This window comes from Silurus meridionalis, chromosome 29, assembly GCF_014805685.1.
Source record: "Silurus meridionalis isolate SWU-2019-XX chromosome 29, ASM1480568v1, whole genome shotgun sequence".
NCBI classification, from domain to species: Eukaryota; Metazoa; Chordata; class Actinopteri; order Siluriformes; family Siluridae; genus Silurus; species Silurus meridionalis.
The window spans coordinates 2,807,605-2,871,448 of record NC_060912.1 but is presented as its reverse complement, the minus strand read 5'-3'; the positions used below and the strand labels follow the sequence as shown (position 1 = coordinate 2,871,448).

At 37.2% G+C, this 63,844-nt stretch overlaps 11 protein-coding genes across 12 annotated transcripts; 10 read left to right on the top strand and 1 right to left on the bottom strand.

Annotated features, from left to right (window-relative positions):
- Nucleotides 1–2,504: 2,504 nt before the first annotated feature.
- pip4p2 (phosphatidylinositol-4,5-bisphosphate 4-phosphatase 2) lies at nucleotides 2,505–16,621 on the bottom strand. Its single transcript, XM_046844331.1, has 7 exons — nucleotides 16,366–16,621; nucleotides 10,008–10,156; nucleotides 8,713–8,819; nucleotides 8,416–8,542; nucleotides 7,123–7,175; nucleotides 5,281–5,371; nucleotides 2,505–3,695 (listed from the first exon to the last, which is right to left on the bottom strand). Exons 1-7 carry the CDS (start codon nucleotides 16,469–16,471, stop codon nucleotides 3,552–3,554), a joined length of 777 nt encoding a protein of 258 aa, XP_046700287.1. The 5' UTR covers nucleotides 16,472–16,621; the 3' UTR covers nucleotides 2,505–3,551.
- A 2,361-nt stretch (nucleotides 16,622–18,982) lies between these two features.
- LOC124382173 (trichohyalin-like) lies at nucleotides 18,983–23,365 on the top strand. 2 transcript variants are annotated; one of them, XM_046844318.1, is made up of 4 exons: nucleotides 18,983–19,113; nucleotides 19,285–19,345; nucleotides 21,720–21,968; nucleotides 22,071–23,365. In XM_046844318.1, exons 2-4 carry the CDS (start codon nucleotides 19,324–19,326, stop codon nucleotides 23,363–23,365), a joined length of 1,566 nt encoding a protein of 521 aa, XP_046700274.1. In that variant the 5' UTR covers nucleotides 18,983–19,113; nucleotides 19,285–19,323. The 2 variants fall into 2 exon arrangements, with proteins under 2 accessions (XP_046700274.1, XP_046700275.1); XM_046844319.1 differs by having other exon boundaries at nucleotides 18,999–19,113; nucleotides 19,294–19,345.
- LOC124382170 (trichohyalin-like) lies at nucleotides 23,359–25,989 on the top strand. The gene has a single exon (XM_046844316.1). The coding sequence runs from the start codon at nucleotides 23,359–23,361 to the stop codon at nucleotides 25,522–25,524; it is 2,166 nt and encodes a 721-aa protein (XP_046700272.1). The 3' UTR covers nucleotides 25,525–25,989.
- A 117-nt stretch (nucleotides 25,990–26,106) lies between these two features.
- On the top strand, nucleotides 26,107–28,268 carry LOC124382171 (myosin-11-like). Its single transcript, XM_046844317.1, has one exon. The coding sequence runs from the start codon at nucleotides 26,167–26,169 to the stop codon at nucleotides 28,258–28,260; it is 2,094 nt and encodes a 697-aa protein (XP_046700273.1). The 5' UTR covers nucleotides 26,107–26,166; the 3' UTR covers nucleotides 28,261–28,268.
- LOC124381823 (calponin homology domain-containing protein DDB_G0272472-like) lies at nucleotides 28,268–30,326 on the top strand. The gene has a single exon (XM_046843696.1). It carries the CDS (start codon nucleotides 28,410–28,412, stop codon nucleotides 30,324–30,326), a length of 1,917 nt encoding a protein of 638 aa, XP_046699652.1. The 5' UTR covers nucleotides 28,268–28,409.
- Nucleotides 30,327–34,095: 3,769 nt separating this feature from the next.
- LOC124381822 (myosin-2 heavy chain-like) lies at nucleotides 34,096–38,643 on the top strand. Its single transcript, XM_046843695.1, is given in 4 exon segments — nucleotides 34,096–34,692; nucleotides 34,695–35,215; nucleotides 35,365–35,662; nucleotides 38,318–38,643. Coding segments are annotated over 4 exon segments (1,590 nt in total). The 5' UTR covers nucleotides 34,096–34,221; the 3' UTR covers nucleotides 38,618–38,643.
- Nucleotides 38,644–38,697: 54 nt separating this feature from the next.
- Nucleotides 38,698–40,123, top strand: LOC124382174 (myosin-2 heavy chain-like). The gene has a single exon (XM_046844320.1). The coding sequence runs from the start codon at nucleotides 38,698–38,700 to the stop codon at nucleotides 39,721–39,723; it is 1,026 nt and encodes a 341-aa protein (XP_046700276.1). The 3' UTR covers nucleotides 39,724–40,123.
- Nucleotides 40,124–42,248: 2,125 nt separating this feature from the next.
- On the top strand, nucleotides 42,249–43,735 carry LOC124382175 (interaptin-like). Its single transcript, XM_046844321.1, has 2 exons — nucleotides 42,249–42,635; nucleotides 42,739–43,735. The coding sequence occupies exons 1-2, from the start codon at nucleotides 42,269–42,271 to the stop codon at nucleotides 43,362–43,364; spliced, it is 993 nt and encodes a 330-aa protein (XP_046700277.1). The 5' UTR covers nucleotides 42,249–42,268; the 3' UTR covers nucleotides 43,365–43,735.
- A 919-nt stretch (nucleotides 43,736–44,654) lies between these two features.
- Nucleotides 44,655–51,251, top strand: LOC124381821 (intracellular protein transport protein USO1-like). Its single transcript, XM_046843694.1, has 2 exons — nucleotides 44,655–45,167; nucleotides 50,043–51,251. The coding sequence occupies exons 1-2, from the start codon at nucleotides 45,030–45,032 to the stop codon at nucleotides 51,249–51,251; spliced, it is 1,347 nt and encodes a 448-aa protein (XP_046699650.1). The 5' UTR covers nucleotides 44,655–45,029.
- Nucleotides 47,270–48,644, top strand: LOC124382176 (CAP-Gly domain-containing linker protein 1-like). Its single transcript, XM_046844322.1, has one exon. The coding sequence runs from the start codon at nucleotides 47,820–47,822 to the stop codon at nucleotides 48,525–48,527; it is 708 nt and encodes a 235-aa protein (XP_046700278.1). The 5' UTR covers nucleotides 47,270–47,819; the 3' UTR covers nucleotides 48,528–48,644.
- LOC124381820 (trichohyalin-like) lies at nucleotides 51,242–56,304 on the top strand. The gene is made up of 2 exons (XM_046843693.1): nucleotides 51,242–52,809; nucleotides 53,387–56,304. Exons 1-2 carry the CDS (start codon nucleotides 52,006–52,008, stop codon nucleotides 55,112–55,114), a joined length of 2,532 nt encoding a protein of 843 aa, XP_046699649.1. The 5' UTR covers nucleotides 51,242–52,005; the 3' UTR covers nucleotides 55,115–56,304.
- Nucleotides 56,305–63,844: the final 7,540 nt, after the last annotated feature.

The following is a 63,844-nucleotide window of genomic DNA, read 5'->3' as shown; positions in this document are numbered from 1 at the left end:
CGGAGGACCGGAAGTCAGAAAAACTATCTGTATGGATTTTTGCCCGTCGTCTAATACAAATTTGACGAGTCTAGAATGTTCATACAGTGTTTGAACAATGCTTCTGACTTTTGCAGGTCATTTGATCAATCTAGACTGTTTCCACAGAAAGTTCGACCAATCCCACCAATCTATGTAAATCATTTGTCTTCCTACAGAAAGTTTGACCAATCACCTGACGAGTTTAGAACGTTCCTAAAAAGATTTTGGCCAATCCCTTTGAATCATGCAGATCTTTTGACCAATCTAGACGGTTCCCACAGAAAATTTGACCAGTCCTACCACCAGCTACCCATACCACACTCTCTTGCCTTCAAGTCCCAATACATACCTCTACATCGATGATTTAACAACTGGTACAACTTCAGTTTATGACAAACAAATACATTAGGTGCAGTTTTTAAATCAATATTAACCCTAAACCATTGGAGACTAGGTGATTTCATGAGCCCTGTGGCTCAGTCATGGTCTGTACAGACCCCTTCAGAGCCTTGTTGAGTGCCAGTTCTTAAACAAAAAGGTGGGATCGCGAGTATGTGTGGATCTTAGATAAGGCAACACTGCCACCATGTGTACAGAAACACATGATGAACGGATGAACAGACAGATGGAAGTGAAGTTAACATGGCATGGTAGTATTTAGTTAAGTCATTCTAAAGAAATTAATGTTGTGTTTTACAATAAACATTGTCTCAAAGCAGCTTTACAGAACTGTGAAGTCACTGATGAGCAGCCTGGGGGCGACTATGGCAAGAAAAAACTTCCTTAGATGAATGAGGAAGAAACCTTGAGAGGAACCAGACTCAAAAGGGAAACCCATCCTTATCTGGGTGACATCAAGAGTGGAGGAGGACACAGGAGATTGAGACTTACCACGAGTAATGGATTGTGTGTCCTTTCTACAGTCTTATACAGTCAGAACCTGGAACCAAGAGCTACTGAGCAACTCATAAAATAGTTCAACATTTGAGATTTGACATTATAGATCCAACACCAACTCCTCCATGCCAGAGCCTTTAAACATTCAAAGAGGTCCAACGTCCGAACTCGATATGAAGTGGGATCCAAATGACGCTGAAACGTCTCTAGATGGTTCAGGACGTTTGCGGGGTCGGGATGTACTTCTTTGAAGGTAAATAATCTTCATGAGGTGGGACACAACTGGACCTGGTGCAACCTCAGGATGTTGTGTGCCAGTTGTTTATTGTTGTTCTAACCTCTCACAGTGTGTTGAAACAGCAAAAGTATTGGGACACCTGACTTTTAAAGCCATATGTGGTTCTTCACCAAACTGTTCACAAACACAATTGTGTAAGACGTATTTGACATTAAAAAATACCGACAAAAACATTTTCCCTTGATTTGATCTAGAAAGCATGATAATTCCCCTGTGCACAAAGCTAGCTCTATAAAGTTGTGCTTTACATGCGTTGGAATGGAAGATCAGTACCTGACTTTACGAACTGGCTGAAAGAGCACAGACTTCCACAATCACGATCCACAATATGGAGAAACATCTTCCCGGAAGAATGGAATGGGATGTTCCAAAAGAACATATGAATCTCCTTGGGAGCTTTTTAGGGTGAACTGATCAGCTGCAATAAAGCTGATTCATTTCTTTTTATTTGTAGCTGGAATTTCTTGTCATTTTATATTTTAAGGTTAAACAGTATTTGATTGGTAAAAAGCCAATGCAAGCTTCATCAACACCTTGGGTGGTTCCATGAAATTCCGGAGTAAGAACAGGCGCTTTGAGTATGGACTGGACTGTAGTTAATGTCAACAGTCTGCTACACTGACTCAGGATACAGTTCGCTTCTGATCATCATCACTGTACCCCGCAACATTGTATATCTGCTTCAAATGGACATTCGGTGCAACCCAGATGAGGATGGGTTCCCTCTTGAGGCAGGTTCCTCTCAAGGTTTCTTCCTTATGCCATCTCGGGGAGTTTTTCTTTGCCACAGTTGCTCATCAGGGACAAACGTACTTACAAAGAACATATTTACTTTTAATCACCACATTATCTGTGTAAAGCTGCTTTGAGACAATGTTCATTGTTAAAAGCGCTATACAAATAAAAATGAATTGAATTGAAGCTCGAACCCTGAGCCACCCTGCGAGGGTTTTTTTTCTGTTAATAATACAGATCAAAGGGGAGTGGTAGCTCAGTGGTTAGGGTGAAGCTGTGTTACTTATTGGAAGGTTGGGGGTTCAAGCCCCAGGTTTCACCAAGCTGCCACTCTTGGGCCCTTGAGCAAGGCCCTTAACCCTCTGCGCTCCAGGGGCGCCGTATCATGGCCAACCCTGCGCTCTGACCTCCAGCTTCTGAGCAAGCTGGGATATGCGAAGGACAAATTTCACTGTGTTGTAGTGTATATGTGACTAAAAACTTCAATTCTAGATCCTTTTAACTAAAGTGCCTATTTAGAAAAACAGAACAAAAGACAGACACAAAAAGAGAGTTCTTTTTTTATTTTTATTTTATTGGTAAAGTACCATTTCTAAAAAGACCCAAACCATACAACTTAAATGAGTCCTGATGTGATGAATAAACTATACATAAAGAAACCGTTGCTTTTTTTTTTATTTACTTATTCACATTCAGAGCAGGATTAGAAACTAGATTTGTGCCCGGTCACAATGTCAAAATTAGGTAAGTTACTATGATATTAGCATGAACAAGGAAGCGGAGGCGCTTTTATAGCTTTTTTCCCCTCCATTATAGACAGGAAGTCTGGACATCAGGGCCGAACACTTCCACGGTGACCTTTAACTGACAGAGAAACACTGATCTGTGGTACAAAATAAATCAGATGAATATCATGCAAAACACTGAAGTCCCGCCGGAGTCGAAGGACGAGCTCGGACGTTCGTCAGCATGCCGTGTTATTGTTTTTTTTTTTTATTATTACTCCGAAAAGCCGTATTCATTTTTCACAGTACGCCGGAGCGCCTCCGACGGTACGGGTTCGAGCGCGGAGATGATTCTTCTTCCCTAAAAGATAGGAACGAGAACACTGGCACGTTTTAGATTATATAACCGTAAACGCGGTGGGCAGCTTTCAATACTCCACAACGTGCAGCTTTTTACAGCTGACAACTAGCAGCAAAAAAAAAAATTTAAATAATAATAATAATAAAATAAAAATTGGATTATTTGCATAAAACCGTAGTGCAATGGACAAATTGTTCCTTTTGGTCAAGTCCTTAACAAATCGCAGCTCTCGCACACACACACAAACACACACAGTCTATTCAGTAGGAGTTACAACCATCCACGAGGCATATATACCAATTTATTCATTTATTTCCCCCAACTGATCGAAAACACCCTGATTTCAGAATATTTGATCAGACAATTGAGATATATTTATATCAAACCCAATTGGAATTTCCAGCCTCGATTAGATCCCACCTACATTGAATGACCATTTAAATGCACACCTGTTAAAATCAGGATAAAATAAATTCCTAGAAGGGGTTAAACGAACAGAACATGGATGCTTCGTCTATGCAAAGGTGTTCTCTGGATAGCTGACTCGGATCGCTCCCCAGTAGCAGGCCCGGACCAGGCAGATGAGACCGAGCAGATAGGCAAAAGCCCAGGACACGTAGGTAGCATGGTATCTGCCGGCAAATTCTTGGGTTCCAACCTAGAAATAATAAAAAAACACACACACACACACACACACACACACACACACACACACACACACACACACACACACACACACAGCACGCACAGTTTAGTCTCGGATTTTATTCTTTATCGATCTGCTCGGTAACTACTACCATTTGATTTGTAAATATATTTTATTGGTCATTTACAAGCACTCAATTTCGTACCGACCTTAAACGAAGGCAAACAGGGACTTTTGCGTTTATGAACCGAAATGTCGAGTGAACCGAAACTGCATTTATTTTTCGACACACTTCCTCCACTACACTACTACACAAAACTACTACGGCCACTACGGGACCTGATGGACTTGCGATCATCTTGGAAACGTTTACACCATCTGCAGCTGAACATTTCATCACCGCACTGCGCTTGAGGTTTTCGATTGATACCGCGGGTTTGTCGCCTTCATTCGAAAGTTCACTTCAGCACCACACGCACGAACACTGTCGGTCTGCCGTCTTGATTAACGGTCTCTGGACTGGACACTTGCGCCCCCTATTAGTAACGGGACAGTAACTAGCCACTTTCTACCACGCAAGCATCCGTTTCTTTTTATATATTTTATATATATATATATATATATATATATATATATATATATATATATATATATACACACACACACACACACACACACACACATATACACACACACACAAATTTTGTATTTATTTAATTAATTAAGTAAAATAAAGTTCTGTTTAACTTGAACACCCCTTATATAAAAATAATAAATCATAATTTACAACTTCTGCATTCTACATTCGTATAAACTCCTCTCACGTGTGTGTGTGTGTATATATATATATATATATATATATATATATATATATATATATATATATATATATATATATATATATATATATATATATATATATATATATATATATATATATATATATATATATACACATACACACACACACACACACACATACACTATATTTTCATTTTCAAAAGTATTGGGTCACCTGCCCTTTCCTGCTATATGTGGTTCTTTTCCAAACTGTTACCACAAAGCCGAAGGCACTACTGTGCAGGACGTCTTTTAGATGCGCTCTAATTCAAAGCATTCACTTGAACTCAGAAACTCAAAACCTGTTCCAGCATGGCGATGCCCCTGTGCACAAAGTGAGCTCCTTGAAGATCTGGTTTACATGCTTTGGAGAGGAAGATATTGAGTGGCCTGCTATAGAGCTTTGATCTCATCTCTACTGAACACCTTTGGGATGAATGTGAACGCTGACTGCACCCCCAGGCCTGATGTAGCAGACCTACATCAGCACCTGCCTTTTGTAACACCCTTGTGGCTGAACACAAATATTCTTAAGCACACTCTGAAATCTAGTGGAACATCTTCCCAGAAGAGTGGAGAGTAAATTGGTACTAAATGTGAAATGCGATGCTCAAAAATCACATACCATACTAGACCAGGTGACTTTTGGAAATATAGTATATGTACACACACACACACACACACACACACACACACACACACACACACACACACACACACATATATATATATATATATATATGCGATTGGTACTCACTGTTAATCCAATTCCGATGAAAATGCAGATCATTCCCACTGTGATGTAGGCACAACAGCGTCTCCTGGGTAGAGCACTGCCAACCGAGGAGCTTGAAGAAGAAAACACCACCATTGAATTTGAAACAAAGCAAAGCTCGTCATCGCATGCAACAGCCTTTTCACACGTGTCTCAGCCATCAAACATTCCACTCAAGAAAACGTACCACAAAGTTGCTTCAATCAAATTCTACTTAAAAGCGCAAGTTAGCAGTCTGAAAAATCGACTCATGTTTATGCAAAAGGAGTAACTCAAATTTTAGCTGGGGGTGGGGTGGGGTGTTCTAGTGCAGCTCAAAAACGGAAAGGGAATATAAATCTCAAACTAGTTTCTGAAGGAATACCTTAAAGAATGAAAGTGCAATAACAACAACAAAAACACAATACAGTCCATGACTTGAGTCTAATGTGAGTTTCGCCGACAAAAAGAAAAACAAAGAAAATCTCCGGTTATAATGTCATTTATGATAATGAGAAAAATCGCTTTGTTTTTGGTGATTTGGACATTAAGCTCATTAACATCAAAGCACGAGGTAAACTAGTCGTTCGGAAGAGAAAAGCAGATCGAGCGAAGCGGCTGTTGTGAAGTAAACGGCCTCTTTTGTAAATGCCTGTGATCAGACTTGGCCCCAGAGTTTGTGTGTGTGTGTGTGTGTGTGTGTGTGTGTGTCACATGTCTCGCTCCTATCCCCGCCGGCTCTGGCTAATCCTTCACATGGCTCTCATGTGACTGGTTCTAAAATCTACTTAAAAAAAATAAAAAAATAAAATCATGAAGAATCAAGTGACCTCATGCACTTTATTCCAACACGGTTATGATTTAACACCAAAAATAAAAAGCTTAAGGTGATCAAACATCATAAAAAAAATACAATTTTGAATCTAATAACTTATTGAATTCTCAATTTATTATTTATTTATTTAATTTTTTTTAGAAAACCATCTCGCACTGTTATTTTGACTGATGGGTGTAAATCAATGCACTTGTTCAAACATTATGATCCCTTTATTAACAGCGTATTCAAAGGCCGTCTCGACATAGACGGTGGACACACTGCGTAATCCCAGGCTGATGATAAACAAACACACACTTAAAAAATACAATTATTTTACACTAATTGTCTGGCCAAAGTTTTTAGCTTTTGCGCATTCTTTCCTTTGGTTTCCCATTTTCCCCACCAGATGTCGCCATTTTGTCCTTGCGTTTTTACCTGAATCCTATTGGCCCCTGTGTATATTTAAATTCCAATTTTATTCAAAGTCGAAGGTCTACGTTAATCCGGACAATTCTGACGCTATATTTATGCCCTGTGTATCCATCATGTTTAATCGGTTCCCCGAAGTCCCTGAAACTTCCCTGTAGTGCGCATGAGAAAAAAAAAAAAAAGGAATTACAGAAGACACTTTACATGCACAACACTGAGATAAGATATCTTGTGAGCGCCTATTTTCTCTTACAAGCAGGTCTTTGTCTAGTTGTACAACCTGCCATCTCCATGTGGCTTTTTCTTTTTGGCCTTCATTGTGTTACATTGCATCAGCAGGATTCTGCTCTCACTCCATAGCCGTTGCCCAGGCAGATCTTGGCAGCCCCGGCAGTGGGTGGAGGGCATCACATTACTGGCACTACTACCCCGGGGTATGTTTACTCTTCCTTTCAGTGTTACCAAGGCGTGGCAATCCCACCATAAATATACGTCATGCTTTGATTTATTATTTCCAGTCATGAGGGTCCCAATTGCATAAAAAAAAAATTCTTAATGATTTGAACAGAAACGATTTGCTGAAGTGATGAATCACTCACATCTTTTTGCAATGCGGACACTTGGCCAGCGTATTAAACCGGAGCTCCATCCACTGCGGGAAAGACGGAGACAAAACAAAATAGAAATTAAAATCAAGTACATGTACTTATTATATTAAGGTGATCAAATACACTTTGGTCACTTTAATCGTCCTATAATGCCTTGCATAGTCTTATTTGAGAAACCGTTTTTAATTAAACCTCTATGAGAAAGGAATTGAATACAATTAATTATAGATTATTGGTAGAATAATGCAATTCTTCTCTATTTTCTACCGTGTCACTCGCTTGTGTTTTTAGCACAACACGAGCATTGGAAACGTGTCTAGTTTGCTAGTGCATCCTGTGCGAATCTATAATCCACTGCAGAATTGAATCAGGTCATGCGGCGCATCGGTGGAATTAGGAAACAAAGGCGTTCTGTGCGGGTTTAAACACAGCAAAAGTATTGGAACGACTGGATTTTCCAGTCATATGCGGTTCTACACAATTGTATAGGAGGCCTTTGGGTGCGGCAATAGTACATTAAAGAATAGTACATCAACTAACCATTAATGTTGCTTAGAGTAAATTCAATACATAATTCTAACCTGCATTGGATGCACTACATGGGACCAGATATCATTGTGCCCTGACATCTTATTTTATATTTTAGAATATGGAAATTTTATGTCCTCAGTGTCACTGATTAATTCGGAACTATCGAAAAAAAATGCATACACGATAGTTTTTCCGGGTTGCGTTATACCGTACGAGAGCGGCCTCTAGAGGCAAATCTGGTATCCGTTTTGGTTAATTGGTTATCAGGAAGCACGATCCAACCTAGCTAGCGGTATTAGTGAAATCCTCTATAGGCCATCCTCTGTATTACAAGAAAAGCTGTACACATCACCAGAGTACTGGCAAATACGGTGATAAGTAAGGAAAATCTTTCTTTCCACAGCTTGTCTGATAGATGACTGGTAATGAGATGATCTAAACTCTAGCTGTCTTGTATTTCAATACTATATTTGTAAATAGCCGGTTTGATCTCTGATGCAGGGATCTATAGTCGTTTCAAAAGAACATCTGCACAGACCAATAGCAAACTCTCTAAGCTTAGCTGGAGAGTAAGACCTCTCTAGGAGTATCTGAGGGTGATGGAAGTGAGCTGGCAGGTCCATGGACACTTAATAAAATTACTTTATTTAGACTGTCCAATGTATAACAAAAGAGACAGAATATCTATGGACCCATCAGATCTTGGTATAAAATGTTGCCCTATTGCTGGAATTTAGTTGCAGCGAACTTTACATACGAGAACGTGTTGCCGCAGTGGCCGCACACCACGCGCAGGCCTTCTGGCTGAATCGGAAGTGCGGGTTGTGCGGGTTGCTCCTCCGGGATCACCATAACAGGGCTCAGGTTGATGATCCGTCTGCTGCGAGTCATTAAAACAAATAATTTCAACATCTTTTTCATCTTCAATTTTATATATATATATATATATATATATATATATATATATATATATATATATATATATATATAACTCTGGCCTCAAAGACCTAGATGCTCAGGCGGCTGCGTGACAGGATTTATCACACTTACCAGTTGGGTCGAGGACATCCTATCCTCCGGGATGTGTCTTTACAAATGAGCAGGCAGTTGCAGGGACATCTGACATACTTTTTCCCAGTGGGCGGGTTTTTGATTGGCTATGGAAAGGAAACGTAGGGGGAAAAAAAGAAAAAAGAATAATATCTCGATGCATAGCTAATGATACCACACATCAAAAGATACATATGAATCAGCTAACGATGTGACACACGCCTATTACTATGCGGTGCAATCCGATTTGATTTAGCACATTGTGCATCAATGCTTCACTTTTAATTGTTTGGTTCAGACAGGCAGCAAATCATCAAAGTGCCATCTGACGCATGGCCCCTTTCAGACCTTTGTAGTGCAAAAAAAGAGAAAAGAAATAAGACGAAATAAAAACAGACGTTCTTTTCCTGTTCTGTCTCCGGGAAGATGCAGCTCTACCTCTGCCATGTTAATCTGTATTCTATGTGACTCCCAGGACGTCCACTCTTCTGGAATTTGAAACGTCATTGTGGAAATTTGTGCTCATTCGGCAGTAAATTCAGGGACTGCTGTAGGGTGAGCAGTTTTGAGGGTCACGTTTTCCAATTCATCCCAAAGCTGTTCAATAGGGTAGCGGACCTGAAAGCGTTCTTCCATTCCAAAACCAGTGCAAAGAAATATCTTCATGGAGCAGGATATGCACAGGCACATCTTCAAGCTGGAACAGGTGTGTCATGTGCCTCCAAGTCAGGTGTCCCAATACTTTTTACGTAACAATAGTGCATCACAACAAAGGCTTGCTCGCATCAAGTCGGATCTTAACAAGTTTATCCACCATAGAAATACCTCTAATTTGTGTCCAAACAAGGCCAATTAAACAAAAGAATGGGTGAGTTTGAACAATAAAACACACAAAAAATCTTGCCGCTTAGTTACAAGCAAGCGACATATTTATGCGTATTGATTGTTTCAAGAGATGTGCGTGAACGCAAAATGTATCATTGTTCACATTCCATTCTTCGCACTGGTAATGTATAGACCAAATTTGTGGCGAAAAAAACGCCTGAGGCTGAATTTAGTTCAAGGAACCGAAGAAAGAACTACGAGTCTCGAAGCGCAGACTCAGAGACGCGCAAAACGCCGCAAATGATGTTTCCACGAGTTTCTCTTCCTTGTGTGAATACATCGCTTAGAACTGTGCAGAGGAAATAGAGTGTGTGTGTGTGTGTGTGTGTGTGTGTGTGTGTGTGTGTGTGAGACAAGACTGGTGCTGTGCATGACTCAGCATTAGCCGAGCGAATGAGAGGCTTTCTTACCGTGGCCTCGTTGCAGACCGTGCACTTCACGACGTGCTGATGGAGCTTCCCATCCAGGTTTATGAGAGACTGACACACTCGGCAGTTAATGACTGGCACACCTCCTGTATCGGGACTGGCAATGGCTGTGTATGGCGGAGGAAGCTCAGCTAAAGCAGGACAAACCGACACACAAAAACACACACGCACACATATATATTATATTTATGTGAATTTTACATTTCATGCTCTGGTTATTCCACACACGGTAGCAGTCGAAACAAATTTGCTTGCCAAACTGAATGAAGTGTTGTGTACCCTGGTCAATACACAGCAAGGTTCATTCACACGCTTTATCCAGAGGACATACTACATAGGGCAAAGTTCAGTAGTAGCTCAACGGTTAAGACATTGGACTTCTGTCTGGAAGGTTGTAAGTTGTGAAACCACCATCAACATGCCACTGATGGGCCCCTGAGCAAGTTCCTTCACCCTCAACTTCTCATTTACATCCAAAACGACACACATTTCATACGTCTCATTTATATAACTGAGCAGCTGACGATTGAGTACTTTGCTCGAGGGTCCTGCTTGGTGGTTTTTAGAAATTCGATTACAAAAATTCATTGAGGCAAATGAATGCTTTGATTAGTCTGTTTAATGCCACAGGTTGCACTGCGTTTCCCCACGAACCATCATCATTTATGCGAGATATGCTTTACACGCCCTGTTACAGAGCTACTAAACACCACAGGGATGAATACTGCCCGCTACCCAGGCCTCCTCACTTCACCTACCTAAACACTCTTGTGGCTAAAAGGGCAAAATTTCCACAAAATATAGTGGAACATCTTCCCAGAAGAGTGAAGGTTATTATTAGCAGGAATGGGGAGCAGTTGTTCAAAAGCACATACAAATGTAATGGCTAGGTGTCCATGACCATTTGTCCAAATTGGGTATAAAAACATGAACCCACTCAATCCACTCATTAATTGAATCTTGGCTGAGGATTGAATTTATTTCTACTCTTAGCCACATGTGCGAGCTAAACTTTTCCTCTAAAAGCTAAACGGGTTATGAAAGTTTTATGATTTGATACAGCATCTAACAAGCACTCTGGACTAGAGGTCATCCAATTTACCCAACAGGCAGGTTTGGTGTACATAACTTATGTGCTGATAAATTACCTTACAATTACCTCACAATATGGCTGTAAACAATTTAGCCATATTGTGAGGTAATTTGTAACAGTACCACAGCGCTGCAACAGGAAGATGTGCAATAACCACGCTAAGTCACACCATCATGAGAAATAATGAGGCAGGATGTGGACTCTGTAGAAACAGTCATTTTGCTCAGAGCACAGAATCAGATCATGAATATTAATTTTTTTAACAGTTTATGATACAGTCGTCCCGTCTATAGAAAAACTGTGGAAGCCACCCCAAAAAATGCCTTTTTTAATCGTTGAATCCATAAAATCGTCCACAAAAACCGTTTGCAAGAATATAGCGAGATGAATTTTGTCAATTCGTAAAAATATTACATTTATAGTAAGTATTGTAGTAAAGTACAGTACTGTAGTGTAGCCTATGCATAGTTTCTCTGCTTGTTAATTGGTTGAAGAGTCCTATGACAGCAAAAAAAGGAGGAGTTAAAGAAACACGTCGCTGCATTCTTATCATCATCGGCTAAATCTGGTGGCGTATGTCTTCGACTTTGCCCCTTTTTTGACATCAGACGACACAACAACCAATAAATAATCTGAAAGCTATGGTTTCTTGCAATGATACTCATTTCTTATGATGAACTGAAATGGGGACTGTATAATTAAATAATTATCTGCCAAATTAAAAATCGCGATAAAATGGTTTCATTCATCAGTTTTCCTAAGTAATCGACATTGATAGTTTTTCCGGGTTGCGTCTGTTGCGTGAGCGGTCCGCTATAATTATAGGAGCGGCCTCTAAAGGTGAATCACTGCCGCCATGTGTTTTTAGATTGCGTGTTGCATGGAGAGCGCTACATTTCATTTATAAATTTTGAATTATATAATTATATTTATTAATGATTCATATATTCATTGAGAACATTTTCAAGATTTAGTAGTGTTTCTTTTTTTGTGATCAAGTTCAGTACTCTTTTACGTGAAGTGTTATGCTTGCAATGTTCTTGTAATCGGCAAGAACACTCCAACCTAGCTATCAGTATAATCCACTTTCGTTCGAAGTCTCTGCCTCCGGGAGTGCAATATCCTACCCAACCCCAATCTGAAATATTTAAAGAAAAGTATTATAAAGTAAAGGCTTCTTCACATTCATTTCAACTGTGTTACATCTGCTCTTGCCTACTCAGATTCATTGGCATTTATCGTTCCACATGATTCAAAGGATGAACATATACTATTTCGATCATTACGTAAACAACGGCCTTCGTTGCAGCAATAATTAAATGACATTAATTCAGAATGGCATGCATTTAAGCCATGCACAAGTGATCCATGTATCGTCTAAACTGGTTTCATCATGTGATATAAGACTGTGAGACATGAGAAATTTTCCTCATCACTAACCTTCTGAAAGATTCCCATTAATGGCATATATATATATATATATATATATATATATATATATATATATATATATATATATATATACACACACACACACACACACACACACACACACACACACACACACACACACAACAGTGATTATTTTTTCCTCCTCTGAAATTTCCTGCTGTTTACGGTTGAGCCGCCACTTCCCACAAGATTCAACTGCTTAAACTGCAACTAGGTTACTGATGTTTTCAGTTATATTCAAAAATATACGTAATTTGCTATATATTCATCATAAATGTATACATGGACAATATATAAATATTGACAAACATTTGTGGACACCTGACAAGAACATTTTATGTCATCCCATTCCACATTCCACATTGAGTCCCCGTTTCCTGTTTTAAGAACGTCCACTCTTCTGGGAAGATGTTCCACTAGATGGAGTGTTTGTGGAGATTTGGGGTCATTCAGCCACAAGGGTGTTATCTGGATATTATTACACACACACACACACACACACACACACACACACACACACACAATAATAATACAATTCTTATAATAGGCTCCATATTGTCTTTAGGAAATCAGACATAGAGTTACATTGACAAGTAACCAATACAGCATGGTCTTTGTTTCACAACACCTCTGTTAAGACTCCTCCTATCAAAGCATCGTTTCTCCAACTATTCCACGTCACCCGTCGCTTCTAAGACAATCCCTATGCATATGCAGTTCATACGGCAAACGACTCGTTGAACTCGGCAACATCTAGGCAGATTTGTTTCGTTCTCGCATATCAACAGAGGGCTTGGGTCTTCTAGTAAACCCGTGTATATTTTCCCTACATGTAAGACGAGAAGACTATTCCCAACACCGAGCACCGAAACCAGCTGCTGCCCAGTTTCAAATCCGGCAATGACAGAACCCGCCGTAAAACATCCAAATGTTTGGAAAGTATTAGGCTTTGAATCTGTGTGGCAATTTCGGTTGTAGGTCACCCAGTCAGCCTTAAATATTTGGTCTGTATTTTAGTAAATCTGCTCATATTTGCGGCTTAGTTACCACCATGATGGCGCACGTCCCAATTTTTGCCTACCAAAGCAACGGCAGCTTGGCGATTCTCAGGGCGTAAATCCCCGCCACTTCTGAACAATAACCCAGAGCCTTCACCACTGAGATACCACCTTCCCTAATAGGGAACCAATTCTATCTTGATGGGAGTGGCCTTTTTATGGCTCCTGTATCCATAGGGCACGAGAGCGTGAAGAAATTGAACTTCTGAGTTCATCAAGCCAATACAGTTCCACAAACATTTAGAATCTGTTCCCTTTTTTATGATATCCAACCACATTGTACATGGTCTCCGTTAGGATTCCAGGTCCAATCACAACATCTATTTTGTGTAACTGCACAGTCACTAAAAGCTGTTTTATTTTTACTAGATTTTTGTGCACTGCTGTGGGGATTGCGAGTTAATTCAGCTACAAGGGCATTAGTGTGGTCAGGCAATGATGTTAAACGAGGAAGTCTAGTGTTTCAGATCATCTCAAAGATGCTTAGAGCAGATGAGGTCAGGGCTAAAAGCACTTCCATTCCAGCATTAAGATATGTTTTACCTGGATTGGAATAAAAGATCTTGAGTGTCCTTTCACTCACTGAACAACTGCACCCCAGGCCTCCTCCTGGAACATCAATCCAGAGGAATGGAGGTTACTGTAACAGCAGGAAATGTGGAATGGGATGCTGAAAATGCACATATGGTCAAATGTCCACAAACATTGTGATTATGCTGCTAAAGTAAAAAAAAAATTAATAAAAATAAACACCCTTTCCCTGCAAAACATCATCGGTTCTTCTAGGTACACTTGCAAACATGTTTGAAAGCAGGTCCATTGTTCCAGACATCTTGAAGTGCTAACACAGATCTTCTGATCGTATTGCATAATAGATGAAGCATCTGCCTGTATTTCTCAGCAATGACACCACATTAAACCTGACCAACACAGTTTACAAAAATGCAGCCCTAAACCTGCAGGAAACCTCCACCATGCTTCACTTCACCACATGCTTACAGACACTCCTCCTTGTACCGCTCTCAGTCCAGATCATCTGCTTCCATTTTTCCGCTTTCTTCCATTTTTCAGTTTCTATGTTTCTGTGTCAGTTAATGACTGTGATTCAACCTTATATATGAAATTGATTAGCACCTGCTTAGCATCATTGGTTCATCAAACACCTGATTGAGACATTCCTGACCACTCCATCACCTTTAGCTTCCTCAGCAAGGCAGTTGTCCCCTTGGAGGTGTGTTTGGTGTCGTTATTATGTTGGAAAACTGCCGTTCGGCTCAGTCCTTAAGTGAGGGCATCATGTTCTGCTTTGGAATGTTACAGTACATGTTGGAATCCGTGTTACACTCAATGAACCGCAGCTCTCCAGTACCACTCATGTAGCCCCAGACCATGATGCTACCACCACCATGCTTGACGCACAGCACGAGGAGCTCCAACGCAACACGTTTATTTACTGTGTCTTTACTTTACTCGGATAGCATTTGTTTTACCGATGTCCCAAGTCTCAAATCAAGCACCAAAATCCGCCATGATGCACATATCCGGCAATCAAAACAGTCCGTGTAGAAACAAAGCAAAAATGTTTTCCTTAATAAGAAACATTTGAATAAAGCATCTATATTTATCCATGTTGATTATTCATTTAGGGTACATTTAGAACAGATACAAATGTGTATTTAAGTTGCGATTAATACACACACACACACACACACGTCAACCAGGCATCACATTATGGCCACCAATCAGGCATCACATTATGACCACCTGTCTAATGTTGGGTTGGTCCCCTTTTGCTGCCAAAACGTTTGTGACCCATCGAGCATTAACAGCATGGACTTCTTCAGCAGTTTGAGCTACAGGAGCTCGTCTGTTGGATCGGACCACACGGATCAGCTTACGTTGCCCACGTGCATCAACGTGCCTCGGCCGGCCACGACCCCGTCGCCGGTTCACCGCTGTTCCATCCTTGGACCACTTTTGATAGATACTGAACCCTGCAGACCAGGAACATCCCACAAGAGCTGCAATTTTGGAGATGCTCTGAACAAGTCAATTACTTGACCGGTTATGATGTTATAATATCATGCATATATATAAATATATATATGCATGCAAAGTGCATTTCCCCAGCTTTGCAATTTTGCACTATGACCAGAATCTAATCCAATCTAATCCAAATTCTTACATTTCTACACAATAGAGGCCAGTGGGCGTCCTTCACACTTTCAAGCGACCATTCACTCAGATAACAGAGCAAACAACATAACCATTTCAGATCAGGCGATACAAAAGGCAAGGACGCCATGCTACAGTCTGTCCTATTCATTAAATGCCCTTATTATATTTTACACACACTCACACACACACACACACACAATTTCCTTGTATATCCACAAAGGCTTTTGAGTGATTTTGTCAGATGCATGCATGCATGCATGAATGCACGCGCGCGCGCACACACTGCAGGCTAGCAGCACAGACAGTAGGCCTGCAGCATTGCAACAAAAAAATCTACACAATTTCTCTTTATTTCTGCTTTTTCAAAACAACACACTTCATCGGAATCTCCAAGACACTTCACCAGGGTCTAACCCTGGTTTAACTCAGGTCTAACCCGGGTCTCAGAGCGCGATCTACACTGGTCGCTACGCCCAGAAATGATTCAGCAGACTCCGAGTCAATCACGACCACGGCCCCGGTGTTTGTGTTTTGTGTGTGTGTGTGTGTGTGTGTTTACCTCGCGGACTGGGCTCCTGGAGGTACGGCGGCGCCGTGGGCGTCACGTTGCCGGAGTTTTGCGCTGACAGTAAGGGCGAGCGCTCATCCATGCCGTCAGATGCCATTTTTATTTTCTTTACTGAGGAAAACAACAACAAATAAAACCCCCTCAACAACTGCGAATATGTCGGTCCGGCAGCCTGGTGCCGAAACACACACACACACACTCACACACACTCCAACCCTGCTCCAGCAGCAGTCATGAGGGGGCGGAGCCAAAACGCAACGTCACAGTTGGAGATATTACATGCAGAATGTTTCCCACTAGGGATGAGCGATACCGATTATTTTCTGTTCGATCCGATACCAAGTACTTTCAAAACAAGTATCGTCAATATCGATATCGATACGAAATTTCTGTATGTAAGTGATTTTATAGTGGATTTTAATAGCCATCATTATTAAAAATTACAACCTGCAATATTATTATAATAATAAAATAAACAATATGCATAATGATTTCGTTAAGTATATCCAACAGATACCAGGTAACAGAAATAGATATCGGCTAATAAAAATGTATAAAATGATTAATTTCTTTTAATCCTACTATTTAAAACATCAACAGGGGAAGAAATTATTGTTCCAATTGATGTTCCTATTGAAGTATTATAAATATTTGTATACTATATGGCAGTGGTGGGCCGTCAGGGCCAGAGAAAGCCTTCTCTGCTGGCCAAAACACAATCAGAAGCACTGACCTACAACCTAAATTGTAATATTTGTTTCATGAACTTGTATAAATTTATTCCCAACAGTTTATTCTCTTCATTTCGTAGCGTTTCTCTTGGCTGCACTGCTTCCAGTATGTGTATGTGGATGTTAGATTTTTTGTCCAATCAGATTTCAGCCATTATGTGCTGCCATGTCAATCTAATCTGTCCAGGGCCTTCATAGTCAGTACTGCTGGCCTTTTACCATAGTCTCTATTATCAACGGTTCTGTTTCTTTGACCAAACAGATTTCATATTCTCCTCACAGGGCAGCTCGCTGGCCCAGAATAGAGTCAGCGTTTTTCCCGTCCTCTGATTGGTTAGTCAGAGTGAAACTGTTACAGCCAAGTTCGACTGGCAAAACACTTCTGTGTACCGCGCTGCACACATTAATACATCCGAGTTAGACTTTTTTATGCCTATGGAGGAAGAGAAATTGATTTGGTCTCGAACATACTTAAAAGTACATTTTCAAGAAAAGCTAGACATGGTGAGGAGGTCGGCCGACCCTGAAGCTAGCTAGCGTGTCTCAGCCTGGGAAAGGGTTTGTTCACCACTTCCAGACCAGTGAATACGAGCGGTACCACTGGATTACAGCCTCTGAGGGGCGCTGCACATTATAAATCTGCATCTCTGGTTGTATTTTATTTACATTTTTACGTTTTTGTCATGTTATTAGGCAAATATTGGTTCTGAACTGCTCCAGATGATGTAGGTGCACAGTTGTGGTTGTAGTTTAATGGTTTAGAGTCTTAACTGGGTTTCTTGCTTTAGTAAAATGGTTTTTACCCTCCATATGTGAAATGCCTCTCTCTCTGTAATGCACGTGTTGTTATATTGCGTTTTTCTATAGTATTAATGGTTTCTAGAATTGCGACGTGATAGTGGTGGTATTAAGAGGTGGATTAAGTCGGGTACGTCCCCACTGAAGGCCCAGGTACCAAATGCACGGTGACTTACTATTATTAAAACATTTTCAACTTATTTGTTAAAAAACGGCACTTCGATTTTCGAATTCTTTATTTCCGGAAATACGCCAGTATTGAAAGTATCCATACTTCAGGATGGATCCGCCCATCCCTATTTCTGAATCAGAGTCTCGCCTAGTAAATGGAAGATCGGATCATTTTAGTGACTTGGTTCTTTCAATCTCATCAAAATGATTTTATTTGTCATTTATAGCTAATTTCACCTGGTTAATGTCTGTAAAGTGTTTTGTATGTTCTTCACATGTCTGTGTGCATTCTGTTTATTTCTTTCCACCTCCGACTGTACATGGGTTGACTGGCTACTGAATTGCATTTAGGTGCGAATGAGTGTGTGCTACCAGGGTAAACTCTGGAAAAAGATGCATACTGATTATTCATTAATCGAAGTAAAGTAATAGCTGGTTTCATATTCATGCAAGTTCAATATATGAAGGGAATAAGGGGCCTGGGTTCATACACACACTTGATATTCCACATGAAATATTCGTGATCATCAGTGGAATATCATGAAGGGCACAGCGTATCTGCCCCCTGGTAGGATATTGAAGTTCATTTAGTGCAGCAGTTTTCATGTTTCTGCAAAAGTCCTCAAAAAGCCGTTAGCAAACATACAGAAAAAAAAACTGACTATAAAAAAACACTGCATGTGTTATTGTTCAAGAAATCTCATGCCAACAGTTTTATCGAATAATCACTGAAATCATATTAAACTACAATTTGTATAAACGTTTGTAATCTGGAATAAAAAATGTCTGCGACAGATCGAACACGTGTGTAGGAAAACCTGCTGTGAGCCGAGATAAGCTGTAGTGGGTATTACGGTATGACGTCATATCAGGGTGCACCCCCTCTTATCAGAGAAAAGCAGACTGATGTAAAACACACACACACACACTCCAAATTATTTGCAAAGCAAGAAGAGAAGTTGCTTGTTTACCAACATGGTTCTACACCAGACCATGGAATTTGGCAGAATTCAATTAATTCACCAATAACATTACAAAGGTAAGAAAAAACAAATGTAAACTTAAATTCCGACTTTTATTTTCGATGATTTTGGTTCAAGAAATGCATTTTATAAGTGTTATTTCTCATGAATTGGAAAATGATTCAAACAGTAAAAATCTCTAGAATCATTCTATATACTATACAGTAATAAACACTTTTCTCTGTAAGGAACTCCAGATCAGGCATTAAACAGGATCCTGTTTATCCATGGCGGAACCCAGAGACTATGGTAAGTCTAAACATGTAGCTCGCAATCGAACTCGATTATCAGGTTCTGTACAATCGACACGACACGATCCCTCACTAATCAGTCTCTTAAAATGAACGTATGCAAAATTTCACAAATGTGATGTCATCGCTGCTTTATATCATTTGACGTAGGTGTGTGAAATTACCCACAATGTTACCGGTTTTCCATTATTTAATCTGAGATTATTTAAGATTGAAAAAAAACGATCGGAAAATTGTATGTAAAACATCCGGTGTTCAAATCAGGAACTGCACTTTACATTCAAATGGAATAAATTAATTGTTACATATTTATTTATTTATTTATATTTACTTTACTATATGAATTCTCATTCATTAGCTACTCTGTAATACATTCAACACAGTGAAGATAATTCACGGCTCGGGAAAATTCGCGGGTTTTCATTTGGAACCTGACTAACAGCAAGTTGCGGATTATTTTAAAATTCGCGGGAATCCGCGGCGGGACTGAATGTTAAGGAATGTTAGGAATAACATTTTAAACTATGTATTTTGTCAAATACTGTACACTACTACGTTTATAAAGTGACATAATGTCTAGATGAATTTAGTAAGGTACCGTAGCGGCTGCGTAACCCCCGCGAATTCTAGGGGACCACTGTATATATAAAGCAGTTCCTAATTTGAACACCAGATGTCACTATTATTTTTGTATAAAATTTGTTCATGTTTGATAATTTTTCTTTAGATAATTTTTTTAAAAAGTAAAGGGGGGCTTAATACTTAATATCACAGACTCTTTGCTCAGTAATTACTTGAAGCACATTTGGCAGCAATTAAAGCCTCGAGTCTTTTTTGGGCTTTGCAAACCTGGATTGGATTTTCCAGCTCTTACAGTCAAACATGGTGGAGGTTTAAAGATGTTCTGGGGCTGCTTTGCTGCTTCTGGCACTGGATGCCTTGACTGTGTGAACGGTATCATGAAATCTGTTGATTACCAATGAATTTTGGGGCACAACGCAGTGTCAGAAAGCTGCGTCTCCACCAGAGGTCATGGGTCTTTCAGCAGGACGATGACCCGAAACACCCAAAAGTCCTGGAGAGTTCTGAAATGGCCAGCAATGAGTCCAGATCGGAATCCCATAGAACACCTGTGCAGAGATCTCAAAACAGCAGCTGGATGAAAGCATCCTTTACATCTGAATGACCTGCAGCAGTTTGCAAAGAAGAGTGGTCCAAAATTTCAGTAGAGAGAAATTCATTAATGGTTACAAGAAGTGACTGATTTCAGTTATTTTTTCCAAATGGGGTTGCTACTAAATATTAAGTTAAGGGTGCCAATAATTTTGTGCAGTGCATTTTTTTGGGTTCTGTTTGAAATTGTAATGTTTTTTTTTTTTTGTGTGTGTTGTTCCAATGCAAACAAACAAAAAACAAACATGTGAGTACCAAAACATTTGCAACTGCAAAAATAGATTTAAAAAAAATATTTTATGGGTATTCCTTACTTTTAATCCATTTTTTGGAGTCAAATCCTTAAATTCATTTAGTCAATTACAATAATAAGACACTTTGGCTGTTACCAAACAATCAGTATCAACAAAATGAATCTTTGCAATGCAGAAGAAACAAAAGCTGCATCTGAAGTGGCATTCAGATGTATTTACACACTGTTGAATGCAGCTCAGAGGGACATGTAATGCTTTGATATGTTAAACATAAACATTTATTTCTGATATTTAAGATTATTTAAAAAATTAGAAAATATGTTAAATGTAAAATTGAAGACCGCCAGTAGGTGGCAGCAAATCACAGTTAATAAGTGAGTCATTGCGATTGAACCGAATCATTTAAATGGATGATTCATTCAGGAAGGAAACATCATCATGTTGAACAGAGAGGCAAAACTGTAATGTGGCCTTGGTTGGAATTCACATTGTTGAAGAAATAGAGCAAAAACAAGCGATCTGGTGTTAAATCGATAGCAAATTTGTAATTATGCAGATTTTTCAAGACAAAAAATAAATTAAAAAGGCACATTTTGTGTGATACTGATTAATTGTTACAAATGTGACCCATATCTCGAATTTTGTGATCATTCTAAATGTATTTTATTAGACCGAATCATGCAGTGAAAGCATGCATTCCGAATGCGCACAAGTCTAATCTACTAGACTTCATGACGTGACGTATGTGTGCACGTTGCAGGTGTGGTTTTTTTTTTGGACATCGTTAAAACAACAATTACGATGTTCTGGTAGACGATATATATCGTACACCCCTATATACAATGCTGGATTCACTCTGTGTATAATCGCAGCCCTTCTATTGAAATGCAAATTACGATGCTCTTTAGTGCCATGCCTCATTTAACAGCGTTTACTGCTTTATAGTTGGAGACTTCCTAAGTGAATTTAAGCATGAAATCGTTGTGCGAGCGAGACAAGTCAATGACATCACAGAGGCAGTCTTCTCCCAAAGTCTGATCGATGACAGGGCAGTTCCTCAAATCCAGGCTGCTTCTACGGAGCAGGAGACAATGAGGCTTCTTTTTCAGGCCTTGGAAAGAGCACCTTCTCAACATAAAGTGCCCTTCCATCTGATACTTAGAATGACGGAACCAGAGCTTATTCATGAGCTAGGTGAGCTTTTTTTCGTTTCAAATCTTTATCATCATCAGCATAGTTCGAGGTGAATTAGTGATGTAAAACACTACCTAATCAGTCAAACTTATTGTTTAATAGAACGGAGACAACGAAACAGCAAGCATACTCAGACTGAAGAGGATCTACCATTGGGCAAGATGAAAGAAGAAGACTGGAAGAGTGGACACAAGGTTGAATTGGACACAAAGAAATATTCATTGATGAGAAGAAAACTGGAAAAAATGGAACAGGAAATAAATCGCGAGAAGGATAGACTCGAGCGAATGAGAGTTGAGCTGGAAAGAGAAAGAAATCTTCTGGCGGATAAACATATTGAAATTGTCAGAGAGAGACAGAACTGTGAAAACGTGCACGCTGAGGTTCAGAAAGCGAAACAGGAAATTGAGAAGAGCAGGGAAAACTTAAAACTTGAGGCTGATAGGCTAAACCAATTGACAGCCGAGATGCTGAAAGAGAAGGAACTCATGGAGAACAGACGTAAAGAGACCCTTAGGGAAAGTCAGCTGTTTTACAGGAAGAAGGAAGAGTTGAATAAAAACATAGAAGCGATGAGGAATGAAATAAAGCAAATGCAAGACACGAAAACGAAATTAACGAGACAGATGCAGGACGCGGAGGCCAAACTGGAGAAGGCAGTGAAGGAAATGCATGAACTCAATCAGCTGAAGATGGACCTACAGAGACAGGACGAGGAAACCGAGAGCAAAATCGTACAGAGCAACATGAAAGAAATCGAACGGCTGAAGGCTGAAATACTAAAACAAAAGGAAGAAGTCGAGAACAAAATGCAACTGGTGAAAACGGAGGCGGAAAAGGTGAGGCGGGTCAAAGAGGAGATGCAACAGCAAAGGGAAGAATTAGAAGCGAAAATGCAGTGGGCGAAACGTGAGATGGAAGAGATGGAGATTTTGAAAAAAGAGATGGACAGGAAGAAAAAAGATCTGGACCAAAAGATGAAGCAGACCACCAGGAGAAAGGGCGAAATAGACAGGATGAGAATGGAGATAGAGAAAGAGAAAGAAGAAATGGAACGCAAAAGGGAGGAAATACAAAAGGCAAGAGAAGACTTTCAGATTCGAATCGAGGAAAACAGGATCCAGACGGAAGAAAAAGAAGGGATAAATTCTAAGATAGTTAACCTTATTTACCAAATTGAAAGAACCAGAGAAATTGTGGGGGATGCAACATTCTATATGGAAAAAAATACCTCAGAAAGCCAGCTGGGAGCAGTAGAAGTCAATAAGATGAAAGGTGAAATGCAGAGACTCGTTGTGGAAATCGAACACATCCGAGAAATGTTACAGTGTCTCAAAACCCAAATGGAGCAAAGCAAGGAGGTGCTCAGGAAGGAGAAAGAGAGTTGCGAATGTTGAAACTCAAGATCCAACGAAGAAGGAGAGACCTTGACAAGAAAGAAGAAATCAACACGAGAGAACGATATGACTTAGAAATCATGCAAACCAAGGCACAGCAGCAAAAGAAAGAATTGGCAAAGATTTTGGAAGAAATACAAAAAAGTCAAACAAAGCAGGCAAGAGGAGATGTACAAAAAAGTATGGATGAACCTGAACAGGCCAAAGAGAGGAAGAGCAGGGAGGTCAATAAACTTTTACTTGACCAAAGCGAGCCTGAATTGAATCAACAAAAACAAATTCCAGAGAAAAATGTGAAGGAACTTTTGGAGGAAAGAAGTAAACTTGGCATGATAAGGATTGAACTTGAAAAAAGTGAAATAAACAAAATGGAAAACAACAGAATGGACATAAAACAGAAGAAAGAAGAGCTCGATCGGTTGGCAAAAGACATCGAAAAGAACAGGCTCTCGTATGAAAATATGAGAAATGAGCTAGAAGTAATGCAAGCAAAAATGAATGCTGAGCAAAAAGTCTTCAACCTTGAAAAGCAAGAGATACAGAATGAGAGAAAATGTCTCGAGCATCTAAAAGCATCTATGCAGAGAGAAAAGCAAGACATGAAGAATGCCATGATGGAATTGGAACATCTGGACGAAATTAAGGCAAGATTGGCATATGAAAGAGAACAATGTAGGATCATTGCAGAAGACACAAACCAACAGAGGGCTGCCTTGGAGAAGATGGCTGCTGAAGTAGTTAAACAAAAGCAACAGATCAAGATTAACAACGATCTTTTTAAAAAAGAAAAAAACAAACTAGACAGCAAGTGGTTGGATTTGCAAAGGAGAGATGAGGAACTGCAAAAACGAATCACAAGTCAAAAAGAAAAAGATGCGCTTGACCAATTAGCATTAGAGAAACAGAGAAACGCATTGGAAAAAGAAATTTGCGAGATCAACCAGCAAAAAGAAGTGGTGGAAAAAGAAAGGAGAGATGTACAGAAGGATCGTGAAGAACTCGACACTCTTAAAGAGCAAATGCTAAAAGAGAGGGATGAAATAAAAAATATTAAAAAAGGGATGATATCTGACAGACGGCTACTGGGTCAAATGAAGACAGAAATTGAAGAGCAAAAGAGCATCGGGGAAGACAATTCGAAAGAAATGATTGAAGAGAGAAGTAATCTAGATAGAATAAAATCAGAATCTGAAATACAGCGAAAAGAATTGGACATGGTTCTCGAAAAGATGAAGCAAGAGCGACAGGAACTTGATCAGCTGAAAGATTACTTGCATATTGAAAAAAATGATATTGAACAGAGCAAATCGCTAAACAACAATGTGAGAAATGAGCTAGAACAAATAAAGACAAAACTGAATGCTGAACAAGAAGCTGTCAGCCTTGAAAAACAAAAGATAGAGAACGAAAGAAAAAGGTTTCAGTTAGCGGAGGCATCTATGCAAAGAGAAATCGAGGACATGAAGAATGCTTTGGAAAGAGCCAGGATAGACATGCAAGAACAAAAAAGTGAGGTTGAAGAAAAGATGTGTCAAATCAAGGAGGAAATTCAAAGACATAGAAATGAACTAGAGGAAAAGATGCGGAGGATAAAGCGGGAAACGGGAGAAATGGAACTTGTGAAAAAAGAGCTGGAAAGGAAGCGAAAAGATCTCGAGCAAAGGATGAAGCAGGTAACAAGGAAAAAAGATGAGCTCGAAAAAACAATGGTGGAACTTCAGAAAGAAAAAGAAGAAGTGGAATGCAAAAGGGTAGAAGTTGAAAGAATCCGATATGGAATAGAATGTGTTGAAGATGAAATACAAGGCTCGAGAGAAGAATTTGAGAACAGCTTTGATGACGTCACTTCAGAGACGGAAGAAAAAGGAGAGATAAGTTCTGAGATTATCAACCTTATCACCCTGATTGAAAGAACTAGAAAAATTGTACAGGAAACCAAAATTCCCTTTCAAATTAGAATGTCAGAAGGCCAACTAATTGCTATTGAGGATAAAAACATGAATGCAGAAATGGAGAAACTTGTTATAGAAATTGAACTTATTAGAGAGATGTTGCAACGACTTAAATTAGAACTGGAGCAAAGCAAAGAAGTCCTTAGAAGAGAAAAAAGAGATAAAAATGGTCAAAATGGAGATGAAACGAAGACAAAGACACCTTGAAAACAAAGCAGAAATGAACACGAAAGAACGATTTGGTTTAGAAGTGATGAGAGCACAAATACAGCAACAACAAACAGAACTAGAGACAACGTTGGAGGAAATACGCAAAAATAAAGCAAAGCAGACAAGACAAAATATGCAACAATCGTTGGATGAAACAGAGCGAGCCACTGAGGGAAAAAGCAGAGCCATTTATAAAATGCAACTTCAAGAAACAGAGACTGAACTGGATCATAAAAGAGAAATAACTAAGAAAAGATTTAAACCTGATGAGAAGAAAATTAAACTGGAGACTGAAATAAATCAAATGGCAATGCTGACAAGCAATACAAACATGGAGATAAAAGACATAAGGTTCATAAATGACAATTTGAAAAATGAACTAGAAAAAATGAAGGAAAAACTGAAAACTGAAAATGACCTTATCAGTCTTGAAAAACAAAAGATACAGACTGAGAGAAAAAGGTTTCAGTTCGCAGAGGCATCTATGCAAAGCGAAATGAAGGACATGAAAACTGCTTTGGAAAAAGCCATGATGGACATAGAAAATCTGAAGAAAATAAGACAAGATTAGCTGAGGAAAGGGAACAATGTAGGATAATTGTTGAAGACACAAACCAGCAGAAGGCTACATTGGAGGGGATGATTGGTGAAATGGAAATACAAAGGCTAGACATTGAAAGAAACAAAGCCCTTCTCGAGAAAGAGAAGAATGATCTCGAAAAAAGAAAGATGGATTTGGAGGAAAAAGAGATGCAAATGCAGACACAAGAAGTGGAAAGAACTGTCAGAGAAAGAATGAAGCAGGAGAGAGAAGAATATGATCAGTTGATGAAAGAAATTACCCTGCAGAAGCAAAATGTTGAAATGCAAATGTCTATAAACAACAATTGGAAAAATAATCTAGAAGAAATGGAGGTGAAGCTGAATGTGGAGCAAGAAGCCATCAGTTTGGAAAAGCAAGAGATACAGAATGAGAGGAAGATATTTGAACAATCAAGATTAGCCATGCAGAGCGAAATGCAGGACATGAAGAATTCTTTGGAAAAAGTCTTGAGGGAAATAGAAAATCTTGATGAAATCAAGACAAGATTAGCACAGGAAAAAGAACAAAGTAGCAATATTGCTGACAATACAAACAAACAGAAGGATTTATTGGAGAAGATGGCGGTAGAAATAGAAATGCAAAAGCAAGAAACTAAGACATACAAAGCCCTTCTTGACCAAGAACGAAATGACCTTGAAATAAAAAAGTTAGATTTGGAAGAAAGAGAGATAAAATTGCAACTTCAAATCAGAAAACAACTGGAAAAAGAAGACAGTGACAAACTGGCAACAAAAGACCAGAGAAACGCATTGGAAAAAGAAATGAGTAGAATCAACCAACAAAAAGAAGAGGTTGAATATGAAAGCGAAAACTTACTGAAGAAGTGGAAAGAACTTGACAATCTAAAAGAACAGATAGAAAAAGAGAAGAATGAAATGGAAAAAGTCAAAATCAAGTTGTTAACAGACAAACTGCTCCTTGACCAAAAGGAGATGGAAATGAATGAACAAAAGCAATTTCTGGAAAACAGTTCAAAAGAAATAAAAAGAGAAAGAACAAGTCTGGAAGAGATGAAATTGAATATTGAATTACAGACACAAGACATAGACAACACAGTCAGGATCAAGATGAAGCAAGAGAAAGAGGAACTTGATCAGTTCATGAATGAAATTACTTTGCAAAAACAAATTCTTGAAGAGCAAAGGTCTATAAACCACAATCTAAAAAATGAACTAGAAGAAATGAGGGTGAAAATAAATGTGGAACAAGAAGCCATCAGTCTTGAAAAGCAAGAGATACAGAATGAAAGGAACAAATTTGACCAAGAGAAAAACGACCTTGAAATGAAAAAGCTGGATTTGGAAGAAAGAGAAATGGAGATGCAACTGCAAATCAAAAGTCAGTTAGAAAAAGAAAACAGTAACAAACTGAAAATGGAAGAACAGATAAATGAATTGGAAAAACAAATAAGTAAAATCAACCAACAAAAAGAAGAGGTCAAAAATGAGAGAGAAAACTTACAGAAGAGCTGGACAGAACTTCATACTCTCAAAGAACAGATATATAAAGAGAGGGATGACATGGAAAAAATAAAAAACACTGGGAAACTACTCATTGACCAAAAGGAAATAGAAGTGAAGCAAAAAAAGCAAGATCTTGATGAGCTAATATCTATAAACAACAAACTAAAAAATGATCTTGAAGAAATGCAGGTGGAACTAAATGTGAAACAAGAAGCTATCAGTTTTGAAGAGCAAGAGATACAGAAGGAGAGGAACATGTTTGAACAATTAAAGGCATCAATGCAGAGTGAAATGCAGAAAATGAAAAATGACCTGGAAAAGGCCACGATGGACATAGAAAATCTAAAAGATATTAAGAGAAGTTTAGCACAGGAAAGAGAAAAATGTAGCATGATTGTTAAAGAAACAAACGAGCAGAATGAATTCTTGGAGAAGATGGCTGCTGAATTAGAATCGCGAAAGAAAGACATTGAGACAAACAAAGCACTTCTTGAGAACGAGAAAAATTATCTTGAAAAGAAAAGGCTGGATTTGGAGGGAAGAGAAATGGAATTGCAACTACAAATCAGAAGTCATTTGAAAAAGAAGACTGTGACAAACTGGAAATGGAAGAACAGAGACATAAATTGGAAAAAGAAATGTGGAGAATCAACCAACAAAAAGTAGAGGTTGAATATGAGCGAGAAAACCTAAGAAAGTGTTGGAAAGAACTTGACACTCTTGAAGAACAGATACAAAAAGAGAGGGATGAAATAGAGCAAATAAAAACCAAGCTGTTAACAGACAAACTGCTCATTGACCAAAAGAACATAGAAATGAATTACCAAAAGCAAATTCTGGAGGACAGTTTTATTGAAATAGAAAGAGATAGAACAAGTCTGGAAAAGATGAAATTGGAGCTCGATTTGCAGATAAAAGACATTGAGGAAACCAAAGCCATTCTCGAGAAAGAGAAAAATGATCTCAAAAAGACCAAGATGAATTTGGAGGGAAGAGAGATGGAATTGCACTTGCAGATACAAGAAACTGAAAAAACTGCCAGGGAGAAGATAAAGAAAGAGAGAGAAGAACTTGATCAGTTAATGAAAGATATTACCGTCCAGAAACATGAGCTTGAAGAGCAAATGTCTTTAAACAACAAATTAAAAAATGAACTAGAGGAAATGAGGGTGAAACTAAATTTGGAACAAGAAGCCATCAGTCTTGACAAACAAGAGATAGAGAATGAGAGGAACAAATTTGACCAAGAGAAAAACAATCATGAAATGATAAAGCTGGATTTGGAGGAAAGAGAGATGGAACTGCAACTAAAAATCAAAAGCCAATTGGAAAAAGAAGACATTAATAAATTGGCAATGGAAGAACAGCAGAACACATTGGAAAAAGAAATGAGTGAAATCAACCAGCAAAAAGAAGAGGTCAAATATAAAGAAAAAGATTTACTGAAAAGTTGGAAAGAACTTAACACTCTTAAAGAACAGATACGGAAAGAGAGGGATGAAATGGAAAAAAAAATAAATAAGTTGTTAACTGACAAATTGATACTTGACCAGAGGGAGAAAGAAATTAATGAAAACAAGCAAAATCTAGAGGACAGTTCACTAGAAATCAAAAGTGAAAGAACAAGTCTGGAAAAGATGAAAATGGAACTTGATTTGCAGATACAAGAAATGGAAAACATTGTCAGGGCCAAGATAAACAAAGAAAGAGAAGATCTTGATCAGTCCATTACCTTGCAGAAGAATGAACTAGAAGAAATGCAGGTGAAGCTGAATGTGGAACAAGAAGCCGTCGGTCTTGAAAAGCAAAAGATACAGAAAGAGAGGAACAAGTTTGAACAATCAAAAGCATCCATGCAGAGTGAAATGCAGGACATGAAGAATACTTTAGAAAAAGCCATGATGGAAAAAAAAAATCTGGATGAAATTAAGACAAGATTAGCACAGGAAAAAGAACAATGTAGGATGATTGTTGAAGAAACAAACCAGCATAAGAATGCCTTGGAGAAGATGTCTGCTGAATTAGAAATGCAAAAGCAAGTCAATGAGATATACAAAGCACTTCTTGAACAAGAGAAAAATGATCTTGAAAAGAAAAAGTTGGATTTGGAAGGAAGAGAGATGGAATTTCAATTGAAAATCAGAAGTCAGTTGGAAAAAGAAGAAAGTGACAAACTGGCAATGGAAGAACAGCGAAACACCTTGGGAAAAGAAAGGAGTAAAATCAACCAACAAATAGATGAGATTGAAAATGAGAGAGAAAAGCTACTAAAGAGTTGGAAAGAACTTGACAATCTTAAAGAACAGATAGAAAGAGAGAAGAATGAAATAGAAGAATTGAAAACCAATGTGTTAAAAGACAAACTGCTTCTTGAGCAAAAAGAAACAGAAATTAATCAACAAAACCAAATTTTGGGTCAACGTTTGAATGAAATAGAAAGCGATAGAACACGCCTGGAAGATATGAATTTGAAACTTGATTTGCAGAGGCAAGATATTGAGGAAACCAAAGCCATTCTCGAGAAAGAGAAAAATGATCTTGAAAAGAACAAGATGAATTTGAAGGGAAGAGAGATGGAATTGCAACTGCAGATACAAGAATTGGAAAATCTAGATAAACTTAAGATGAGATTATTACATGAAAGAGAACAATGTAGGATCATTGTTGAAGAAACAAATGAACAGAAAATGCCTTGGAAAAGATGGCTGTTGACCTTGACATGCAAAAGATAGACATTGCAAAAACCAAAGCAGTTCTAGAACAAGAGAAAAGTGATCTCGAAATAAACAAGATGCATTTGGAGGAAAGAGAGAAGGAATTGCAACTGCAGATACAAGAAATGGGAAATACTGTCAGGAACAAGATGAAGAAGAGAGAGAAGAACTCGATCAGTCAAAGAAAGATATTAACTTGCAGAAAAAAGATCTTGAAGAGCAAAGGTCTATAAACAACAATCTGAAAAATGAACTAGAAGAAATGCAGGTGAAGCTGAACGTGGAACAAGAAGCCATGGCTTTTGAAAAGAAAGAGATACAGAATGAAAAGAACAAGTTTGACCAAGAGAAAAATGATCTTGAAAAGAAAAAGTTGGATTTGGAAGGAAGAGATGGAATTTCAATTGAAAATCAGAAGTCAGTTGGAAAAAGAAGAAAGTGACAAACTGGCAATGGAAGAACAGCGAAACACCTTGGGAAAAGAAAGGAGTAAAATCAACCAACAAATAGATGAGATTGAAAATGAGAGAGAAAAGCTACTAAAGAGTTGGAAAGAACTTGACAATCTTAAAGAACAGATAGAAAGAGAGAAGAATGAAATAGAAGAATTGAAAACCAATGTGTTAAAAGACAAACTGCTTCTTGAGCAAAAGAAACAGAAATTAATCAACAAAACCAAATTTTGGGTCAACGTTTGAAGGAAATAGAAAGCGATAGAACACGTCTGGAAGATATGAATTTGAAACTTGATTTGCAGAGGCAAGATATTGAGGAAACCAAAGCCATTCTCGAGAAAGAGAAAAATGATCTCGAAAAGAACAAGATGAATTTGGAGGGAAGAGAGATGGAATTGCAACTGCAGATACAAGAATTGGAAAATCTAGATAAACTTAAGATGAGATTATTACATGAAAGAGAACAATGTAGGATCATTGTTGAAGAAACAAATGAACAGAAAATGCCTTGGAAAAGATGGCTGTTGACCTAGACATGCAAAAGATAGACATTGCAAAAACCAAAGCAGTTCTAGAACAAGAGAAAAGTGATCTCGAAATAAACAAGATGCATTTGGAGGAAAGAGAGAAGGAATTGCAACTGCAGATACAAGAAATGGGAAATACTGTCAGGAACAAGATGAAGAAAGAGAGAAGAACTCGATCAGTCAAAGAAAGATATTAACTTGCAGAAAAAAGATCTTGAAGAGCAAAGGTCTATAAACAACAATCTGAAAAATGAACTAGAAGAAATGCAGGTGAAGCTGAACGTGGAACAAGAAGCCATGGCTTTTGAAAAGAAAGAGATACAGAATGAAAAGAACAAGTTTGACCAAGAGAAAAATGATCTTGAAAAGAAAAAGTTGGATTTGGAAGGAAGAGAGATGGAATTTCAATTGAAAATCAGAAGTCAGTTGGAAAAAGAAGAAAGTGACAAACTGGCAATGGAAGAACAGCGAAACACCTTGGGAAAAGAAAGGAGTAAAATCAACCAACAAATAGATGAGATTGAAAATGAGAGAAAAGCTACTGAAGAGTTGGAAAGAACTTGACAATCTTAAAGAACAGATAGAAAGAGAGAAGAATGAAATAGAAGAATTGAAAACCAATGTGTTAAAAGACAAACTGCTTCTTGAGCAAAAGGAAACAGAAATTAATCAACAAAACCAAATTTTGGGTCAACGTTTGAAGGAAATAGAAAGCGATAGAACACGTCTGGAAGATATGAATTTGAAACTTGATTTGCAGAAGCATGATATTGAGGAAACCAAAGCCATTCTCGAGAAAGAGAAAAATGATCTCGAAAAGAACAAGATGAATTTGAAGGGAAGAGAGATGGAATTGCAACTGCAGATACAAGAATTGGAAAATCTAGATAAACTTAAGATGAGATTATTACATGAAAGAGAACAATGTAGGATCATTGTTGAAGAAACAAATGAACAGAAAATGCCTTGGAAAAGATGGCTGTTGACCTAGACATGCAAAAGATAGACATAGCAAAAACCAAAGCAGTTCTAGAACAAGAGAAAAGTGATCTCGAAATAAACAAGATGCATTTGGAGGAAAGAGAGAAGGAATTGCAACTGCAGATACAAGAAATGGGAAATACTGTCAGGAACAAGATGAAGAAAGAGAGAAGAACTGATCAGTCAAAGAAAGATATTAACTTGCAGAAAAAAGATCTTGAAGAGCAAAGGTCTATAAACAACAATCTGAAAATGAACTAGAAGAAATGCAGGTGAAGCTGAACGTGGAACAAGAAGCCATGGCTTTTGAAAAGAAAGAGATACAGAATGAAAAGAACAAGTTTGACCAAGAGAAAAATGATCTTGAAAAGAAAAAGTTGGATTTGGAAGGAAGAGAGATGGAATTTCAATTGAAAATCAGAAGTCAGTTGGAAAAAGAAGAAAGTGACAAACTGGCAATGGAAGAACAGCGAAACACCTTGGGAAAAGAAAGGAGTAAAATCAACCAACAAATAGATGAGATTGAAAATGAGAGAGAAAAGCTACTAAGAGTTGGAAAGAACTTGACAATCTTAAAGAACAGATAGAAAGAGAGAAGAATGAAATAGAAGAATTGAAAACCAATGTGTTAAAAGACAAACTGCTTCTTGAGCAAAAAGAAACAGAAATTAATGAACAAAACCAAATTTTGGGTCAACGTTTGAATGAAATAGAAAGCGATAGAACACGTCTGGAAGATATGAATTTGAAACTTGATTTGCAGAAGCATGATATTGAGGAAACCAAAGCCATTCTCGAGAAAGAGAAAAATGATCTCGAAAAGAACAAGATGAATTTGAAGGAAGAGATGGAATTGCAACTGCAGATACAAGAATTGGAAAATCTAGATAAACTTAAGATGAGATTATCACATGAAAGAGAACAATGTAGGATCATTGTTGAAGAAACAAATGAACAGAAAATGCCTTGGAAAAGATGGCTGTTGACCTAGACATGCAAAAGATAGACATAGCAAAAACCAAAGCAGTTCTAGAACAAGAGAAAAGTGATCTCGAAATAAACAAGATGCATTTGGAGGAAAGAGAGAAGGAATTGCAACTGCAGATACAAGAAATGGGAAATACTGTCAGGAACAAGATGAAGAAAGAGAGAGAAGAACTCGATCAGTCAAAGAAAGATATTAACTTGCAGAAAAAAGATCTTGAAGAGCAAAGGTCTATAAACAACAATCTGAAAATGAACTAGAAGAAATGCAGGTGAAGCTGAACGTGGAACAAGAAGCCATGCTTTTGAAAAGAAAGAGATACAGAATGAAAAGAACAAGTTTGACCAAGAGAAAATGATCTTGAAAAGAAAAAGTTGGATTTGGAAGGAAGAGATGGAATTTCAATTGAAAATCAGAAGTCAGTTGGAAAAGAAGAAAGTGACAAACTGGCAATGGAAGAACAGCGAAACACCTTGGGAAAAGAAAGGAGTAAAATCAACCAACAAATAGATGAGATTGAAAATGAGAGAAAAGCTACTAAAGAGTTGGAAAGAACTTGACAATCTTAAAGAACAGATAGAAAGAGAGAAGAATGAAATAGAAGAATTGAAAACCAATGTGTTAAAAGACAAACTGCTTCTTGAGCAAAAAGAAACAGAAATTAATGAACAAAACCAAATTTTGGGTCAACGTTTGAATGAAATAGAAAGCGATAGAACACGTCTGGAAGATATGAATTTGAAACTTGATTTGCAGAAGCATGATATTGAGGAAACCAAAGCCATTCTCGAAAGAGAAAATGATCTCGAAAAGAACAAGATGAATTTGAAGGAAGAGATGGAATTGCAACTGCAGATACAAGAATTGGAAAATCTAGATAAACTTAAGATGAGATTATCACATGAAAGAGAACAATGTAGGATCATTGTTGAAGAAACAAATGAACAGAAAATGCCTTGGAAAAGATGGCTGTTGACCTAGACATGCAAAAGATAGACATAGCAAAAACCAAAGCAGTTCTAGAACAAGAGAAAAGTGATCTCGAAATAAACAAGATGCATTTGGAGGAAAGAGAGAAGGAATTGCAACTGCAGATACAAGAAATGGGAAATACTGTCAGGAACAAGATGAAGAAAGAGAGAGAAGAACTTGATCAGTCAAAGAAAGATATTAACTTGCAGAAAAAAGATCTTGAAGAGCAAAGGTCTATAAACAACAATCTGAAAAATGAACTAGAAGAAATGCAGGTGAAGCTGAACGTGGAACAAGAAGCCATCGCTTTTGAAAAGAAAGAGATACAGAATGAAAAGAACAAGTTTGACCAAGAGAAAAATGATCTTGAAAAGAAAAAGTTGGATTTGGAAGGAAGAGAGATGGAATTTCAATTGAAAATCAGAAGTCAGTTGGAAAAGAAGAAAGTGACAAACTGGCAATGGAAGAACAGCGAAACACCTTGGGAAAAGAAAGGAGTAAAATCAACCAACAAATAGATGAGATTGAAAATGAGAGAGAAAAGCTACTAAAGAGTTGGAAAGAACTTGACAATCTTAAAGAACAGATAGAAAGAGAGAAGAATGAAATAGAAGAATTGAAAACCAATGTGTTAAAAGACAAACTGCTTCTTGAGCAAAAAGAAACAGAAATTAATGAACAAAACCAAATTTTGGGTCAACGTTTGAATGAAATAGAAAGCGATAGAACACGTCTGGAAGATATGAATTTGAAACTTGATTTGCAGAAGCATGATATTGAGGAAACCAAAGCCATTCTCGAGAAAGAGAAAAATGATCTCGAAAAGAACAAGATGAATTTGAAGGGAAGAGAGATGGAATTGCAACTGCAGATACAAGAATTGGAAAATCTAGATAAACTTAAGATGAGATTATCACATGAAAGAGAACAATGTAGGATCATTGTTGAAGAAACAAATGAACAGAAAATGCCTTGGAAAAGATGGCTGTTGACCTAGACATGCAAAAGATAGACATAGCAAAAACCAAAGCAGTTCTAGAACAAGAGAAAAGTGATCTCGAAATAAACAAGATGCATTTGGAGGAAAGAGAGAAGGAATTGCAACTGCAGATACAAGAAATGGGAAATACTGTCAGGAACAAGATGAAGAAAGAGAGAGAAGAACTTGATCAGTCAAAGAAAGATATTAACTTGCAGAAAAAAGATCTTGAAGAGCAAAGGTCTATAAACAACAATCTGAAAAATGAACTAGAAGAAATGCAGGTGAAGCTGAACGTGGAACAAGAAGCCATGGCTTTTGAAAAGAAAGAGATACAGAATGAAAAGAACAAGTTTGACCAAGAGAAAAATGATCTTGAAAAGAAAAAGTTGGATTTGGAAGGAAGAGAGATGGAATTTCAATTGAAAATCAGAAGTCAGTTGGAAAAGAAGAAAGTGACAAACTGGCAATGGAAGAACAGCGAAACACCTTGGGAAAAGAAAGGAGTAAAATCAACCAACAAATAGATGAGATTGAAAATGAGAGAAAAGCTACTGAAGAGTTGGAAAGAACTTGACAATCTTAAAGAACAGATAGAAAGAGAGAAGAATGAAATAGAAGAATTGAAAACCAATGTGTTAAAAGACAAACTGCTTCTTGAGCAAAAGAAACAGAAATTAATCAACAAAACCAAATTTTGGTGGAAAGTTTGAATGAAATAGAAAGCGATAGAACACGCCTGGAAGATATGAATTTGAAACTTGATTTGCAGAGGCAAGATATTGAGGAAACCAAAGCCATTCTCGAGAAAGAGAAAATGATCTCGAAAAGAACAAGATGAATTTGAGGAAGAGAGATGGAATTGCAACTGCAGATACAAGAATTGGAAAATCTAGATAAACTTAAGATGAGATTATCACATGAAAGAGAACAATGTAGGATCATTGTTGAAGAAACAAATGAACAGAAAAATGCCTTGGAAAAGATGGCTGTTGACCTAGACATGCAAAAGATAGACATAGCAAAAACCAAAGCAGTTCTAGAACAAGAGAAAAGTGATCTCGAAATAAACAAGATGCATTTGGAGGAAAGAGAGAAGGAATTGCAACTGCAGATACAAGAAATGGGAAATACTGTCAGGAACAAGATGAAGAAAGAGAGAAGAACTGATCAGTCAAAGAAAGATATTAACTTGCAGAAAAAAGATCTTGAAGAGCAAAGGTCTATAAACAACAATCTGAAAATGAACTAGAAGAAATGCAGGTGAAGCTGAACGTGGAACAAGAAGCCATGGCTTTTGAAAAGAAAGAGATACAGAATGAAAAGAACAAGTTTGACCAAGAGAAAAATGATCTTGAAAAGAAAAAGTTGGATTTGGAAGGAAGAGAGATGGAATTTCAATTGAAAATCAGAAGTCAGTTGGAAAAGAAGAAAGTGACAAACTGGCAATGGAAGAACAGCGAAACACCTTGGGAAAAGAAAGGAGTAAAATCAACCAACAAATAGATGAGATTGAAAATGAGAGAAAAGCTACTAAAGAGTTGGAAAGAACTTGACAATCTTAAAGAACAGATAGAAAGAGAGAAGAATGAAATAGAAGAATTGAAAACCAATGTGTTAAAAGACAAACTGCTTCTTGAGCAAAAGGAAACAGAAATTAATCAACAAAACCAAATTTTGGTGGAAAGTTTGAATGAAATAGAAAGCGATAGAACACGTCTGGAAGATATGAATTTGAAACTTGATTTGCAGAAGCATGATATTGAGGAAACCAAAGCCATTCTCGAGAAAGAGAAAAATGATCTCGAAAAGAACAAGATGAATTTGGAGGGAAGAGAGATGGAATTGCAACTGCAGATACAAGAATTGGAAAATCTAGATAAACTTAAGATGAGATTATCACATGAAAGAGAACAATGTAGGATCATTGTTGAAGAAACAAATGAACAGAAAAATGCCTTGGAAAAGATGGCTGTTGACCTAGACATGCAAAAGATAGACATTGCAAAAACCAAAGCAGTTCTAGAACAAGAGAAAAGTGATCTCGAAATAAACAAGATGCATTTGGAGGAAAGAGAGAAGGAATTGCAACTGCAGATACAAGAAATGGGAAATACTGTCAGGAACAAGATGAAGAAAGAGAGAGAAGAACTTGATCAGTCAAAGAAAGATATTAACTTGCAGAAAAAAGATCTTGAAGAGCAAAGGTCTATAAACAACAATCTGAAAAATGAACTAGAAGAAATGCAGGTGAAGCTGAACGTGGAACAAGAAGCCATGGCTTTTGAAAAGAAAGAGATACAGAATGAAAAGAACAAGTTTGACCAAGAGAAAAATGATCTTGAAAAGAAAAAGTTGGATTTGGAAGGAAGAGATGGAATTTCAATTGAAAATCAGAAGTCAGTTGGAAAAGAAGAAAGTGACAAACTGGCAATGGAAGAACAGCGAAACACCTTGGGAAAAGAAAGGAGTAAAATCAACCAACAAATAGATGAGATTGAAAATGAGAGAGAAAAGCTACTAAAGAGTTGGAAAGAACTTGACAATCTTAAAGAACAGATAGAAAGAGAGAAGAATGAAATAGAAGAATTGAAAACCAATGTGTTAAAAGACAAACTGCTTCTTGAGCAAAAAGAAACAGAAATTAATGAACAAAACCAAATTTTGGGTCAACGTTTGAATGAAATAGAAAGCGATAGAACACGTCTGGAAGATATGAATTTGAAACTTGATTTGCAGAAGCATGATATTGAGGAAACCAAAGCCATTCTCGAGAAAGAGAAAAATGATCTCGAAAAGAACAAGATGAATTTGAAGGGAAGAGAGATGGAATTGCAACTGCAGATACAAGAATTGGAAAATCTAGATAAACTTAAGATGAGATTATCACATGAAAGAGAACAATGTAGGATCATTGTTGAAGAAACAAATGAACAGAAAAATGCCTTGGAAAAGATGGCTGTTGACCTAGACATGCAAAAGATAGACATAGCAAAAACCAAAGCAGTTCTAGAACAAGAGAAAAGTGATCTCGAAATAAACAAGATGCATTTGGAGGAAAGAGAGAAGGAATTGCAACTGCAGATACAAGAAATGGGAAATACTGTCAGGAACAAGATGAAGAAAGAGAGAGAAGAACTGATCAGTCAAAGAAAGATATTAACTTGCAGAAAAAAGATCTTGAAGAGCAAAGGTCTATAAACAACAATCTGAAAAATGAACTAGAAGAAATGCAGGTGAAGCTGAACGTGGAACAAGAAGCCATGGCTTTTGAAAAGAAAGAGATACAGAATGAAAAGAACAAGTTTGACCAAGAGAAAATGATCTTGAAAAGAAAAGTTGGATTTGGAAGGAAGAGAGATGGAATTTCAATTGAAAATCAGAAGTCAGTTGGAAAAAGAAGAAAGTGACAAACTGGCAATGGAAGAACAGCGAAACACCTTGGGAAAAGAAAGGAGTAAAATCAACCAACAAATAGATGAGATTGAAAATGAGAGAAAAGCTACTAAAGAGTTGGAAAGAACTTGACAATCTTAAAGAACAGATAGAAAGAGAGAAGAATGAAATAGAAGAATTGAAAACCAATGTGTTAAAAGACAAACTGCTTCTTGAGCAAAAAGAAACAGAAATTAATGAACAAAACCAAATTTTGGTGGAAAGTTTGAATGAAATAGAAAGCGATAGAACACGTCTGGAAGATATGAATTTGAAACTTGATTTGCAGAGGCAAGATATTGAGGAAACCAAAGCCATTCTCGAGAAAGAGAAAAATGATCTCGAAAAGAACAAGATGAATTTGAAGGGAAGAGAGATGGAATTGCAACTGCAGATACAAGAATTGGAAAATCTAGATAAACTTAAGATGAGATTATCACATGAAAGAGAACAATGTAGGATCATTGTTGAAGAAACAAATGAACAGAAAAATGCCTTGGAAAAGATGGCTGTTGACCTAGACATGCAAAAGATAGACATAGCAAAAACCAAAGCAGTTCTAGAACAAGAGAAAAGTGATCTCGAAATAAACAAGATGCATTTGGAGGAAAGAGAGAAGGAATTGCAACTGCAGATACAAGAAATGGGAAATACTGTCAGGAACAAGATGAAGAAAGAGAGAGAAGAACTCGATCAGTCAAAGAAAGATATTAACTTGCAGAAAAAAGATCTTGAAGAGCAAAGGTCTATAAACAACAATCTGAAAAATGAACTAGAAGAAATGCAGGTGAAGCTGAACGTGGAACAAGAAGCCATGGCTTTTGAAAAGAAAGAGATACAGAATGAAAAGAACAAGTTTGACCAAGAGAAAAATGATCTTGAAAAGAAAAAGTTGGATTTGGAAGGAAGAGAGATGGAATTTCAATTGAAAATCAGAAGTCAGTTGGAAAAAGAAGAAAGTGACAAACTGGCAATGGAAGAACAGCGAAACACCTTGGGAAAAGAAAGGAGTAAAATCAACCAACAAATAGATGAGATTGAAAATGAGAGAAAAGCTACTAAAGAGTTGGAAAGAACTTGACAATCTTAAAGAACAGATAGAAAGAGAGAAGAATGAAATAGAAGAATTGAAAACCAATGTGTTAAAAGACAAACTGCTTCTTGAGCAAAAGGAAACAGAAATTAATCAACAAAACCTAATTTTGGTGGAAAGTTTGAATGAAATAGAAAGCGATAGAACACGTCTGGAAGATATGAATTTGAAACTTGATTTGCAGAGGCAAGATATTGAGGAAACCAAAGCCATTCTCGAGAAAGAGAAAAATGATCTCGAAAAGAACAAGATGAATTTGGAGGGAAGAGAGATGGAATTGCAACTGCAGATACAAGAATTGGAAAATCTAGATAAACTTAAGATGAGATTATCACATGAAAGAGAACAATGTAGGATCATTGTTGAAGAAACAAATGAACAGAAAAATGCCTTGAAAAGATGGCTGTTGACCTAGACATGCAAAAGATAGACATTGCAAAAACCAAAGCAGTTCTAGAACAAGAGAAAAGTGATCTCGAAATAAACAAGATGCATTTGGAGGAAAGAGAGAAGGAATTGCAACTGCAGATACAAGAAATGGGAAATACTGTCAGGAACAAGATGAAGAAAGAGAGAGAAGAACTTGATCAGTCAAAGAAAGATATTAACTTGCAGAAAAAAGATCTTGAAGAGCAAAGGTCTATAAACAACAATCTGAAAAATGAACTAGAAGAAATGCAGGTGAAGCTGAACGTGGAACAAGAAGCCATGGCTTTTGAAAAGAAAGAGATACAGAATGAAAAGAACAAGTTTGACCAAGAGAAAAATGATCTTGAAAAGAAAAAGTTGGATTTGGAAGGAAGAGAGATGGAATTTCAATTGAAAATCAGAAGTCAGTTGGAAAAGAAGAAAGTGACAAACTGGCAATGGAAGAACAGCGAAACACCTTGGGAAAAGAAAGGAGTAAAATCAACCAACAAATAGATGAGATTGAAAATGAGAGAGAAAAGCTACTGAAGAGTTGGAAAGAACTTGACAATCTTAAAGAACAGATAGAAAGAGAGAAGAATGAAATAGAAGAATTGAAAACCAATGTGTTAAAAGACAAACTGCTTCTTGAGCAAAAAGAAACAGAAATTAATCAACAAAACCAAATTTTGGGTCAACGTTTGAATGAAATAGAAAGCGATAGAACACGTCTGGAAGATATGAATTTGAAACTTGATTTGCAGAAGCATGATATTGAGGAAACCAAAGCCATTCTCGAGAAAGAGAAAAATGATCTCGAAAAGAACAAGATGAATTTGAAGGGAAGAGAGATGGAATTGCAACTGCAGATACAAGAATTGGAAAATCTAGATAAACTTAAGATGAGATTATCACATGAAAGAGAACAATGTAGGATCATTGTTGAAGAAACAAATGAACAGAAAAATGCCTTGGAAAAGATGGCTGTTGACCTAGACATGCAAAAGATAGACATTGCAAAAACCAAAGCAGTTCTAGAACAAGAGAAAATGATCTCGAAAAGAACAAGATGAATTTGGAGGAAGAGAGAAGGAATTGCAACTGCAGATACAAGAAATGGGAAATACTGTCAGGAACAAGATGAAGAAAGAGAGAGAAGAACTTGATCAGTCAATGAAAGATATTAACTTGCAGAAAAAAGACCTTGAAGAGCAAAGGTCTATAAACAACAATCTGAAAAATGAACTAGAAGAAATGCAGGTGAAGCTGAATGTGGAACAAGAAGCCATCGCTTTTGAAAAGAAAGAGATACAGAATGAAAAGAACAAGTTTGAACAAGAGAAAAATGAGCTTGAAAAGAAAAAGTTAGATTTGGAGGAAAGAGAAATGGAATTGCAACTGCAAATCAGAAATCAGTTGGAAAAAGAAAAAAGTGATAAACTGGCAATGGAAGAACAGAGAAATGAATTGGAAACAGAAATAAGTAAAATAAACCAACAAAAGTAGAGGTTGAATATGAGAGAGAAAACCTAATGAAGTGTTGGAAAGAACTTGAGACTCTTAAAGAACAAATACTAAAAGAGAGGCATGAAATGGAGGAAATAAAACCAAACTACAAACAGAGAAACTGCTCCTTGACCAAAAGGAGATAGAAATATATGAAAAATGCAATTTCTGGAGGACAGTTCAAAAGAAATAAAAAGTGAAAGAACAAGTCTGGAAAAGATGAATTTGAAACTTGATTTGCAGAGGCAAGATATTGAGGAAACCAAAGCCATTCTCGAGAAAGAGAAAATGATCTCGAAAAGAACAAGATGAATTTGGAGGAAGAGAGAAGGAATTGCAACTGCAGATACAAGAAATGGGAAATACTGCCAGGAACAAGATGAAGAAAGAGAGAAGAACTTGATCAGTCAATGAAAGATATTAACTTGCAGAAAAAGATCTTGAAGAGCAAAGGTCTATAAACAACAATCTGAAAATGAACTAGAAGAAATGCAGGTGAAGCTGAATGTGGAACAAGAAGCCATCGCTTTTGAAAAGAAAGAGATACAGAATGAAAAGAACAAGTTTGACCAAGAGAAAATGAGCTTGAAAAGAAAAGTTAGATTTGGAGGAAAGAGAAATGGAATTGCAACTGCAAATCAGAAATCAGTTGGAAAAAGAAAAAAGTGATAAACTGGCAATGGAAGAACAGAGAAATGAATTGGAAACAGAAATAAGTAAAATAAACCAACAAAAAGTAGAGGTTGAATATGAGAGAGAAAACCTAATGAAGTGTTGGAAAGAACTTGAGACTCTTAAAGAACAAATACTAAAAGAGAGGCATGAAATGGAGGAAATAAAAACCAAACTACAAACAGAGAAACTGCTCCTTGACCAAAAGGAGATAGAAATATATGAAAAAATGCAATTTCTGGAGGACAGTTCAAAAGAAATAAAAAGTGAAAGAACAAGTCTGGAAAAGATGAATTTGAAACTTGATTTGCAGAGGCAAGATATTGAGGAAACCAAAGCCATTCTCGAGAAAGAGAAAATGATCTCGAAAAGAACAAGATGAATTTGGAGGAAGAGAGATGGAATTGCAACTGCAGATACAAGAAATGGAAAACATTGTCAGGGACAAGATGAACAAAGAGAGAGAAGATCTTGATCAGTCAATGAAAGAAATTATCTTGCAGAAGCAAGATCTTGAAGAACAAATGTCCATAAACAACAATCTGAAAAATGAACTAGAAGAAATGCAGGTAAAGCTGAATGTGGAACAAGAAGCCATCAGTTTTGAAAAGCAAGAGATACAGAATGAGAAGAACAAGTTTGAACAATTAAAAGCATCCATGCAGAGCGAAATGCAGGACATGAAGAATGCTTTAGAAAAAGCCATGATAGAAAAAGAAAATCTGGATGAAATTAAGACAAGATTAGCACAGGAAAAAGAACAATGTAGGATGATTGTTGAAGAAACAAACCAGCAGAAGAATGCCTTGAAGAAGATGTCTGCTGAAATAGAAATGCAAAAGCAAGTCAATGAGACATACAAAGCTCTTCTTGAACAAGAGAAAAATGAGCTTGAAAAGAAAAAGTTGGATTTGGAGGAAAGAGAAATGGAATTGCAACTGCAAATCAGAAGTCAGTTGGAAAAAGAAAAAGTGACAAACTGGCAATGGAAGAACAGCGAAACACATTGGGAAAAAAAAGGAGTAAAATCAACCAACAAATAGATGAGATTGAAAATGAGAGAGAAAAGCTACTGAAGAGTTGGAAAGAACTTGACAAACTTAAAGAACAGATAGAAAGAGAGAAGAATAAAATAGAAGAATTGAAAACCAATGTGTTAAAAGACAAACTGCTTCTTGAGCAAAAGGAAACAGTAATTAATCAACAAAACCTAATTTTGGGTCAACGTTTGAATAAAATAGAAAGCGATAGAACACGTCTGGAAGATATGAATTTAAAACTTGATTTGCAGAAGCATGATATTGAGGAAAGCAAAGCCATTCTCGAGAAAGAGAAAAATGATCTCGAAATTAACAAGATGCATTTGGAGGAAAGAGAGAAGGAATTGCAACTGCAGATACAAGAAATGGGAAATACTGCCAGGAACAAGATGAAGAAAGAGAGAGAAGAACTTGATCAGTCAATGAAAGATATTAACTTGCAGAAAAAAGATCTTGAAGAGCAAAGGTCTATAAACAACCATCTGAAAAATGAACTAGAAGAAATGCAGGTGAAGCTGAATGTGGAACAAGAAGCCATCGCTTTTGAAAAGAAAGAGATACAGAATGAAAAGAACAAGTTTGACCAAGAGAAAAATGACTTGGAAAAGAAAAAGTTGGATTTGGAAGGAAGAGAGATGGAATTTCAATTGAAAATCAGATGTCAAATAGAGAAAGAAGAAAGTGACAAACTGGCAATGGAAGAACAGCGAAACACCTTGGGAAAAGAAAGGATTAAAATCAACCAACAAATAGATGAAATTGAAAATGAGAGAGAAAACTACTGAAGAGTTGGAAAGAACTTGACAATCTTAAAGAACCGATACTAAAAGAGAGGCATGAAATGGAGGAAATAAAACCAAACTACAAACAGACAAACTGCTCCTTGACCAAAAGGAGATAGAAATGTATGAAAAAATGCATTTTCTGGAGGACAGTTTAAACGAAATAAAAAGTGAAAGAACAAGTCTGGAAAAGATGAATTTGAAACTTGATTTGCAGAGGCAAGATATTGAGGAAACCAAAGCCATTCTCGAGAAAGAGAAAATGATCTCGAAAAGAACAAGATGAATTTGAAGGAAGAGAGATGGAATTGCAACTGCAGATACAAGAAATGGAAAAAACTGTCAGGGAAAAGATGAAAAAAGAGAGAGAAGAACTTGATCAGTTGAGGAAAGAAATGACCTTGCAGAGGCAAGTTTTTGAAGAGAAAACTCTATAAACAACAATCTAAAAATGAACTAGAAGAAATGCAGGTAAAGCTGAATGTGGAACAAGAAGCCATCAGTTTTGAAAAGCAAGAGATACAGAATGAGAGGAACAAGTTTGAACAATCAATAGCATCTATGCAGAGCGAAATACAGGACATGAAGAATGCTTTGGAAAAAGCCATGATGGAAAAAGAAAATCTGGATGAAATTAAGACAAGATTAGCAGAGGAAAGAAAACAATGTAGAATGATTGTTGAAGAAACAAACCAGCAGAAGAATGCCTTGAAGAAGATGTCTGCTGAAATAGAAATGCAAAAGCAAGTCAATGAGACATACAAAGCTCTTCTTGAACAAGAGAAAATGAGCTTGAAAAGAAAAAGTTGGATTTGGAGGAAAGAGAAATGGAATTGCAACTGCAAATCAGAAGTCAGTTGGAAAAAGAAAAAGTGACAAACTGGCAATGGAAGAACAGCAAAACACATTGGAAAAAGAAATGAGTAAAGTCACCCAACAAAATGATGAGGTCCTTGACAATCCTGACAATCTTCAAGAAGAGATCCAAACAGAAAGAGATCAAACAGAGGAAATCATAAACAACATGTTAAAAGACAAACTGCTTCTTGAGCAAAAGAAACAGAAATTAATGAACAAAACCAAATTTTGGGTCAACGTTGAATGAAATAGAAGAATTGAAAACCAATGTGTTAAAAGACAAACTGCTTCTTGAGCAAAAGGAAACAGTAATTAATCAACAAAACCTAATTTTGGGTCAACGTTGAATGAAATAGAAAGCGATAGAACACGCCTGGAAGATATGAATTTAAAACTTGATTTGCAGAAGCATGATATTGAGGAAACCAAAGCCATTCTCGAGAAAGAGAAAATGATCTCGAAATTAACAAGATGCATTTGGAGGAAAGAGAGAAGGAATTGCAACTGCAGATACAAGAAATGGGAAATACTGCCAGGAACAAGATGAAGAAAGAGAGAGAAGAACTTGATCAGTCAATGAAAGATATTAACTTGCAGAAAAAGATCTTGAAGAGCAAAGGTCTATAAACAACAATCTGAAAATGAACTAGAAGAAATGCAGGTGAAGCTGAATGTGGAACAAGAAGCCATCGCTTTTGAAAAGAAAGAGATACAGAATGAAAAGAACAAGTTTGACCAAGAGAAAATGACTTGAAAAGAAAAAGTTGGATTTGGAAGGAAGAGATGGAATTTCAATTGAAAATCAGATGTCAAATAGAGAAAGAAGAAAGTGACAAACTGGCAATGGAAGAACAGCGAAACACCTTGGGAAAAGAAAGGATTAAAATCAACCAACAAATAGATGAAATTGAAAATGAGAGAGAAAACTACTGAAGAGTTGGAAAGAACTTGACAATCTTAAAGAACCGATACTAAAAGAGAGGCATGAAATGGAGGAAATAAAACCAAACTACAAACAGACAAACTGCTCCTTGACCAAAAGGAGATAGAAATGTATGAAAAATGCATTTTCTGGAGGACAGTTCAAAAGAAATAAAAGTGAAAGAACAAGTCTGGAAAAGATGAATTTGAAACTTGATTTGCAGAGGCAAGATATTGAGGAAACCAAAGCCATTCTCGAGAAAGAGAAAATGATCTCGAAAAGAACAAGATGAATTTGGAGGGAAGAGAGATGGAATTGCAACTGCAGATACAAGAAATGGAAAAACTGTCAGGAAAAGATGAAAAAGAGAGAGAAGAACTTGATCAGTTGAGGAAAGAAATGACCTTGCAGAGGCAAGTTTTGAAGAGAAAACTCTATAAACAACAATCTAAAAATGAACTAGAAGAAATGCAGGTGAAGCTGAATGTGGAACAAGCAGCCATCACTTTGGAAAAGCAAGAGATACAGAATGAGAGGAACAAGTTTGAACAATCAATAGCATCTATGCAGAGCGAAATACAGGACATGAAGAATGCTTTGGAAAAAGCCATGATGGAAAAAGAAAATCTGGATGAAATTAAGACAAGATTAGCAGAGGAAAGAAAACAATGTAGAATGATTGTTGAAGAAACAAACCAACAAAAATCTGCCTTGGAGAAGATGGTTGTTGAAATTGAAAATCAAAAGCAAGATATTGAGACATACAAAGCCGTTCTCGAACAAGAGAATAATGATCTTGAAAAGAGTAGGATGGATTTGGGCGGAAGAGAGATGGAATTGGAATTGCAAATCAGAAGTCATTTGGAAAAAGAAGACAAACTGGCAATGGAAGAACAGCAAAACACATTGGAAAAAGAAATGAGTAAAGTCACCCAACAAAATGATGAGGTCCTTGACAATCCTGACAATCTTCAAGAAGAGATCCAAACAGAAAGAGATCAAACAGAGGAAATCATAAACAACATGTTAAAAGACAATCTGCTACTTAATGAAAGGGAGATGGAAATGGATGACCAAAAGAAAATGTTGGAGGAGAATTTGATCAAAATTACAAAGGATAGAGCAAGTTTGGAAAAGCTGAATTTAGAACTTCAAGTGCAAGTACAACCAATAGAAATCAGTGAGATGAATCAGAAAGAGAGAGAGCGCCTTTCTTTTTTGACAAGTGAGCTACTAAAACAACAAGAAGAACTAGAAAATGCTCTGGACACTCTGAAAGCCATGAGGAAAAAATGGAGGAAAACCAGATTAAACTTGAGAAAGAAAAGAGGAATATGACTGAAAGGTACTGTTTCAAAGGCAAAATCTTGAGCAGTTAAATGCAGAAATAATTAGGGTGAAAAATGATTTGGACATCGAAGCTGAATTGCTACGCAGCAAACATGCCGAATTGGATGAAATCGAATCTAAAATTCAAAGACAAAAAGTTCTAGTGGAAACTATTTTTGTTGGCACTGATATGCCTATTCAAATCAGACAAAACGGGAACAAAGTAGACAATCAGACACAGACAAGTGAATATGACACTCTACTGGCAGACATTGTACTAGCAGTTTCTACAGAAGAAAAATCTAAACCTGCTTCTGCAAAAGAACTCGCAAGAAATGAAACCGATATCCAAGCTGAAACACTCGAAACGGAGCAGACGAAGTGTGAAATGACAAAAGCGAAACTGCCGAGCATGCAAATGGTGCTACAGCAAGACAAAACTGAACTACAGCGATATAAAACGGCACTGGATGAAGAAGCATCTGTACGGAAACAAAGTATTGACAACGAGAAGACAGAATTTGAATTAACAAAGAAAAAATCAGACCTGGCGAGGAGGAGGAGGCGATGACAAGACGGGAGAAGGCAGAGGAAATGGAACTGCTGATTCAAAAACAACAGGCAAAACTGGACACGATTTTGGATGAGATTAAGCAAAAAAGATATGAACTGTACATGATTACTATGGAGATTGAGGAACGTTGGAGAGATGTTCCCCAACCAAAAGTTGAAATATTAGAAGAGGCTGTCTTGAGAATTAAACAACCAGAGCGGACCATTGGGCAATCAAGACATGAAAATCATCAAATAAACCTGCTAGTGGAATCGTTAAGAAAAGAGAAAAAGCAAGTGGAGCAGATCAAGATTAAACTTCAAGAAAAAGATAAAGAAATCGGAAACCTGAAAGCGCTGACTGAGAAACAAAGGGACGAGTTTGTACTGGCAAAATGTGAAGCACAACAACAAATAGAGCATATGGGCAATATTTTAGAAGACTCAAAGGAGGACAACAAAAGGGCAAAAGACATGATAAAGAAACTTCAGGATGAAAAGCTAATCAATGAGATCCTTCTTGAAGAAGCTCAAAGAATGACCCATAACCTGGAACTCATGAATGACAATTTAAAGACACAGAAACAAGAACTAGAATATAATAACCAGTTGTTTGAAAGACAGAAAAGAGATTTGGAAGTAAAACTACAAGACTTGCAAAAGAAAATGGAAGGAACGGAAGCACTGGAAGACAAAAAGAGCAGGATATGCTCGAGGAACTGAAGAATAAACTAATGACTCAGACTGAGAAAATTGCTCAAGAAAATAGAAATTTGAGTGTGGAAAAAAGTATATTTGAACAAAAATGGAGCGAATTACAAAAAGGAAAACAATACGCAGATGACCTTTGAAAGCTCTTAATGCCGAGAGATGAGCTTGAAGATTTGAGGAATTGCGTACTGAAAGAGAAGAACGATATCGAACATACAAAAGAAAATATGGCCAAAGAGATGGAGATCATTGACTCAATTCGAATGCAGTTAAACAGTGAAAAAAGAACAATCGAAATTAAAAAAGAGCAGACAAGAATTAAGGAGAACGATCTTAAACAGGTTGAGTCTGCACTACAAAAAAAGATGGATGATGTAGAGAAACTGGTGGAAAACACTAATAAAGAGAGGGAGATGCTAGAAATGGTCATATTGGAACAGCAGAAAGAAAAGGAGAGGATGAAGGTGACCACTGAAGATCTTTCAACAGAGAAAAATGAAATGGATCAAATGAAAGTGGAAATACAGAAGCAAAGAGACGACCTAGATAATGCCTTAAAAAAGCAACAAAGAGAATTCGAGATCAGGGAGGACGACATTCGAAGAGAAAAGGAGAATTTAGGAAAGATGAAAGCTGACTTGGCAATGCTGGCCAAAGAAATAAATCGTGAGAAAGATGAGTTGAGTATGGAGAGGAACAGACTTGAGTGTTGGGAGGCAGAACTACTGAAGCTGAGACTTGAAGCCGAGACAATGAAGAACACTCTGGAAACTGAAAAAGCTCAGCTTGAGACAACACGTACTGACATACAACAGCGGCAGAATGAGTTGGACAATTTGGAAGCCACCAAAAAAGAGATGAAGCATGAAACGACGAGATTTGCAATCGAGCATACGGAAAAAGGTGAACGGGATACTTTCCTGAGTGAGTTACAAAAAGAGAAGGAGGAAATTGAAAGAGAGAGACAAACACTCACAAGGTTAATGGATGAACTTGAGCAAAGAAAATCACATTTGGATTCAGAAGAACGGAGAATTCAAGTGGACAGACAAAATATTAAAAAGGAGACCGATAATTTAGAGCTAATAAAAGCAGAAATTCAAAGAAATATGGCAAATATAGAAAACTGCATGGAGGAGACACGTGTAGAGAAGCTCAGCATGAAGGAAATGGCTGTTTTACTTAAAAGGAGAAGGAGAACTTTCAAATGAATGTCGAGGAGATGCAAAGACGTGAGGTAAAGACACAAGCTATGGAAGCCGAGCTCGAACAAAAGAGGCAAAAATTCAAGCCAGTCTCCAGTTGCTTCAAGAAGAGAAGAACGATATCGAACATACAAAAGAAAATATGGCCAAAGAGATGGAGATCATTGACTCAATTCGAATGCAGTTAAACAGTGAAAAAGAACAATGTAGAATGATTGTTGAAGAAACAAACCAACAAAATGATGAGGTCCTTGACAATCCTGACAATCTTCAAGAAGAGATCCAAACAGAAAGAGATCAAACAGAGGAAATCATAAACAACATGTTAAAAGACAATCTGCTACTTAATGAAAGGGAGATGGAAATGGATGACCAAAAGAAAATGTTGGAGGAGAATTTGATCAAAATTACAAAGGATAGAGCAAGTTTGGAAAAGCTGAATTTAGAACTTCAAGTGCAAGTACAACCAATAGAAATCAGTGAGATGAATCAGAAAGAGAGAGAGCGCCTTTCTTTTTTGACAAGTGAGCTACTAAAACAACAAGAAGAACTAGAAAATGCTCTGGACACTCTGAAAGCCATGAGGAAAAAAATGGAGGAAAACCAGATTAAACTTGAGAAAGAAAAAGAGGAATTTGAGTTAAGGAAAAAACTGATTGTTTTTCAAGAAAAACAAGTGCAAAAGCAAAGCGAAGAACTTGCTGCAGTTTTGCTTGTTGTACAAAAGGAAAAAGTAGAACCTGAATTTCAGACTAGAAAATATACACAGACAGTTGAACTCGGATTAAGTCAGACGCTTCTTGATGATGTAGATACAACACCCTTATTCGTATCAGCATTGAACGTCCGTGAGACACAAGATACCAGAATCCAACCGGATATGGAGCAGTTGTTGATGACCGAGCAAGATGCTGAAGCAGACGTCAAAACAACAAAGGCTGAATCGAAGGACTTGAAACAAAGGGAGTTAATTGAAAATGCAAAAGAGCTACAACAAACAATAAATAAGTTAAGGGAAGAAAAGAGGAATATGACTGGAAATGTACTGTTTCAAAGGCAAAATCTTGAGCAGTTAAATGCAGAAATAATTAGGGTGAAAAATGATTTGGACATCGAAGCTGAATTGCTACGCAGCAAACATGCCGAATTGGATGAAATCGAATCTAAAATTCAAAGACAAAAAGTTCTAGTGGAAACTATTTTTGTTGGCACTGATATGCCTATTCAAATCAGACAAAACGGGAACAAAGTAGACAATCAGACACAGACAAGTGAATATGACACTCTACTGGCAGACATTGTACTAGCAGTTTCTACAGAAGAAAAATCTAAACCTGCTTCTGCAAAAGAACTCGCAAGAAATGAAACCGATATCCAAGCTGAAACACTCGAAACGGAGCAGACGAAGTGTGAAATGACAAAAGCGAAACTGCCAAACATGCAAATGGTGCTACAGCAAGACAAAACTGAACTACAGCGATATAAAACGGCACTGGATGAAGAAGCATCTGTAATGGAAACAAAGTATTGACAACGAGAAGACAGAATTTGAATTAACAAAGAAAAAATCAGACCTGGCGAGGAGGAGGAGGCGATGACAAGACGGGAGAAGGCAGAGGAAATGGAACTGCTGATTCAAAAACAACAGGCAAAACTGGACACGATTTTGGATGAGATTAAGCAAAAAGATATGAACTGTACATGATTACTATGGAGATTGAGGAACGTTGGAGAGATGTTCCCCAACCAAAAGTTGAAATATTAGAAGAGGCTGTCTTGAGAATTAAACAACCAGAGCGGACCATTGGGCAATCAAGACATGAAAATCATCAAATAAACCTGCTAGTGGAATCGTTAAGAAAAGAGAAAAAGCAAGTGGAGCAGATCAAGATTAAACTTCAAGAAAAAGATAAAGAAATCGGAAACCTGAAAGCGCTGACTGAGAAACAAAGGGACGAGTTTGTACTGGCAAAATGTGAAGCACAACAACAAATAGAGCATATGGGCAATATTTTAGAAGACTCAAAGGAGGACAACAAAAGGGCAAAAGACATGATAAAGAAACTTCAGGATGAAAAGCTAATCAATGAGATCCTTCTTGAAGAAGCTCAAAGAATGACCCATAACCTGGAACTCATGAATGACAATTTAAAGACACAGAAACAAGAACTAGAATATAATAACCAGTTGTTTGAAAGACAGAAAAGAGATTTGGAAGTAAAACTACAAGACTTGCAAAAGAAAATGGAAGGAACGGAAGCACTGGAAGACAAAAAGAGCAGGATATGCTCGAGGAACTGAAGAATAAACTAATGACTCAGACTGAGAAAATTGCTCAAGAAAATAGAAATTTGAGTGTGGAAAAAAGTATATTTGAACAAAAATGGAGCGAATTACAAAAAGAAAAACAATACGCAGATGACCTTTTGAAAGCTCTTAATGCCGAGAGAGATGAGCTTGAAGATTTGAGGAATTGCGTACTGAAAGAGAAGAACGATATCGAACATACAAAAGAAAATATGGCCAAAGAGATGGAGATCATTGACTCAATTCGAATGCAGTTAAACAGTGAAAAAAGAACAATCGAAATTAAAAAAGAGCAGACAAGAATTAAGGAGAACGATCTTAAACAGGTTGAGTCTGCACTACAAAAAAAGATGGATGATGTAGAGAAACTGGTGGAAAACACTAATAAAGAGAGGGAGATGCTAGAAATGGTCATATTGGAACAGCAGAAAGAAAAGGAGAGGATGAAGGTGACCACTGAAGATCTTTCAACAGAGAAAAATGAAATGGATCAAATGAAAGTGGAAATACAGAAGCAAAGAGACGACCTAGATAACGCCTTAAAAAAGCAACAAAGAGAATTCGAGATCAGGGAGGACGACATTCGAAGAGAAAAGGAGAATTTAGGAAAGATGAAAGCTGACTTGGCAATGCTGGCCAAAGAAATAAATCGTGAGAAAGATGAGTTGAGTATGGAGAGGAACAGACTTGAGTGTTGGGAGGCAGAACTACTGAAGCTGAGACTTGAAGCCGAGACAATGAAGAACACTCTGGAAACTGAAAAGCTCAGCTTGAGACAACACGTACTGACATACAACAGCGGCAGAATGAGTTGGACAATTTGGAAGCCACCAAAAAAGAGATGAAGCATGAAACGACGAGATTTGCAATCGAGCATACGGAAAAAGGTGAACGGGATACTTTCCTGAGTGAGTTACAAAAAGAGAAGGAGGAAATTGAAAGAGAGAGACAAACACTCACAAGGTTAATGGATGAACTTGAGCAAAGAAAATCACATTTGGATTCAGAAGAACGGAGAATTCAAGTGGACAGACAAAATATTAAAAAGGAGACCGATAATTTAGAGCTAATAAAAGCAGAAATTCAAAGAAATATGGCAAATATAGAAAACTGCATGGAGGAGACACGTGTAGAGAAGCTCAGCATGAAGGAAATGGCTGTTTTACTTAAAAAGGAGAAGGAGAACTTTCAAATGAATGTCGAGGAGATGCAAAGACGTGAGGTAAAGACACAAGCTATGGAAGCCGAGCTCGAACAAAAGAGGCAAAAAATTCAAGCCAGTCTCCAGTTGCTTCAAGAAGAGAAGAACGTACTGGAGAGAAGCAAAGCAAAGACTGAAACACTTAAGCAAGAATTTGAAAAGCTTATCACCGAACAAAGGGAAGAGGAGCGCATGACAAAGATAGGATTACAAAACGACAGGAAGTTCTTGAGCAGCTGAAGACCGACATAGCAGTACAGAGGGAAACTCTAGAAAACGAAAAGTGCAAAAATACACTCAAAAAACATGAACTAAAAATCAAACAGGAAAAAATGGAACAAGAGCGGAAAGAACTAGAAGATCGAGTTCTTGCGGAAAGGTCTTGGCTTGAGAAGAGACAGCAAGAGCTACAGGGGCTGAAGAATATTGATGAAGAAGTACAGAGAAAAAAGAAAGAACTGGAGACAATTAACACTGAGATACAAAAATGCGAACAGGACATGATAAAGAAAAATATTCAGTTTGATCTTGATGTGGATGATCTAGAATCCAAGACAAAACAATCGGAAAAACGGACAGAAAAGAAAACAGCAGAAAAAGAAAAACTGTTTGAGCGAATTGATGCCCAAAGAGATTTAGGAACGAGTGAATGGAGAAAAAACGAACTAGAGTTAGCAGATATCAAGGAACTACTTGATGATGACTTGGTAGAGCTAAAGTGTATGGACACCATGCTTAAAACTGAGGTCAAGCCAAAAAAGACTGTTCTAAGAACTACATTCGAACAAAGAAAGAACGAGGACGAGATGAAAACTGAAGACGTGATCGTTGAGAAAAGTCAAACAGAAAGTGACATAGTTGATTTTGCAGGAGCAGATCATATGGCAGTAACAATCAAAATAGATGCTGCAACCCAAACCTATATGGAGGTCATGGATGAAAGTTTTCTCAAAGGAGCTCTAGAAATAGAGCAAGACATGTATCAAGAAGCTGCCAGGACACTACAAAGTGAAATATCTGGACTAAGAGATGAAGCATCCTGTTTAACACAAATTTGTCGAAGCAGAAGACAAGAATTGAAGCAAATAGAAGAAAACCAAAAACGACGCGAGAACATACAAGAAAGCACAAAAGGGATGTCACACGACAAATGCATCCAGTGTAAACTAGAAAAACAAATGAACGATGCAGAATCCATGACGGAGAACATTAGCGACGTCAAAGTCATCAAGAAAACGGCAGCAGTCACGCAGAGGGACGAAAACCTAATAAAAGAAATGAGTATAACAATAAAGAACATGGAAGAAGAACTTGAGAGAAGATTACAAGAAATTCAAAAGAACGAAGTAAAGAGAGTTGGAGTGCAGAAAGAGCAGATCGAGGTGGAGCTGCGAACTTTGGCTCATCACGAAAGGGGTCCGGAGAGGCGGAAAATCATGGAGATGGAAAAGCAAATAATTTTGTTAAAAGAGTGTATGCTGATGGAGATAAACCAATTGAACAGCAAGAGTGAGGATACAAACGCTGGATACATGCAAAGGATGGAGCAGCTCATCACTAAAACCGTCGCAATTAAGGACAGAGTCAAAAACGTGACGGACAAAGCCGTACAAACAGTGACGAAAGAGAGACTAGAAGGCGAGATGAGACAGAAGAGAGAAGATTCCGTAACGTCTGATATGCAGGTGGAGGAAATTCGGACAGAAAGACCACTGGAGCGTGCAAGCACTTCTCTCCATGTGGTGATGGATGATGGAAATGAGAGACTGGAAAATGAGGCTCCAATGGAAACACAAACTACAAATGTATCACAAAGACGCCGGCTACTGCAGTGGGTCAGGGAACGTTGCTGCCGCTGTCCGAATAAAACCAAGCAAGAGGAATGAAGCATTTTAGAAACTTGATGCCAAATTAATGCCAAACAAAATTAAACTAATTATCAGGTTGAATTTACATGTAGTTTGAACCTGTTCTGGTATTTGCTACAGAAAAAATATCACTAATAATAATAAAATAAAATAAAAATCTTAGTATACAACATATTTTTTTTACTAAACGTGAAACATCTTGTTCATTGTCATTAGTAATATTTTTTATCATAATTCATTTATAATTATATTCATAATATTGGATTTGTCATCCCATTGTTACTTTCACTAGTGAAATTATAAATTTTTGTTTCATGTTCACTTTCTACATGCATGTTTCTATTCTTAGGCATTTTCCTAAAAAGCATGTTTGGGACATTCGTCTTGTCTTCAATCACTGCGTTTTGTTTCTAGATGATGAATTCATGTATTTCTATAACACAACAATGGAATAATTCGAAACCTTTGTAAGTGCCCCCTGTGTAAAAAAGGTTGAAGATTAAATACACAAATCCTATATATCATTATATATTATGACATATGACACACCCCTTGAAAAATCACACGATTAAACTGCTGTTAAAAGGAGACACATTCTTCCAACTAATGTAGAAAATCCAGAAGGTCTTTCAGAAGGTCTTTCTTTCTCCTTCAAATTTTCATTGGACAAACGTCAAAATCAACCTTGCATGCTCAGAGAGCGAGTGTTTTGAGGATGTTACACAGCCAGTAGTTTGGGAAAGGTGTTGGCTGCATGGTCTTTGGAGGACTGCAATAGTTTTCGCTGGTCCATACTGTCATTGGCTGGTAATGAGGGAAAGACCTGAAAGCATCTGAATCACAAATTTTCTTTTGGCTTCTCCCATCAGGGTTCGCCACAGCGGATCATCCACAGGTTTGATTTGGCACGTAACCCTCCCCATTTATCCGGGCTTGGGACCGGCACTCAGACTGGCCGGGGTTGGTTCCCTGACCGGGGATCGAACCCAGGCCGCAGCATTGAGAGCGCCGCATCCTAACCACTAGACCACCAATTCCCCCCCCAAAAAGCAGGCCATCTTTAAAGTCATGGTTTCGGTAGAATATGGATGATGTCGCATTACCATAACTACAGGGAGCTCTGTAAGATTCATTAGTTCACCAAATAGCAACATAGAATTTAAGTATGCAACTACATATATTGCAATAAATGTTTCATTTTTAATCAACCAATGGCTCTTTGTTGTTTATGCTCATAAATCAAGATATAGTATATGTAGTTATATTATATACAAAATTACTTACCGTCTAAGTCAAGGAATATTTGTTTTTGTTATGATGCCATTGCTTTTTTCACGGTTCCTGACACTGTGCTGCCACTCGAGCGCTTAAAGTAGATCCTAAACACAAGATGGCAGCAACGTACGGCAATTCAGCCTCGGATCAGTCGTGTGAGATGAAATAAACATTCCAGAAAATTCCAATGTCCCCAAAACCTCTCAAAAGAAACAATAAAAAAAGACCTACAGATTGTGGCTGTAACCTAGAGGTAGGACTGAGACACAAACCTATATGCCTATGGGATGTCCAGTATCTATACCTTCAGTATTTTAAAATCGAGAAATGTAGATGTGTTGCGAACATTTTTGTAGTGTATAACTACATAACTAGTGTATAACTATTGTATGATCCTTATGGGCTTGTGTTTTTTTGTATTTTGTTTTTTATATTGTGCTTTGTTCGGGATAAAAATGAAAATAAAATGAATAGCTGAACCTCTGGATCAAAGCAGCTACAAAATATCCTTAAAGGCTTCATCACTAAAATTGTAATAGATATATTCTTTTCTTAGAAAAATGATAGTTATATGGCATTTAATAGTTTTTGTGAACTTTCTATTTTGTAATATTCTCTCTGATTTAGCCACAAGGGCATAGTAAAGTCAGGTACTGATGCAGGTCAGGTGAGGAGGCCTGGGGTGCACTCAAAGTTAGAATTCATCCCAAAGGTGTTCAATAGGGTTCATGTCAGAACTCTATACCAGAAGAACTTCCACTCCAACCCACCATATTTTTATGGAGATCCCTTTGTGCTGTGCACATGAGCATTGTTATATTATCATATTCACGTATTTAATACTGGCCTTAAATGCCATTCCATATCCTTTTATGTGTTTGTGAAGCCAACAACATTACGCTCCTCACCATTATACAAGAAAATACGATCCAAAACCAGAATTTCACCTCAAGTTGATCATCAAGTTTAGTAACTTCCTATATGCAATAATAATAAAAGAAAATCTGTAAAAAATAAGACCTGATTATATGCCACTGCATTAAACAAACTATTATTAAACAATGTGATAATACAATACAACAATATACTTCAATATCGGAAATATAGCGTTAACGCTAACCAGGAATTGGATTGAAAGCACTTCAAGCTATATCTATAGTTCAGTTGATGACTTTTGATCCAACTATGTGGGCAAAATCTTTATTACGGGTTTTGGTGATTTATGGACCAGCTGTCAAACAGCCATATGTTGTGGTCTATTCACATGAAAACACATTCTTATCTTTATCGTGTGCTTATTTACAAATGAAACACATGGTTTGCCTCCGTAGAAAAAATACAAGGTTGTAAAATGTGTGCATTTGTTGAATTTATAAAGGAGCTATTGGTTTCAAAAGATCTTGACCATCAGATTATTATGAGATTATTACAGTAGCATTATTTAGCCCTGTGTTTTAAACGAGGTTTTCTTGATGTATCACTAATTATATTGCCATAATAAGATTTTTAATTCCATAAGAGTAAAAAAAGAAGAGAGCGAGAGAGAGAGAGAGAGAGAGAGAGAGAGAGAGAGAGAGAGAGACGATGCAGCCTGTGTTACAGAGCGAAGACGTTCCGCAATTATGTTTTAAGAACTTGAACGTTTTTCCAATGTGAGAGAGCGATCAAAAAAACCTCCACGATGAAACCATAATTACTTCTGTTCAAAACCATTCCTGTGCAGTTGTCATGAAATATTAAATTGCCTCGCCCATTTCCAAATATGTGCAAACAGTTAACATGGATTTGTATTAGCAAGCAACTCGAAAGAAACGAGAGTGCACAACCTTTACAAGTCATAAATATTGATAGACACAATGTACCGGGCCGGTTTAATTATCCATAGAGACTAGAAGAATGGAGGCAGACTAATTAGAGGACAAACCTCCTTTTTTTCCACCTTGATTGCATTATTGCAAGCAATTTAAGAAATGACAAGTAAGATGGAGGTGTTATATTCACAGTTAATATTGGCATCATTAATAGCAAAATGAGGCCAGGTCTAGTAGAGCCATAGGCTATGGATTGAGTGCCAGTCAGGGTTTAATGATTGACTCAGCTGTGTGGAAGAGTCTCATTAGGAAATTCGCCCCCCCGCCCCCCCAGAGCTTCGTCTCTTGTGTCCAAGTCCCTTCTGGCAAAGACTGCTGCAGAGGTTTCCTGCATTAGCTGCTCTCCTGCAGGGACAGAAATACAGTGTGTCTCCCAGGTGCCAGTTTATAATAGCAGGTTGTCAAATAACTCATTGGATAACATTATGTTAACTGTGATATAGTATGATAATTGTTAAAAGACATTATTTTTTACATACATTGGTGATTTGCACCATTTTCTTTTGTTCTGTCCCCAAAAATTATTCTCAAATAAATAATCCACCTTATTCATATTTAATAAACCCTCTTTTTATTTTGACTTTGACCTTTTGACTCATGGCGAATGATGTGGTTCTTTATAGATATGTCCTTTTATATATAAACTATATATAGAATACATTTTGACACTAAATCTAGGGGTGTGTGACCAGTGTCATTATTTACCTTGGGTGTAAGTATTTTTTTTCTAGTTCGACAAAGCCGCAGCATTGCTTTTTCAATTCATTCTAGGTAAAGAATTCTCTTCTAAGCATTACAATATAGAGTCTTCAATTTCTTTCACGTTTTCTTAAAAATGATGGATTGTTTATCAGTCAGGTATAGATTACAGGCCTGGTTTATTGGGCATGCACTCGGAGACCCTGGCAACTAAAGACTCCTGACAAACCAAAGATTGAAATGAATTGGGCGATTATGCTGTCACACAATGCAGTACCTCTAAACAGAATGTATATAATGTAAATCTGTTGGATTACCAAATAAAAGAAATGGTGTTGATTGTAAACCTTAAGTTTGTTGATTAAATAAAACTAAAAACAGTATGAGAAGACTATGCATGGTGGAGGTGTTTCCAAGATGCAAAGCAAAAATTTGTAATAAATCTATATATATTTACAATAAATGGACATTCGGTGCCACCCAGATAAGGATGGGTTCCCTTTTGAGTCTCAAGGTTTTTTCCTCATACCATCTCAGGGAGTTTTTCCCTTTCACAGCCACCACTGGCTCGCTCCTTAGTGATGAACCTACAAGGAACAAAACTGTATATTCAAACTTTATAAACGCTTTATCTCTGTAAAGTTGCTTCGGGACAATGTCCATTGTTGAAAGGGCTATACAAATAAAACTGAATTAAAATTCAATTAAATAGCAGTCACGGATTCATTGGTTGAGGTCTAGTATAGGTTTCTGGTCAGGGGTCTTAGATGTACTATATCCTGCAGTCAACCTCTTTATACCAGTTGGCTCTGTTTTTCTAAACAAAGCATCAGAACAATATTACCGTAAAGACATGATATTTTCAGTCTTATGTTACACATTATGTCCCTTTGCAATTTTTCCTTTCTGATTATGATACATACTGATCCATTAACAGTCTTTTCTTTACCACAAAACCATTCCCTCTCAGATCGAGAGAAGAGTGGGCGTATCTTTAATGGATTAAAATTATTTACATCCATAGAAATTTAAATAAATAACCTTGGCTTATTATATATATTTTGTTGGGAAGCCATTTTTCTTACTATATATTTTTTGGGGGCAGAAATTTGCCATTGGAGATGAACTTATAGAAGTAAGCAACGGTTCACTTAGATATAGGAAAGCTGTGATGTGTCACGCATGATGCGATCTGGACTCTCCATCACATGAAAGCAAAGGTCAGTCTTTTCATTGCAGTCAGCTGTCACATACCATCCCCTCATGTGTCATGTGAAGAAAAACAACAGCAGCACACAGGCCAGCATCCAGCTGGTTGTTCTCATGCCTGAATGGATTTATCTAGTTGTTCCTGTTGTATCAATTGTACCTTTCTTCCTTTTTTTTGTAGTTTTAATCGGAAAGGGCATTTTGGCTGTTTGATTTAGTGCTAAGCACACTGTTGGCTAATGCAGTAATTTATCTGCATTTCAGCACAAGCTGTTTTCCAGCATTATTCAGTGCTATCATTACTTAGTCTTGTTCTAAAATGTGACTAATGACTGTTTTACTCACCATTTACCATCTCCGATATTTCTGCTGAAAATCGGAATGGGTCAGAAGAGAAGCAGACAACATTAAACAAGGATAAATCATATAAAACAAAAGTCAGTGTAATGCTGAGAAACTGGGCATGTGTAGAAATTTGGGACAATGACCATAAACTGCAGGTTATACATAGACAAATTAATAAGAGCTTAACACAAAAGAGGTGAAGACATTATGGTGATAATTCAATGACAGGATGGAGGTGAAGACAAGACTAGATGAAACACACAGAAAACGAACAAAACCTCATAAAAACAAAGAAAATGACACATTATAAGCACACGGAATTTCTGGATACTGTATATGACATATAAATAATATTTAGAATCAGTGCTTTGTCTTATATCAATATATACAATATGTAATAATGATTAAGATTAAATATGACCTTGTTTTTTTACTCACTGTTTTAGCCAACAATGCATTTTATATTTCATTCGTTATTATTTTGTTATTTTATCCTTTATCTTGTTTACCTTTCTCAAAATGCCTTATACAGTCTTTGTGCAGGATAATGTCTTTTAATGTCATTTTAATTTTTTTTGTTATGAAGCTTTTATTTGAAATCTACAGCTCTTAAACCCTGTATTAAATGTCATTTCAGGCCAGGAATGAGCATCATTCTGGCATCCCCCTGCCTCCTGTGGGACTTCTATTTCTATTGTCCCTATGGTTGGAGGTGGGGTAAAGAAGAATAAATGATGTGTATGCTCACCACACAATGACCATCTCTCAGGCACAGTGTGCTTGTTACAATTATATATACACACACCTCCATTTTTTTCATAGTAGACAGCAGCTCTAATAGGGTCACGTCTGAACAGATTCAATACCTGATCCCAAACAAGTATTTCAGCACCATGGAGAGCAAGCAACCTGTTATTTCTCCCCCATATAAATTCTTTATCATGCACACTCACCTTTTAATTAATTCAGTAGCAGTCGAATTAATAAACTATAATGAGACATGCTTTTGTTGGAAAATAATCACAGATGAGATTACCACCACTTCTATTCCTCTCCTGCTACAGCAATGAGGGAGAAATAAATTGTATTTAATAAATAATCTAAGAAATTAAATTCAATAATAAAAATCATCCTAACTTTTTTTCACACTCTTTACTATTATTATTTGCTGTATAGATGGAATTAAAATGGGTTATATTTTTTTGTCTGCTCGCATAAACAGGTCTTGCATTTAGTCACGTCAAGTAGCTATTACTGTCATTTCAATCATATATAACTGACTCAGTACACAGTGAAATGAGACAACGTTTCTCCAGACCACTGGTGCTACATAAAACAACATGGAGCTTCATAACAGAACACAGAGCTTCATAACAGAACACCGAGCTAAGGACTTAAGTAAGTGTCCTTGCCACGTAAAGTGCATCGTGTGCAACAGAGTGGAAACAAAATAAAGTGCAAATAAACAATACAAGAAAGCTTTGGGCAAATACACAACACACGTAATAGCGCCGCGAATAGACATACTACAAAACATGTTATACAGTACAATGTGCAAAAAACCTTTTAAACATGAATGTAACTGTAAACATAAACAACAATGTTGTGCAAAACAGCATCTAAACAGTATTGTATGATTAAAATATAATATGGGTGATGCTGAAGGCATGGATGTGTATGAAGTGATATGAGTATTGAATGTGTGTTTGAGTTCAGGTTGTAACAGCTCAGTAAAACACAGTTGATTGTGTGTGTGTGTGTGTGTGTGTGTGTGTGTGTGTGTGTGTGTGTGTGTGTGTGCGTTTGTGTGTGTGTTTGTGTGTGTGTGAGTTTTGTACAGTTCAATTCTGTGTGTTGAGGAACCTGATGCCTTGAGGAAAAAAAATGTTACACAGTCTAGATGTAAGGCCTGAATGCTTCAAAACCTTTTTCCTGATGGTAGGAGAGTGAAGAGTTTGCATGAGGGGTGTGTGTGAAGGGGTGTGCAGCGTGTCGTGTAAATGAGGGGGAGAGATTCCAATGATCTTCTCGGCCGTCCTCAATATACTATGTTGCGCTCTGAGACGGTGCAAATCCCAAACCAGGCAGTGATGCAGGATTGGGGAAAGGGAGATGGGATTTCCTCAGCCTTCTCAGGAAGTAGAGATTCTGCTGGGCTTTCTTCGGATGGAGCTGGTGTTGAGTGACCACGTGAAGTTCTCCACCAGATGAACACCAAGGAGTTTGATGCTTTTGTTTAGCTTCATCGATGTTCTGTGGAGAATGGTCGTTTTGTGCTCTCTTAAAGACAACAACTACTGTATCTCTTTTGCTTACAGTAGCTACCAGAAACAATGTATAAACTTTGTATAAAAATGTATTAAAGATTTATACAGTCAGGTTGACAAATGCAAAATAATATAGTATAGAAATTGGTACTAGTATGAGTGTTTATGGTGGATTACCTGTGGAATAAAACTGTTCTTGTGTTTTGAAGTTCTGGTCCTTAGTGCTTGGTAGAACTGGCCAAAGGTGCAGACGATTAAGTGGCAAGCTGTGTGTGTGATGTCCTTTGTGAATTTGGATGCTGTTTTTTTTTTTACCGTAGTTGTGTACAGTGAATGAAGAGTGGGCAGAGAAGTTCCAATAATCTTTTTCAGCAACTTTGTAGTCTTCAAATGACTGATTTGTTAGCTTTATCCAGAAAAGACTTTCGATGCTGACATCTACATCACAAGAACCTATGACAGGTTGAGCCTCAGTTGGCGGAAAAAAAAACAATCTTTGCTGAACAATTCTTCATGATGGAGTCATGTGTCAAGTGTGTCTTCCACTTTCAACATGAGAAATCGTAGCAGTTGTACTGTACTTGTTCAAGCTCTCGCATTGTATTCTCTTTCTTGTATTTAATATTGAAAAATATTGCAGCTTGTCAACTTCATCCAGAAATCACAACTTTTTTTTTTTGTACTAAAGCAATGCAATTTTAATTTCACTGGGGATTTAAAAAACTGTAACTACAAATCACACAACACCATATTTTTCATCCAAGAATTATTTTTCAAGCAAATTATTTGAAAGTAAAAGCAGGCTACTTGTTACTGTAAAAAGAAATCAGAATAATATGGCTATACTGTTGCCTGAACTGTATAATTTCTTGTTAAAATGGTCTAAAAATGGTGTCAACATGATTTATCAACCACATCTGCCTGACTAACCCAGATAACATGTTTGCTTTTTTTTTTCAGAGCTTCCAGTATCCTTTCAATTACAGTCCTTCTCCTTGATCTATGCTATCAGGGTTCATCAGAGTAATCTGATAACCTGCCCTTCAATTCCATAATAATAAAAATGAACACTAAGCATAAAA

Excerpts from the sequence above, each read along its gene's own strand:
- pip4p2 (XM_046844331.1), bottom strand. The coding sequence starts at position 16,471 with ATGGCATCTGACGGCATGGATGAGCGCTCGCCCTTACTGTCAGCGCAA. Across the intron at positions 8,543-8,712 it reads GGATGTCCTCGACCCAACTG|CAGACGGATCATCAACCTGA; the intron begins GTAAGTGTGATA and ends AATGACTCGCAG. Across the intron at positions 3,696-5,280 it reads TCATCGGAATTGGATTAACA|GTTGGAACCCAAGAATTTGC; the intron begins GTGAGTACCAAT and ends TATTATTTCTAG.
- LOC124382173 (XM_046844318.1), top strand. The coding sequence starts at position 19,324 with ATGGCGGAACCCAGAGACTATG. Across the intron at positions 19,346-21,719 it reads GGCGGAACCCAGAGACTATG|TTGGAGACTTCCTAAGTGAA; the intron begins GTAAGTCTAAAC and ends ACTGCTTTATAG. Across the intron at positions 21,969-22,070 it reads AGAGCTTATTCATGAGCTAG|AACGGAGACAACGAAACAGC; the intron begins GTGAGCTTTTTT and ends ATTGTTTAATAG.
- LOC124382170 (XM_046844316.1), top strand. The coding sequence starts at position 23,359 with ATGTTGAAACTCAAGATCCAACGAAGAAGGAGAGACCTTGACAAGAAA.
- LOC124382171 (XM_046844317.1), top strand. The coding sequence starts at position 26,167 with ATGATTGGTGAAATGGAAATACAAAGGCTAGACATTGAAAGAAACAAA.
- LOC124381823 (XM_046843696.1), top strand. The coding sequence starts at position 28,410 with ATGAATTACCAAAAGCAAATTCTGGAGGACAGTTTTATTGAAATAGAA.
- LOC124382174 (XM_046844320.1), top strand. The coding sequence starts at position 38,698 with ATGAGAGAAAAGCTACTAAAGAGTTGGAAAGAACTTGACAATCTTAAA.
- LOC124382175 (XM_046844321.1), top strand. The coding sequence starts at position 42,269 with ATGGAATTGCAACTGCAAATCAGAAATCAGTTGGAAAAAGAAAAAAGT. Across the intron at positions 42,636-42,738 it reads TTTGAAACTTGATTTGCAGA|TACAAGAAATGGAAAACATT; the intron begins GGCAAGATATTG and ends TGCAACTGCAGA.
- LOC124381821 (XM_046843694.1), top strand. The coding sequence starts at position 45,030 with ATGGAAGAACAGCAAAACACATTGGAAAAAGAAATGAGTAAAGTCACC. Across the intron at positions 45,168-50,042 it reads CAGAGGAAATCATAAACAAC|ATGTTAAAAGACAATCTGCT; the intron begins ATGTTAAAAGAC and ends ATCATAAACAAC.
- LOC124382176 (XM_046844322.1), top strand. The coding sequence starts at position 47,820 with ATGACAAGACGGGAGAAGGCAGAGGAAATGGAACTGCTGATTCAAAAA.
- LOC124381820 (XM_046843693.1), top strand. The coding sequence starts at position 52,006 with ATGCTCGAGGAACTGAAGAATAAACTAATGACTCAGACTGAGAAAATT. Across the intron at positions 52,810-53,386 it reads AGCTCAGCTTGAGACAACAC|AAAGCTTATCACCGAACAAA; the intron begins GTACTGACATAC and ends GCAAGAATTTGA.